Source organism: Nyctereutes procyonoides, unplaced genomic scaffold (assembly GCF_905146905.1).
Source record: "Nyctereutes procyonoides isolate TBG_1078 unplaced genomic scaffold, NYPRO_anot_genome, whole genome shotgun sequence".
Lineage (NCBI taxonomy): Eukaryota > Metazoa > Chordata > Mammalia > Carnivora > Canidae > Nyctereutes > Nyctereutes procyonoides.
Window position 1 is genome coordinate 24,540,777 of NW_026575135.1, and position 63,199 is coordinate 24,603,975.

The following is a 63,199-nucleotide window of genomic DNA, read 5'->3' on the forward strand; positions in this document are numbered from 1 at the left end:
ATTCTATGTTTAGCATTTACCAAAGTGCCAAATGTTTTACAGAATGACTGTATCATTTTACATTCCCCATCAGCAAAATACAAGAGTTACAGTTTCTCTACATTCTAACACTTGCTATTGTCTGTCTTTTTATCGTTTGCTTTGTAAATATTATAAAGACTGTGTGGTACCCCATGACACCTTCCTAGATCCTTAGGTGAAAGTTGCTATCCTGAATCACATTTCAAGGAATAGATTAATTATCCTTTGAAGCTTAGAATATATATATATACCTTTCAGCTGTTGTATTAAAACTCTAAGGGTGCCCAGGTAGCTCAGTCACTTAAGTGTCTGACTCTTGATTATGGCTCAGGTTATGATCTCAGGGTCTTGAGATTAAGCTCTGCATCAGGCTCCACATTTAGTGGGGAGTCTATTTGAGATTTTCTCTTTCCCTTTCCCTCTGCCTATATATATATACTTATATATAAATATATAAATTTAACCTTTTTATTTTAAAATATATAAGTTAGGGGCAGCCCTGGTGGGTCAGCGGTTTAGCACCACCTTCAGCCCAGGGCAGATCCTGGAGACCTGGGATCGAGTACCACATCAGGCTCCCTGCATGGAGCCTGCTTCTCCCTCTGCCTGTGTCTCTGCCTCTCTCTCTCTCCCTCTCTGTGTGTCTGTCATGAATGAATAAATAAAATCTTTAAAATATATATATATATATATAAGTTAAAAATATATAAGTTAAATATAAATAAATCTTTATACACATTTATATGTATATGTGTGTATATATACATGTGTATATATATGTGTATATATACATATAAAACAAATCTTTAAAAAAAATAAAATCCAGAACAGCTAGTACTTTTGTGAAAATATCACACTACTTAAAGCTTTGTGTGTGTATGGTCAAAGACTGTTAATTATATCCCAATATCTAGTCTTTTCTTATATAGAAATAGAATTAACTGAAAAGTACATTTCTTAGCCTCCCTTGCAGATACATGTGCTATAAGAGTAAGTTCAGGTGAATGGGCTATGAACAAAAATGTTGTATACTCTTTTTTTTTTAATTTATTTACGATAGTCATACAGAGAGAGAGAGAGAGGCAGAGACACAGGCAGAGGGAGAAGCAGGCTCCATGCACCAGGAGCCTGACGTGGGATTCGATCCCGGGTCTCCAGGATCGCACCCTGGGCCAAAGGCAGGCGCCAAACCGCTGCGCCACCCAGGGATCCCTGTTGTATACTCTTAAACAGAAGAATGAACCCACCTTTTTTTACTCCTCTCCATATCTTTATGGAAAGTGGAAATGATGATAAAGGCTGGAGTAGCCCTCTTGGACCAAAGATGGTCACCATGTGCTGATGTGGAAAGGGCATCAAAATAAAGGAAGCCTGGGTCTCTGATGATAGTGGGGCCACCCTACCAGCTCTGGATTGCTTACCTGAACTTTAACATGAGAGATAATATCTTGTTTAACCCAGGTTTATTTGACGGCTGTTATAACAGCCAAAATGTGAAGTAACCAATATGTAGAAAGCCGCTATAGGCATATGGCTACAGTGCGAGGGTCTCCATTGATGAATATGATCATACAAGGAAAGGCAGAGTAATGCAGTGAAAAGAGCACCTGACTCAAATTAAGGTTATTGGAGGTTTAGTGTTGATTTTATCTGTAGTCAGCTTTGTGATCTCAGGCAATTCTCTACACTTCTCTATGTCCTCATCCATAAAATAAGGTGGTTTTATACAGTGAAAAATAAATTTTTAAAATTTGAAAATAAGGGCAGCCAAGGTGGCTCAGCGGTTTAGCGCCGCGTTCGGCCTGGGGCGTGATCCTGGAGACCCAGGATCAAGTCCCCCATCGGGCTCCCTGTGTGGAGCCTGCTTCTCCCTCTGCCTGTGTCTCTGCACCCCGCCCCCCCCTCTCTCTGTCTCAAATAAAAAAATTGAAAATAAAAAGTATCTGGTTTCAGAAGTACTTCACTGTATTCATTTTCATTGGTAAAACAATTCAATAAAAAAGTAAATGTATAAACTCTAAGGTACAAGCTTTCTCTAATAAGATAGTAAGATGATAATCATTTACAGCAGCTGCACCATTTGCACATGGCTGAGAATTCCCATATCTTAACTTTTTAAAAATCCTTCCAATTAGTACCATTATTATCCTCATTTTACAGGTAAAGAACCTGAGGTTCAATAAGGGTAAGTACATTGCCCTGTCATGCAGTTAGTTGGTGGTGGGGCCAGGATTTAGATGCCTGAGTCCAGAGCACAGGTGCTTAACAAATGCTACTTTGCCCCCATAACTATACCTAACTAGTTATTGTGAAAGTATATCAAGAAATCATTAGTTAGGGCCATTGGCCTCTGTGGCCTCTTCAGCCATTCTGACTAGGAGGCATTATTAATACGTTAAAGTGAATGCACAACTCTCGCAAATTTGCTCAGTAGGTGAAGGTGACATGTGGAGCAGTCATTGTGAATCATCTAAGGGGCACCGGGAGAATTAAATTAATGGTAAAGCACACCTGCCAAATGCTGAAAAGAAGATAAGCAGCCCTCAGGAATCTGTGACCTGCAATGCTGGGCAGTGTGATCACTGAACTCCGAGAACCAAGCCTCCTGAGCTTGGCTGGCAGCTGTGATTCAAGCTGGTGTCAGGCGCCAAGATGTGCTGTTTCCTGCCTCTTGTATTTTGAAGAGGCACATCAGAGAAGCTAAGCCTGATGGACTCTGAACACTGGTTGTTTTTTTTTTCCCCCTTGGCAACAAAATTAAAACTGCAGCTAGGGATTTATCCACCTTTTTGCTGATCTCGATGTGAACTGTGCAGTGAAATCCCTGTACACAGCACTGACTCTATCTCCCAGGATGTTGCTTAAAATGTGGCTGAGCACAAATGGAAAACATTAAGTCTTGTTGAAGTCAGCACACAGAATTAATCTCTAAAAGTAATGAAAGAATTTGTCTCACTCTGTAAGATAAATAAATGCGAAATATAGTAAAGTCATAGATGTTCAGCTCAGATGCTTTTAGAAGGAGACATCTTGGGTAAAGGATATTGTGTTTTGGGGACATATTTTAATGCCCCTCTGATACACTCACATGATTATAAGGATGCTTTGGATTTCTTTTTTACAATATATTTAATATATGAGGTTTTGAACCTGCAACTATTTACCTTCAGTGCATTCTAACATTGGGAAAGGTAAAAACTTAAGTATTTACTCCCTTTTTAGCTCTTGGATCCATAAATATATTATTTAAGTAAATATAAAATTAGGAATCTTCTCAGCATTTAAAGCCAATATGAAGTAAACCTCTCTGCTTTCCACCTCATCCTTAATATTATTTTTGTCTTGTCTCTGAACTTCATGCTTTGTTTTTTTTTCTAAGTGTAGTCCATGAACCACCTGCTTGGAATCATGAGCAGTGCTTGCTAAAAAGTTGTTCTGAAAGTCAGGGGCAATGGAAATCAGATCAGATAAAATTGTTCCCCCAGTACCTAATGAAATGAACAAAAATATTGCTTTTCAAATGGCCAAAACTTCATCAGCAGTAATCAAAATTGAAAAGTGACCCTCTACCTTATTTACCACACTTGCTTCCCAGAAAGGAACTAAGGAATGCTCCAATATAGTGAATTCACCTTGATTTGAAGAGAAGTGGCTGAAGGATGAGTAAGTGGGAAACTATGCACTTGGGAGCTGCTTTCTACACCACTGCAGACCCTAGCTGAGGCAAGAGGGCTGGCAGGGCTAGCCATTCTTCAAGGTCACTGCTGAGTTGGAGGAACTAACCAGAGCCCTTGAATTAGAAAATTCCTGGCCCTTGCTCAGAAGACTGGCCCCAATAAAGGACATTTGCAAGGACTCAGAAGAGAGGAGGCAGTCCAGGATCCCAGCAAAGCCTGCCGGCGGTTCCAGAAGGGCTCTTCTCCTTCCCACTCTCAAGTCTCAGGATACAGAAAAGTAAATAGAAAATGACATCCAGCCTCCAAGTTGTTGTCCACAGGGGTGATAACTAGTTTCCAGAGAAGCTAAGAAGGTCAAGAGGAACTATTGCAGATCAGGGAAAATGAAGAATTATACAGAACTGCCCAACTGTAGCTTAAGCAAAATAAAAATAGATGGCATGTAAATGCCATTTACCTTTGTAAATGCGCCACAGAGGAGGAGGTGAGGGCTAGAAGAGGGAGAAAGAAAGAAAGAGAGAAAGCACAGACATAAAAGAGATAGTCTGGAGGAAACAAAATCCAAAAAAACCTGGAAGAAAACTCCCCCAAGATTGTCTCAGTGCTAAACAAAAAAACAAAAAACAAAGAACAAAAAAAGCTTAATAAAAACAGGCTATTAGTAAAATAAGAACTCAAAGACAAAAATGCTGAAGCAACAGAAATTATGAAAGAGAAATTGCAGGGCTAAGGAAAATTCGTGGAATTGGAGACTTGAAATAATCAGTATGAACACAGCAGAAAATTATAAAGAAATTAAAATAATGAGACCATCAAAGTGCTCATATCTAGATGATACAAAATACAGACAATTTTTGTCCTGAAACAGTGTACTCAACAATAGAAGATAAAAAATTATTCTCAAATACAGTGAAGGAAAATTTCCCTGTAGGTAAAAGAATGAATCTGCTATTGAAAGGGCATGCCATATGCTCAGAAAGTATTTAATATAAAACAGTTGATATTGATTAAGATATTTACCTTTAGAGATAAAAGAAAGATTTCCTGAGGCATCCAAGTAGAAACAGCTAGCCACCGACAAGGGGGAAAGGTCAGGCTGGTCTCCTACTTTTCTGCAGAAGACAGGGGAATAGTATCTAAAAGTTTCTGCAGGAAAGAATGTGGGACTCAACGTTATTATGCTAAGTCAAGTGGTCATTCAAGTTGCAAGGCAAAAGACAGACATTTTTAAACACACAGCAAAAAAAGAAAAGAAGAAAGAAAAAAGGAAGGTAGGAAGGAAAGAAGGAAGGAATATAATACTCATTTTAAACACACACACACACATCATACACCTTTTTTTTTGCCATAAAAGCCATTCAAAAGGTGAAGTTAAATCATCTAATTTTTCTATCAACTTTTATTCTGCTGAGATTGTCAAGAATTCGATTTTCAAATTTCTTTTTTTAAATATTTTTTTCTCTTTATTTATTTATGATAGTCACAGAGAGAGAGAGAGAGGCAGAGACACAGGCAGAGACACAGGCAGAGGGAGAAGCAGGCTCCATGCACCGGGAGCCCGACGTGGGATTCGATCCCGGGTCTCCAGGATCGCGGCCTGGGCCAAAGGCAGGAGCCAAACCGCTGTGCCACCCAGGGATCCCGATTTTCAAATTTCAAAGGAAACTTCACCTACTGAGAGCATCAGGAAGGAGGAGGATTGAAGTGTCGGGGATAAAGGAGTGAGAAATGCGAACCAAAGCATAAAAGTCACTTTATGAAGTTGACAACTTTGCATCAGATTATCCCTCCCTGTCCCCATGGCGTCATTGATAACACGAAGATAATAATACTTGCTTCACAGGGCTGTTGTGAGAAATAAAAGAGAATAAAGAATATACTGAGACTGGACATTAGGAATCTCAGTCTCTTTCATTCCTATCCCTTGCCCTATACACTGTTGTCTGGTTTGGTTTTGTTCACTCAGGCTCATTTTATTTTCTTATGCCACTGTATTTTTTAGGTTGAGTAATTTATGGCTTAAAGCTAAATGTTTGCTAGCAAACTATTAAATTAGCATGGAAAAAAAAATCATGGGCTTTGGCATTAGAACTAAGCTTCAATCTTGGGTTGCCTCTCTCATACGCGTAATGGGAATATCCGAGGAAGAAAGAGAGAAAGGAACATAAGTAATATTTGAATTAATAATGACAGAGAATTTCCCCAAATTAATATTAGACAGAAAGCCACAGATCCAGGAAACTCAGAAAACGCCAAATAGGATAAATGCCCCTCCCTACCCCCCACCAAATTACACCTAAATGTATACTATTCAAATTGCAGCAAATCAAAGAAAAAGAAGAAAATCTTGAAAGAATCCAGCAAAGGTAAAAATTACATCCACGTTCTCCTCAGAAAGCAGTCAAGCAAGAAGACAGAAGAGTGAAGTATTTAAAGTGTTGAGAGGGAAAAAAACACACCAAACAATAAACTAGAAATCTGTATCTTGCAAAAATATCCTTCAGAAATGAAGGGGACATACTTTCTTGGATGAATGAAAATTGAGGGAATTTTCAGTAAACCTCACTTGCAAGAAATATTAAAAGAAGTTCTTTAGAGAGAAGCAAAATAATAGAGACTAGAAAATCAGATCTGTGTAAAGAAGAATGTTAGAAAAGGAATGACTGAAGGTAAAATTAAAAAAAATTTTTTTCTTCTTAATTTTTCTAATAGATGACAGATTTAGGTAAAAATAACAATATATTTGATGATTACAGCTTATGTATAAGTGGAATAAATGACAGCAATGATACATGGGATGAGAGGGAAGAATGAGGAATATTTTATTATTACAAGGTATTTGGGTTACTTGTGAGGTGGTACAGTGTTATTTGAAAATGGACATGGATTAAATTGTAAATGCATGCTTGCATTTTGTAAATGCAAACTCTAGGGCAACAACTAAAAAAAGTAAAATTGACATTAATTATAATTGATTAGAAAGGAGAGAAAATGGAATCATATAAAATGCAGAAAAAAGAGTGGAAGACAAAAGTAGGAACAAAGAACACCACCAACAAATAGAAGATGGTAACAAATATGGTAGATATTCATCCAGCTGGATCAATAATCTCTAAATGTCAGTGGTCTAAATACTATTAGTTAAAAGACCAAGATTATTAGGGTGGATTCAAAAAACAAGACAACTATATATTGTCAACAAGAAACATACTTTATTTAAAAAAAATTTTTAAAGATTTTATTTATTTGAGAGAGAGAGCATGAATGGTGGGTAGACCAGAAGAGGAGAGAGAAGCAGACTCCCCACTGAGCAGGGAGCATGACAGCAGGACTCAATCTTAGGACCCCAGGTTCATGACCTGAGCGGGAGGCAGATGTTTAACTGACTGAGCCACCCAGAAGCCCCAAGAAACCTACTTTAAATATAAAGACATATGTACTTTTATGTAACTCTGCTCTGCCATCCTGCTCCTATGCCCCATTAACATTCAGAAATTGCCAGATCTGTTGTGCTCATTGGTTCAAGGTCTCCAGCCAAAAGCATTAGAGTTTACTCTTTGTGTCCTCTTGCCTGCCAGTATTCTGGTTCAGTTCTCCCAAGAAAGGGACTCTTCTCTTCTCCTAAACATCCATGTGTTTAAATTACAGTCTCCCAGGAGCATTTCCCCCTCTGCTTACTCTTGGAATCTTAATTGCTCCCCATATGTCCCTTAGCACTATTATTCTTGTACAGTCACCACGAGCTCTTTGAGCTGCTAGGAACTGTGTTATATTTTGTAGGTGTGTACAGTGCTCGGTGGTATTCCTTGTTTTAGTTACTGGGTCCATCAGTTACCTGGTCATACAGGCTACAATCCAACACTGCTGCTTTCACCATCTGTGACTTAGCATCCAAGAACTTCAGAGGAAAAACATGTTCCAGGACCATAGACTGTGACTACTTATAGCCCAACTTCATGGAATGACCTCATTAATTAGAGGTGATGGTTCTGCAATGATTCTGCTGGCAGGCTACGCCCAAATGATGCTAACTAATTGTTGGATGTGTGCATCTCTTTTAACCTGATTCTTTAGAGGCCTCAATTCCCCCTCTTAAAGCCTCTCTCTCCTTCACACTCAGTTGATTAGCACGTCTTGCTGATGCTACTTCTGAAATATCTCATACATATGTCACACATATGTCCCTGCCACTACCTTAGGGGAGCTCTTAACTCCTTGTAGTCTCCTGACTGGTTCTTTTTGCCTCCATGCTCCTCCTTTTCTTGGCTGACCTCCTTTTTGGGGGGGACAAATTTTCTTTTTACAAACAAACCTTGTTACTCTGATTATAAAATTTGATGGACTATTTACAGGAAAGCCTAAATTTCTTGATATGCACAATCATTCAGGGCCTACTGCGTCAGCCACAGCCTCTCTTGTGTACCCTCCAGCCTGAGTGTCCCCTTTCCCAGGACGCCTCTCTCATACTGTTGATACTTTGTCAAAATACTCTTTTCTTCCTTTTCTACACAAACAATTATTCATAGTTTCAAAGCCCATCAAGAAGTTTGCTGCTCTGACTTGCCTAGGAAATCTAATTCAGGAGTTTCTCAGGGCCAGTCCTAGGCCTTGCTCTTCTCCATATCCTCTTTGCCTCGGTAATGTCATACATAACATGGCTTCAATTATTGACATGTATACAACTCACACATTTATATCTCCCACACAGACTTTTCCTCTGAGTTCCAGACTCATATATATAATCACCGACTTGACATTGCCTTTTTAAAAAATATTCAAGAGGGCAGCCCTCGTGGTGTAGCGGTTTAGCGCCGCCTGCAGCCCAGGGTGTGATCCTGGGGACCGGGGACCGGGGACCGGGGATCGAGTCCCACATCGGGCTCCTTGCATGGAGCCTGCTTCTCCCTCTGCCTGTGTCTCTGCCTCTCTCTGTGTGTGTCTTTCACGAATAAATAAATAAAGTCTTTAAAAAAAATATTCAAGAGCCTTGTTAATCTTCATAAAATTATGATATAAGCACTACTGTTGTTCTAATTTTGAAAATTAGAAAACTGAGGCTCAAAAAAGTGAAGTGCGTTGTGTAAGTTTGCACAACTAATAATGTTTGATGGAATTTGAACTGAAGACTCTGTGCCCTTCAAATTTGCGCTTTTATCCAATGTATCATTACTGCTTCTTGAATATTTACATCAGGGAAACTGATATAGCTTGTTTGAAATAATCATAATCATAATCATAATAAATGTATTATTGTTAAGAAAGAAATGGAACCAATTTATTTGACTAGAAATAAATCTACATTCTAGAAAATTCAAAAACGTATACAACATAATAGAATCTTAGGATTAAATGAGGTTTTGAGATCAGTCAGCCCATCCACCTTTCTTTCCTACTTGATTCTAGGACATGTTTGAGTTCATAGTTGGTTTGTTTTTTTTCTTTTAAGAAGTATTTTTACTTTTCGTTTGAATGGATTAATATTGCTTTTTCTGAGCAATGAGGAGAGAAAATGGTCCACATTAATATTATTTCAGCTCTTGATTCCAGCTGTGTCTGATGACCTATCTCCATGATCTTTTGTAATTTGCACATCACTAACCACCCCATCATCTTTAAAAAAAAAAAAACTCATTTGAGTTGGAGGTCTTTCTCTTACCTGACATTGCCTTTTGGATGTCTCAAGTCATTTCAAATTCAACAGGTTGAATACTAAAACTCATGATCTTCTCTGCCAAACTATCCCTATCTTACTGATTGGTACCACCATTCAACTGGTACAGTTGTGCCAGTCAGAAACCTAGGTGTCATCCTAGATCCACATCTCTCTCACCTCCCACATCTTCTGTCATCATAGCCTGTTCTGAATACCTTCTAAAGAGTCCTTGACTGTCCTCCTCTCTCCACTTCCACTGCCACCAGTTGCATCCACCTCTGGCCTGGATCATCTAAGTAGCCAAGTAATTCATCTCTCTGCTCTCATTTCTTATTTCTTCCAGTTTGTTCCCTAGAATACAAAGTAATCTTTTTGACACACAAATTCAAGATTCACTTCTAGCTTAACATCCCACAGTGGCTTCCCATTGCTCCTGGAAAATTTGAAGTCCTCTAATGTAGCCCTTGTGATCCTGTATGGTCCATCCTACTCTCAGGGCCTGATGTGCATCAAGCTTTCTCCTACCATGAGGTCTCAGAACATGCAGTTTCCTTTACCTGCAATACTCTTTTCTCCCCTTTTCACCCACTTGACTAAGACTGAGGCTCCTACTACAAAAACTCAAAGGGAAAGAAGGTCATTTCTCTCCCTGCAACCAGGAAGGCATATGATCTTAGCCTGGACAAGAAAGAAATCTTGAGGAAATACTGCAAAAACACAGAGGGCTAATGGATTATTATTCTTGGCTGGCAGAATCAGCTGGGCAGTGTCATGGTGGCAAGTAACCAGGGGTGGCGGTCATGAGTCAGGTATTAGCTCCTTTACAGAGTCTTGACTATGTTTGGCCTCCCTTGGTTCCTAACTTAGTCTAGCTCTCTAATATTTCTATCAATTCTATGAGCTATCTTATACTCTTGAAGAAGATTATTTTTCTGCTTAACTTGACCAGAGTCAGTTTCATTTGTATAACCAACAATCCTGATGAATAGTACAGTGTGATTCATTTATTAATGGCTATTTCATCTCTAGGAGAGGAAGTTCTATGGCTATCTTGCATATCATTGTATTTGAAGATGCTATTCAGGTGCCTGGAATATAAGTAGTACTTAATAAATAATTTTTAGATGAGTAGATAGATTCTTCTTGACATTTCAATAGCACTTTGCACTGCTTTTTGTGTTGTAATCTTGGTTTTGCCTTTAAGAGCATATACCTTGTCTTAGTCATCTTTGGCTTTTGCCTAGTGACTGACAACTCCGGCTTACTCATAGTAGGTGCTCCAGGTCCTTATGCAGATTTAGCCACACATTAATTTGCTTTGTAGAGCTGGCTGCAGGTGCTTATATTAGCATCATGTACCAGATTGACATCTCCCCAACACACCTCCATCCCAAGATCTGAGGCTGGTCACATGTCAGAGTACCTCCATTATTCAGTCCTTTCTACACTATACCTGACAACAGCATAGCTACTTATGCCTGTGAGATTAAAGTTTCCAATTACCTAGGGAATTTAGCACTGAAATTCTAGAGAATATATGTATAATTTGTTATCATCCTTATGTAGTGGGCCTTGCAGATTTTTGACCTTTCTATGTATTAAAAACCAGAAACAAACCAACCAACAAATCCTTACTTTATTGAGGTATGACTTACACAGGATAAAAGCCAGCAATTTAAAGTGTACAATTTATTGAGTACTAAGAAATACACACAGTCACATAATCACTACCACAACCGTGGCACAGAATATTTTAGCACTCCATGTACTTCCCCGTGTCTCCATGCAAACATTCCTTATCTTCTTCCTCTAACCCCTGGCTATGGATGATTTGCTTTCTAGCCCTATGGTTTTGCTTTTTATGGAGTTTTGTAGAAATGGAGTTATATGGTATGTAATCTATGTCGGGCTTATTTCAGTCCCAGCATAATACCGCTGAGATTCCTCCATGATGCTCCTTGTATATCAGTAGGTTTTCCTTCATTGCCGAGCAGCACCCCATTACTTCGACATAGCACCCTTTGTTTATCCATTTACCAGCTGGTTCATAAGGGTTGTTTCCAGCATTTGACTGTTATGAATAAAGCTGCTATAAATATTGAGTACAAGTTTTTATGCAGACACATGTTTTAATTTCTTTTGGGTAAATCTAGGAGTGGGATTGCTATGGTAAATGTATGTTTAACTTTTTTTATTTTCAACTTTAAAAAAAGATGTTATTTATTTGAGAAAGAGGGAGGGAGCAGGGGAAAGGGCAGAGGGAGAGGGAGAAGCAGGCTCCCCTCTGAGTAGGGAGCCCGAAGCAGGGCTTGATCCCGAGACCCCAGGATCTCGACCTGAGCCAAAGACTTAACTGACTGAGCCACCCAGGTGCATCTATGTTTAACTTTTTAAGAAACTGCCAAGTTGTTTCTGAAAGTGGCCACACCATTCTGCACTCTCACCAGCAGTGTATGATTGATGTGATTACTTTTAACACTTGGCATTATTGTTCTTTTAAAAATTGCATTATGGTTTTTTGCATTTCCCTAATGCCTAATTATGTTGCACATTTGTAGTGCTTCTTTGATGGAGTGTCTATTCAAAACTTTTACCCATTTTTTAAATCAAAATTTTTGTGTTACTATTGAGTTGCAGAAGTTGACATGTCTATTAAAAACCTGCTGCATTTTGGCTGGGATTGTGCTGACTCTATAAATCAATTTGCAGAGAATTGCCATTTAATAATATTTAGTTTTGTGTTCCATAAACATGCTATATCTTTACATTTATATAGGTCCTTAATTTTTCTCAGCAAAGTCTTGTGGTTTCTCAGTGTATAGCTGAGATTTAATATTTTCAATATTATTGGAAAGCATGCTTTTTTTTTTTTTTTTTTTTGGAAAGCATGCTTTTTATTTCAATATCTAATTGTTCAGGGATCCCTGGGTGGCGCAGCGGTTTGGCGCTTGCCTTTGGCCCAGGGCGTGATCCTGGAGACCCTGGATCGAATCCCACGTTGGGCTGCCTGCATGGAGCCTGCTTCTCCCTCTGCCTATATCTCTGCCTCGTTCTCTCTCTCTCTTTCTGTGTGTGTGACTATCATAAATAAATAAAAATTTTAAAAAAATCTAATTGTTCATTCCAATATATACAAGTGATTTTAATTTTTTAAAATTTATTTCTATTTTTTAAAGATTTTATTTGCTCATGAGAGACACAGAGAGAGAGACAGAGACATTGGCAGAGAGAGAGGCAGTCTTCCTGCCAGGAGCCCCATGTAAGATCATGCCCTGAGGGGAAGGCAGATGCTCAACCACCAAGTCACCCAAGGGTCCCGCAATTTTTATATATGGACCTTATTTCCTGGTAACCTTGCTAAATTGATTTATTACTTCTAGTAACTTTTATTGGTCTGCAAATATGGACGGTTTTAGTTCTTCCTTTCAGATGTGTATACCTTTTATTTCTTTTTTTAGCCTTATGGCATTGGGTACGGCTTTCAGTACAATATTGAATAGAAGTGTTGTGAGCAGTCATCTTTGCTATGTTCCCAAACTTAAGGGGAAGCATTAAGTCTTTCTCCATTAAGTATGACATTGTTGTAGGTTTTCCATTTTTTATCAGGTTTAGAAAGTTCTCTTCTGAGTTTGCTGGAGTTCTTTTTTTGTTTTGTTTTGTTTTTAAATTATGAATGAGTGTTAAATCTTATTGAATGCTTCTTCTCCATCTGGTAAAGTGATCATATGGGTTTTGTCCTTTAGTCTGTTAATATGGTGAATTCCATTGATCAATTTTTGAGGAATAAACCAAAATTGAATTTTGGGATAACTCTTATGTAGTCATGATGTTATCATTTATATAACACATATTGTGATTTGCTAAATATTTTTTTCAGATTTTTTCTAATACAAGGGACAGTGGTGGTCTGTAATTGTGTTTTACAATGTCTTTGGTTTTGGTATCAGGGTAATCCTTCCCTCATAGAATGATTTAGGAAGTATTCATTTATTATTTTTTTTCTTTACAAAAAACCAATTGTTAATTTCATTGATTTCTTTTTCTGTATTATCTTTCTGTTTCCTCTTTCATTGGTTTCTGCTCTTTATTCTTTTTTCCTTTAGTTTTCATTAGCTTTTTCTTTTTCTAGTTTCTTAAAGTAGAAGCTTCAATCATTGATTTAAGGCCTTCCTTCTTTTTAAATATTATGATTTAACACTATAACTTTCCTTTTGAGCACTCCTTTAACTGAATATCACAAATTTTATGTGTTTTGTTTTCTACTTTCAGTTGAAAATATTTTCTAATTTTCTTGTGATTTCTTTTTTGACCCATGAGATATTAATATTCAACTTAATATCCAACTTGAGTATTTTCCAGTATTTTTTCTTTTATTGATATCAATTTAACTCTATCATGCTTAGATAATATATTTTGTATGATTTTAGTTCTATTAAAGTTGAGATTTATGGTCTATTTTAGTGAATGTCCCACATACAGTTGGAAAGAATGTGTCTTTTGCTGTCCTTGTGTGACATGTTCTATAAATATCAATTAGATCAAGTTGATTGACAGTGTTACTTGATCTCCTTTGTATTACTGATTTCCTTGCTGCTTGTTTCTATCAACTGCTGACAAAGGAGTGCTGAAGTCCCTGGCCATAATTATATATATATCTATTTTTCCTTTCATTTCTATGAATTTTTCTTCAAGGATTTGAAGCTCTATTAGGTACACACACATTTATCATTATCAAAAGTCTCTCTTTGTCCCAGGTAATACCCCTGTTCTGAAATTTACTTTGTCTAAAAATATTTTTTCCCTTGTATACCTTGCACTTCGGGTAATTTTTAAAATAATTTAATTCTGGACATTGTGTTATTAACTTTTTTTAGATGGTGCATTTGTTGTATACCTTACATAGTGTTGGACTTTTATTCTGATGTGTAGCTAAGTTATTTTGAATTAGTTGTGTTATTTCAAGGTTTGCTTTCAAGCTTTGTTAGAATGGATCCAGAGTAGCTCTACTACCAAGAGGGCAAGGGTCAGTATCTGATGTCATTTGTACTTTGAGTTCTTTTCTCTCTGGCCAGTAGGAAAATGAATTCTTTCCAGCCTTGCAAAAGCTGCAGGCACTATTTGGTGTACAGATTTCCTGGGCTTTTTTCTGTGGCCTCAAGTAGTTTTCCTTCACACAGGCACAGATCATTACCCAGGTGAAAATTTCAGAGCTCTCTCCATTAGCTCTTTCCTTTCAGAAGGAAAGTCTAGTTCTCTTGGCCTTTTTAAACTTCAGTCTCTATCTCTATCAGTGAGACTGCTATGCTCTGTTTGGGTTATCACTTCCTGTACTAGGAATTTCTTGCAGGCAGAAAACCGGAGCAATTATAGGGCTCACCTCATGTATTTCCCTTCTCTCAGGGATCACGGTCCTATGTTAGCTGTTATCCAATGTCTGAAAACCATTGCTTCATACATTTTTTTCCTGATTTTCTTTTTTAAGATTTTATTTATTTATTCATAAGAGACACACACACACACAGACAGAGGCAGAGAGATAGGCAGAGGGAGCAGCAGGCTCCCTACAGGGAGCCTGACATGGGACTCAGTCCCAGGACTCGGGGATCACGCCCTGAGCCAAAGGCAGACACTCAACCGCTGACCACCCAGGCATCCCTTTTTTCTGATTTTCTAATTGTTTAAAGCAGAAAGGTAAATTCAGTCTCTGTTACTTCATCATGGTCAGAGGTGGCATAACATACACATTAGCTTAGCCATACTTAATCCCTTAACTCTCTGGACACACAAATGTGCAATTTTTGTGGACTGGAATGTAATGGACAAGGAAATATATGACTGCCATAGTTTGGAAGAACCAGGATGGCAGATGCTTTCAATTTAATATTGAAGATAACTCATATGACCACCACTGTGAGGGGAAATTATTTTAGCCTGAATCTAGTAGTCCGATTTCTTATCTACAATTGTGGATGTGTATTAGAATGGTTTAGTAATGTTGAGTGTAGTGTGAGGACTCTATCTCAATGTAAGGAGAATCCTGAAGGATGGTAGGAATGGAGAAAGAAGGCTCTGGTGTTGACTTCCTTTGTTTCCAGGAATGGACTAATGTTGCTACTATCAGATTTGCTTAAATAGACGATGAGAGCAGAAGTGGTAGGATATCTCACCCTTGGTCCCCTTTCAGCAGGATTGAGGGTTGAGGAAGGGCAGCAGGGAATGAACAACTACTCACTATCTATTTCCTTGACTTTCTTTATTTTTAATTAGATGAACTTCCTTCTTATATTAACACCTAGCACTTGATACAAAGGAAGCCAGGATTAATGGATTCATGGATAAGAAAAAGAGACATTAGTGTCTTCTTTCTCGTCAGCAATCTCCAAATGCCTCATAAGGGCAACTACCAGGCTCTAGTTGCTAAATACTGGGTTTGCAGCTTTTTATTATAATCATCTAATTTTAGTTTCAGAGCATATTTTAATTGGATGGTTTTGACTTATTTGGAGTTGTCAGAATCCATATAACATAGTAGAACAACTTCAGGGATTTTGAAATGTGTGTCTCAAAATAGAGCTGGGAAAAAAGGAGGAATAGAATCTGTGTTGGTTTTAAAATCCACTTGAAGCAAGGGAAATTTACAGCTTGTGCTGCTTTGTGGACTCTCCCGACATCACTGCTGATTCTGCACTTTGGGAGACAGGTTGTCATTTCACTACCGCCAGGTTGTTCATTTGTTCTGTTCAGAACAAAATATTCTCTATTAAGACAATTTTGGGCCAAATTATTTTACCAAAACAGTTTCTATGTCATACTAAAAGATGAAATTTGCCACATCAATAGTGTTTTAGGGAAAGCAGCTGCAATTGATAATGAAGTGCCCTAAATAGGTGAAAAGTTATGAGAGTTGCAATTCATCAGAAAGCTGTTCATCTCCAGCTTTGTAATATTTTGAAATAGGGCCCTCTAGTGGAAATGTGGGCCATCCCTTAACTGAAACCATGAGTGCATCCTCTTATTTACATTCAAGTTTTAAAAATATCTATTTTAATGCTTCTATTTTTTTAAAAGGTTTTATTTATTTATTCATGAGAGACACAGAGAGAGAGGCAGAGACATAGGCAGAGGGAGAACCAGGCTCCATACAAGGATCCCGATGTGGGACTCGGTCCAGGGACTCCAGGATCACACCCTGAGCTGAAGACAGATGCTCAACCACTCAGCCACCCAGGCGTCCCCATTTTAATGCTTCTAAATCCAAATTACCTGTCCTTGATATAGTCTGCTCAGAAATACATTTTCCCTCAAGTTGTTGTGCTGATTAATACCATAATCTGTCAATATACATTCAGTAAGACTTCTAAAAGTTCTAGGTTCTTTATTTTTATCCCTTTCTTATGAAAACCGGCTCTTTCTAGTCTGCTTCCTCTCACACTACTACTCCCTCCACCATGAAATCTTATTGAAGAATTAACATGTATAGGTGAGACAATCTAAGAATTATACAGGACAGTATATGACATAAGATTAAGATGTTTGTTACAAACGTTAACTGGATCCATCAAACACATTGTTGAAATTGTGTGAGATGTCAAAGTCTCTTTCTTCGGACTAGTTGGAGACAAAAGGCCTCTAAAGAAAGATACATAAAATTTCCAAATGGGTTGGAGAGTTTGTTCATCAACCTCATTTTGTTTTCTTCCTGGAAGTATAACTAAATTACATCCCTCACTACATGCTCCACCTACCTGTTGGGTGGGATCCTGTGATTGAGTTATGGCAAATGGAATGTGGATGGAAAAGATATGTACCCTTTCCAGCTCTGGCTCCTAAAATGTCCTGCATCATGTTCCATGTTTCTTTTGTCTTCCCTTCTCACCCTCCATCCAGTGGATGTCATTGCCAGGGCAGACCATGGGAGCCTTTATCAGCCTGGGTCCTTTGATGCCTGTGTGGGGCCTACCCCTGCTTCCTAATCCTAGGAAGCAGGGGTAGGCCCCACACAGGCATCAAAGTCTGCCACAGACTGCCACAGACTGTGACGTGGACATGAAATATGTTTTCAACACTGTAAGCCATTGAGATTTGGGGATTGTTTGTTCATTACCCTAATTAGCACAGGAGAGAAGAAACAACCAGAAGAAAGGAGAGAAGATGATGTGAGAGAAAGGTAGTAAGTTCCAAATTTCCTTCAGAAACATTTGTGAGCATTCTTCTCAAGGTTTCAGAGTAAGCACATGTTTGGTAAATTCTGAAAACATCTAGCAGAAAAGTGGAAAGTAGAACCATAGAATGCTTCCTGACAGGATTTGAGCTTATGGGGTCAGGAATGTGGCTGTGGATGAAGATGATGAAGTTTGAATGGAGATGCTTCCCACTGTTTGAGACATGGTGAACTTGGAAAGAAGTGATTATAGTATGGGAAATATGGAAACCGGGCTTATCTGCTTTAGCCAGCAGACATTTACCAATGTTATATACATCATTTTATGCTTATTAAACTTTTCACAGTTCTATTCCAAGATGTCCTACGAGATATAATATGTGCCATTTTTAAATAATAGGTATTTGAGGTATACTCAGGCTAGCAGGGGTGGGATTTTAGCAAAATTGTTCATCTAGGCCATTTGTGGAAGCAATACATAACACAGATTTAACACAGGAGTCCTTTAAGTGGACAAAAGAAATAGAAATCATTGGGTCAGGTCACAGTTTTGCAGCAGATGTAGGATTTGAGCTAAATTGTTGACTGGCAGAGAGGAAAGAGGCAAGTGTGACTCATTGCAGAAGGTGAAGAGAGACTAGTGAATAAGGAGATATTGTTAGGGGGTAGAAAGGTGATTGGTCCTATAATGTAGGACTGAGGTAGAGGAAGATGAAATCAGCATAGACAAGGTGTTGGCAAGTTACTAGAGCCTTGAAAACCATCACAGTCATTTGAATTTGAAGCTATAAGTCCAGCGCTTCCAGGCCAATCAAATATGATTAATTAGATAAGCTAGACTTACCCTAACATTCACTCTGGTACCTGTCATCACTCACCTTCCCCCATGGCACACTCACAGGCATTTCGGGCCAAGAGAGGATCTGACTGAACAAACAGCTCCTAAATCTAAACATTCAGAGATAATGAGAAGTATTAGTCTATCTTCTTCCTTGAGTACCCCCTCTCCTTGTTGCCTGATGACACTGCCCCATCGCTCTGATCCAGTTCTATGGAATTCTGTACTTTGAAGCCTCCCCTGAAGCCTCACACAGATTGCTAACCACTCCTTCCTTTGTGCAGCCATGGTACCAGACATATGCCTCTACTACCTCCTGCTTATTCTAAGTATTGATTACTTACCTGGCTCCCGGGCTAAACCGTGGATTCCTTGAAGACAGGGGCTGTATCTCACTGAACTCTGTATCCCTGGCACTGAGGACAAGGCCTACCATCTCAAGATTAATATGAATGAATGAATGAATGAAAAGTAGACAGATTTATTTTCCCAAGGCCGGAGACTTCATTCACACATTTGCCATAGCCATTATGTACATTTATTTGTCTACATATCTGTCTGCTTTTATCAGATTGTAAGTCTCCTTGAATCTTGCTCATGAATTTACTCTCAGCACAGTTTAGTGTTTAGCATATATATAAAACGCTAAGCAAAATGTCTACTGAAAGAATGATGCATGGATGATTCCTGCTGTAAATAGTTGCAAATTACCAAGATTTGGTGATATGATATTTTGGGAGGAATTCAATACATGAAAAAAATACATTATTATAGATAGTTGCTAGAAGAGTGCTTACATATTCACACATGGTGAAACACAATCTTGAAGAAGTTAAGACACAATTTTGAAAGTGGAGCATTTTTAGAATATTATTATGACATATTACTTGAAGTAACCAAATTACAGAAAACTGCACCGGCCACATGAGTATTTTGGGTTTTGATATTGAAGCCTTTTCTCCCTGCATAAGATAAATCAAGTTGGTCCCACTGTAATTAGTCTCTTGCTTCTCTGAGTAGTTCTTGTGAATAAATAGGCCAATAAAAGTAAGCCATTGTTTCTGATGTAGTAGGTTTTAGGGATATGGGCCAGTGAGGAACTGACTTCCACCTGATAGGTGTGCTGACCCCAGTCATGCTAGGCACTATTGAAGGAAGGTACGTCCCATTAATTCAGATGATATATAATAATAATACCCTTCTAAATTATGACCACTACATCACCAAGCTAATGAAATGCAGAAAAGAGAACAAGAGCCATTCAAATGTTCCCATCACTCATGTCATTACAGATACACATGAATACACCAAAGCAGGTGTGTAGAGATCAAAGATAATTTATGAACAGCAAAAAAAAAAAAAAGAAAAGAAAATATTATTTCAAAAATACAAACAGTGGCTCAGTTGGTTAAGTGTCCAACTCTTGGTTTTGGCTCAGGGTCATGAGATCAAGCCTGATGCTGGGCTCCATGGTGGGTGTAGAGTCTGCTTAAGACTCTCTCTCCTCGGGCAGCCCAGGTGGCTCAGCGGTTTAGTGCCGCCTTCAGCCCAGTGTGTGATTCTGGAGTCCTGGGATCAAGTCCCACCTCGGGATCCCTGCATGGAGCCTGCTTCTCCCTCTGCCTGTGTCTCTGCCTCTCTCTCTGTGTCTCTCATGAATAAATAAATAAAATCTTAAAAAAAAAAAGATTCTCTCTGCTCCCCTCTCGCCTATGTGCTCTCTCTCTCTAAACAAAGAAACAAACATAAGACAGCTGTATTTTCATAATAATAAAGGGTGGTTTTAAAGTTAATTCAATTTTTTAAAAATAATACTTTTTCCTTTCACTACTAAGGCTTTAAGACTATCATGTCAAAAAAAAAAAAAAAAAGACTACCATGTCAGATCTATTAAGTGAAAACTAAAGGTAAAGTTTATCAATTATATAAATTTGCATTAATCAGCTGAGATGATTCAGATTCCACCTCTCTCCAAAAGCCATGTCTTTTATCCAAGAATACCTACTAAAAATAGTTGAGGTAAAAAAAGACAAAATCAGTTGCTTCTTGGGGGATAAAGGAAAAGAAAACAAGAGACTTCAGAAAACTTTAGGCTTTAATTTAACACTTTGACCCAATGTTTTGTGAGATGTATAATTTATGAAATATAATTTACTAGGCTGAAATTATGGAATGAACTCTTACATTTAGGAATATTAGAATTTATATAAAGGTAATTGTCAATCTAGTCCCCAAAAGGCAAAAGCAGATGAAGACATGCTCACTGTTCTCTTTAGCATATCCCCCTGTTGGTCATTAATAACTTTATAAAAAAGAAATAAACCTGTATTTTCTGTACAAATTTAAGTAATGTAATTATCCCTTATAAAGGAGGGGAAACAAATTCTTGCACATTCCTAGAATAAAGTAATTCTCATTATAATTACTTAAATATTTACAAACACAAATTACATATATAAATTAATTGTCTATATTCTGTTTCATCTAGAGAACTGAACTTAATTTACAAATTATGTGCAAACAAAAATATAACAATAAAAATTCAAATAATGGATATGTTTTAACAAAACAAAGACAATGATGTGATAAACAGTGGAAAGATGCATTTTGGGGCTTTCTGCTTCATTGTGTATTGCCTTGATTTTGAACATGCTAGAATGTTGACTCGTTGAACATTGTTTTTATCTTTCCTTTAAATAATGACATTAGGGATCCCTGGGTGGCGCAGCGGTTTGGCGCCTGCCTTTGGCCCAGGACGCGATCCTGGAGACCCGGGATCGAATCCCACGTCGGGCTCCCGGTGCATGGAGCCTGCTTCTCCCTCTGCCTGTGTCTCTGCCTCTCTCTCTCTCTGTGACTATCATAAATAAATAAAAATTAAAAATAAATAAATAAATAAATAAATAATGACATTAATTTCAACCCAATTAATTGTGTTATTGGGATGATCTTTTAATAGCAGCCTACAAAATGCAATAGAAACAAAATATTTGGGGCATTTGTGTGGCTAATCAGTTAAGTATCTGCTTTTGGCTCAGGTCATGATCTCAGGGTCCTGGGATCAAACCCCATGTCGGGCTGTCTGCTCAGCAAGGAGTGTGCTTCTCCCTCTCCCTCTGTGTGCTCACTGGCACTCTCTGTCTCTCAAACAACTTATTTTGCTCTAGTAATTGTAAGTTATTAAGACACTTGTAGTCATGCCAACTGTGCCCCATAGATGAAAACTATAATGTTCAAAGCTCCATGTCTGGCACAGAGTGTGTGACCTTCTGCTTCTGTAAGTAATGAACTTTGCCATGAAGTTGCTGATTATATTAGCTTCTGTGTACCTCTAAGGCATTAATTTTTTAAAAAAATTATTTAAATTCAATTTGCCAACATATAGTATAACAGTGCTCATCTCATCATGTGCCCTCCTTAGTGCCTGTCATCCAGGCACCCTACCCCTCCTACCCCCCAACAAAACCCTTTGCTTGTTTCCCAGAGTTAGGAGTATTTATTTCATGGTTTGTATGCCCCTCTAATTTTTCGCCACCCAGTTTCCTCTCTTCCCCTATGGTAACTTTCACTATTTCTTATATTCCACATATGATTGAAACCATACAATAATTGTCTTTCCCCCAACCAACTTATTTCACTCAGTATAATACCCTCCAGTTCCATCCACATCAAAGCAAATGGTGGGTATTCATCCTTTCTGATGACTGAGTAATATTTCATCTCTCTCTCTATATATATATATGTGTGTGTGTGTGTGTGTGTGTGTGTGTACATATATATATTCATCCTTTCTGATGACAGTATTCTATATATATGTATATGTGTATATATATATTCTATATCTATCTATATGAAGACATGCTCACTGTTCTCTTTAGCATATCCCCCTGTTGGTATGTGTGTATATACCAACATGCAATCCCTATCAAAATACTATGGACTTTCTTCACAGATTTGGAGCAAACAACACACACACACATATATATACAAACCACATTGTCTTTATCCATTCATCTATCAAAGGATATCATGGCTCCTTTACAGCTTGGCTATTGACATTGCTACTATGAACACTAGGGTGCAGATGTCCTATTGTTTCACTACATCTGTATCTTTGGGGTAAATATCCAGTAGTGCAACTGGTAAGAGATGTAAGATATCTCTATTTTTAACTTCTTGAGGAACCTCCACACTGTTTTCCAGAGTGGCTGCACTAGTTTGCATTCCCACTAACAGTGCAAGAGAGTTCCCCTTTCCCCACATCCTCGCCAATATTTGTTGTTTCCTGTCTTGTTAATTTTAGCCATTCTCACCAGTGTAAAGTGGTATCTCATTGTGGTTTTGATTTGTATTTCCCTGATGGGAAGTGATGTGGAGCATTTTTTCATATGCTTGTTGAACATTTTTTCATATGCTTGTTGGCCACGTGTAGGTCTTTGAAGAAATGTCTGTTCATGTCTTTTGCCCATTTCTTGACTGGATTGTTTGTTTCCAGGGTGTTGAGTTTGATAAGTTCTTTAAAGACATTAGATACTAGCTCTTTATCTGATATGTCATTTGCACACATCTTTTAGTTTTGTTGACTGTTTCTTTTGCTGTGCAGAAGCTTTTTATCTTGATGAAGCCCCAATTGTTTATTATTGCTTTTGTCTCCAATGCTTTTACAGATGTGTCTTGCAAGAAGTTGATGTGGCCAAGTTCAAAAAGGTTGTTGCCTGTATTCTTCTTTAATATTTGATGGATTATTGTCTCACATTTAGCTCTTTCAACCATTTTGAGTTTATCCTTGTGTATGGTGTAAGAGAATGGTCCAGTTTCATTCTTCTGCATGTCCAATTTTCCCAACACTATTTATCATTTTTCCATTGGATATTCTTTCTTGCTTTGTCGAAGATGAGTTGACCATAGAGTTGAGGGTCCATTTCTGGATTCTCTATTCTGTTCCATTGATCTATGTGTCTGTTTTTGTGCCAGTACCACACTATCTTGATGATCACAGCTTTGTAATACAGCTTGAAGTCAGGCATTGTGATGTCCCCAGCTTTGGTTTTCTTTTTCAATATTTCTCTGCCTATTTGGGGTCTTCTCTGGTTCCACACAAATCTTGGGATTGTTTGCTCCAACTCTGTGAATAAAGTCCATAGTATTTTGATAGGGATTGCACTGAATGTGAAAATTGCTCTGGGTAGCATAGACATTTTCACAATATATATTCTTCCAATCCATGAGCATGGAATGTTTTCCCATCTCTTTGTAAGACATTGATTTTTTAAAAATTTCAAAGTATATTTGTAGAATGTTCTGTCTTATGGATCTTCTAGTCAACATAAGCAAGTATCCTTTTCCCCTTCACCCCCTTGGAAATAATGATGCCTTTTATGGTAAGGTGATATAATTTTTTTTTATGTTTAAATTTTTTTTTAAATTTTATAAATTAATTTTATTGGTGTTCAATTTACCTACAGAATAACACCCAGTGCCATCCCGTCAAGTGTACCCCTCAGTGCCCGTCACCCATTCACCCCCACCCCCCGCCCTCCTCCCCCTCCACCACCCCTAGTTCATTTCCCAGAGTTAGAAGTCTTTATGTTCTGTCTCCCTTTCTGATATTTCTCACACATTTCTTCTCCCTTCCCTTATATTCCCTTTCACTATTATTCATATTCCCCAAATGAATGAGAACATACACTGTTTGTCCTTCTCCGGTTACTGTGGCCAAGTTCGAAAAGGGTGTTGCCTGAGTTCTCCTCTGGGATTTTGATGGAATCTTGTCTCACATTTAGATCTTTCATCTATTTTGAGTTTATCTTTGTGTATGGTGCAAGAGAGTGGTCCAGTTTCATTCTTCTGCATGTGGATGTCCAATTTTCCCAGCACCATTTATTGAAGAGACTGTCTTTCTTCCAGTGGATCATCTTTCCTCCTTTATTGTATATTAGTTGACCATAAAGTTCAGGGTCCACTTCTGGGTTCTCTGTTCTGTTCCATTGATCTATATGTCTGTTTTTGTTCCAGTACCACACTGTCTTGATGAACACAGCTTTGTAGTACAACCTGAAATCTGGCATTGTGATGCCCCCAGATATGGTTTTCTTTTTTAAAATTCCCCTGGCTGTTTGGGGTCTTTTCTGATTCCACACAAATCTTAAAATAATTTGTTCTAAGTCTCTGAAGAAAGTCCATGGTATTTTGATAGGGATTGCATTATACGTGTAAATTGCCCTGGGTAACATTGACATTTTCACAATATTAATTCTGCCAATCCATGAGCATGGAATATTTTTCCATCTCTTTGTGTCTTCCTCAATTTCTTTCAGAAGTGTTCTGTAGTTTTTAGGGTATATTTTGAGAACCATTTGAATGGTAAATGGTTCTCCAACCTTTTATTTTCAGGTTGTAGGTGTCCTTCTGTCTAAAATGAGTCTCTTGTAGACAGCAAATAGATGGGTCCTGCTTTTTTATCCAGTCTGAAACCCTGCGCCTTTTGATGGGGTCATTAAGCCCATTCACGTTCAGAGTTACTATTGACAGATATGAGTTTAGTGTCATCATGATATCTATTTAGTCCTTGTTTTTGTGGATTGTTCCACTGAACTTCTTCTTAAAGGGGAGTTTTAAGAGTCCCCCTTAAAATCTCTTGCAGAGCTGGTTTGGAGGTCACATATTTTTTCAGTTCCTGCCTGTCTTGGAAGCTCTTTATCTCTCCTTCCATTTTGAATGAGAGCCTTGCTGGATAAAGTATTCTTGGTTGCATGTTCTTCTCATTTAGGACCCTGAATATATCCTGCCAGCCCTTTCTGGCCTGCCAGGTCTCTGTGGAGAGGTCTGCTGTTACCCTAATATTCCTCCCCATGAAAGTCAGGGACTTCTTGTCTCTTGCTGCTTTAAGGATCTTCTCTTTATCTTTGGAATTTGCAAGCTTCACTATTAAATGTCGAGGTGTTGAACGGTTTTTATTGATTTTAGGGGGGATCTCTCTATTTCCTGGATCTGAATGCCTGTTTCCCTTCCCAGATTGGGAAAGTTTTCAGCTAGGATTTGTTCAAATACATATTCTGGCCCTCTGTCCCTTTCGGCGCCCTCGGGAACCCCAATTAAGTGTAGGTTTTTCTTCCTTAGGTTGTCATTTATTTCCCTTAATCTGTCTTCATGGTCCCTTAATTGATTGTCTCTTTTTTCCTCAGTTTCCCTCTTTGCCATTAACTTGTCTTCTATGTCACTCACTCGTTCTTCCACCTCGTTAACCCTCGTCGTTAGGACTTCTAGTTTGGATTGCATCTCATTCAATTGATTTTTAATTTCTGCCTGATTGGATCTAAATTCTGCAGTCATGAAGTCTCGTGAGTCCTTAATGCTTTTTTCTAGAGCCACCAGTAGCTGTAGAATAGTGCTTCTGAATTGGCTTTCTGACATTGAAGTGTAATCCAGATTTTGTAACCCTGTGGGAGAGAGGGCTGTTTCTGATTCTTTCTTTTGAGGTGAGGTTTTCCTTCTAGTCATTTTGCTCAGTGCAGAGTGGCCAAAAACAAGTTGTATTGGAACACGGGGGAGTATCACTGGTCTGTCCAGCTGGTCTTCTGGGGGAGGGGCCTGCTGTGCTGATTTTCAGGTGTCAGCACTTGGGGGAGCTGCTCTGCCCCTGCCTGCTGCCGGGCTCAGCGGGGGTTGTTTACCCCGTGAGGCCCCAGGAGGAACAGCTGCAGTTGCTATGGCAACTCTGGAAGCCTGGATTCAGCCTCCGCAGGAACTACGGGGCTCGGGGCTCTCGGCTCTCCGTCCGCAGGGCCTGGAGGCTCCGGGGCGGGGCCGCTGATCTGCTCAGCTCGGGGCAGGGGCGTCCTTGCTGTCCTGGGCCCTCCCGGCCTCTGCCTGTCCCGGGGGAGGCCGGATCCTGGGCTGGGTCCCGGCGCCCTGTGCTCCGGGGCCTGCGCTGTGGGATTCGCGCTCCCGCCCCGCAGCCCCCTCCGCGGAGCCGCTCCCGCCCCGCAGCCCCCTCCGCGGAGCCGCCGCCCGAGCCCCTCCGAGCTGCTCCGGTCGGTCCCGCCGTGCGCGCTGCAGCCCTTAGGGAGCTCGGCGCACTCTCCTGCGCTCGCAGGTGTCTGTTAGTGTCCCCGGGAGCCCGAGGGCATCCCCGCCCTCCTGGGTCCTGCTCTAACTCCCTGCGAGCCCCTTTCCCCCGGGAAGGTTGGTGCAGCTCCTGCTCCTCCGGGACGGGGCTCTCCTGTCCTGGGGACACTGGCCCCGGCCTCAGCCCGGCTCCTCGCGGGGCCCCTCCCCCTCCTTAGGCCCCCCTAAGGAGGCCTTTTGTTTCTTTATTTCTCTTTCCCCGTCTTCCTACCTGGATAGAAGCGCGAACTCTTCTCACTGTAGCATTCCAGCTGGTCTCTCTTTACATCTCAGGCCGAATTCGTAAATTTTCAGGATGGTTTGAAGGTTATCTAGGTAATTTGGTGGGGACAGGTGATTTGGGGACCCTGCTCTTCCGCCATCTTGCCCCTCCCCCCCATATAATTTTTTTAAAGCAAAAGAATAAGATGAAAAAAACTTACTAAAAGATAAAGGAATTTATAAAGAAATTAAATATGCTTGAATAAGTGTTTAAAATGAAGACAGCACAAAGGCTTTTCAATTTCTGAGTGGAAGTTTGAAAAGGAGTTTGAAGGAAACTGCATATCAATTCCTGGTTGCAGATTCCGTCTGGTGATGGGGCCCTGCACTCAGTTCAGCTATCTGTCCCTCATCACCTGAAATTCATGGTCTTAATTTCATGTCTGCCCCAAATGGTATACCCTATCAGGAGTCACACCAAGCTGGCTTTTAAAAACATACCTGGAAGAGTACCTGGACTCTACTAGATCCTAAGTTGAAGAAGAGAGATTATTGACAGAAGACAACCTGTCACCTTATCTCCCGGCTCCTTTTCCTTGCCCACTGTGCTGTAGCTCCTTCCCGGTTTTGTGGACTGGTTAACGAGATCTTATGAAAAGCTCAACTTAATTGTATAGTATTTATAATTTTCCCACAAGCTAGAGTGCCCTCTTGTGGGGATATCCAGTAGTTATCCAGGTATTACTGACCTTTTGAATTTACATACATTTCCCAGGTATGGTAAGTGAGCATGCTTCCTCACTGTATTTTGTTTTTATTCAACTCATCTTCTTCATGAGTTTCATAGCCATAGGTAAATGGGAAGGGGTAGAAATATGGGAGGCAGTAGCCAGTGGTATTAAGAATATATTTTAGAGGGATGCCTGGGTGGCTCAGCAGTTGAGTGTCGGCCTCTGGCTCAGGGCTTGATCCCACAGTTCTGAGATCCGGTCCTACATCCGGCTCCCTACAGAGAGCCTGCTTCTCCCTCTGCCTGTTTCTCTGCCTCTCTGTGTCTCTCATGAATGAATGGATAAAATCTTAAAAACATATATACATATATATTGATTTTTTTCTTTCTTTTTCTTCTTAAAGGTAATGGTGGTAGGAGAAAAGAGTAAGTTAGAATGAAGGTCTCAAGTTCAAGAAATTAGTAGATATCTTTAACTCTACTCACTAAAGAAGCATTTATGTGGGTTACCAAATGCCTTATTGAGGATCTATATCCTTCCTGGGATGAGTGAGAACTCAGAGACTTAACTCTCACTTGACTATCAGTTTTTGTGTCTCATCAGAACAAAGTTGGGAGCTCTAGCCTAAGAAGGATGTAGAATTTTAGTCTAAAATGTAGTTCTGGGCAGCCCAGGTGGCTCAGCGGTTTAGTGCCGCCTTCAGCCCAGGACCTGATCCTGGAGACCCGGGATCGAGTCCCATGTCAGGCTCCCTGCACGGAGCCTGCTTCTTCTGCCTCTCTCTCTCTCGATCTCTCTCTGTATGTGTGTGTGTGTGTCTCATGAATAAATGAATAAAATCTTAAAAAATTAAATAAAAAATAAAATGTAGTTCTTCTAAGATAGAATGAGGGTTGATAATAGCTTAAATGCATAGTATATTTATTACTTCAAGACATACAATCTTTGAAAACTTTTTATTTGGAAGAACTTCAAAAATATACAAAATCGTTTATGAAAAGAGTATAATCCTCTCCCACATTTTCCTCTTAGCATCAACAATTACCAACTTATTACTAATCTTATTTCCTTGAAACCTCTATTCTCCCTCTCCAATTATTTAGAAGTAAATTCCAGGCATAGTACCCTCTCACCCATAAGTATTTCAGAAAGTATCTCTAAGAGATAAGAATTCCTCTTAAAAATATGACAATATCATCATTTTAAAAATTAACAATTATTCCTTAATATCCTAATAGATCAAGGTAGTGTTCACATTTCTCTCATTGTTTCTCATTTTAAAAAGACCGGATTTAGTTTTAGGTTTATAATAGTATTGGGAAAAAAGTACAGAGAATTTCCAAATACCCCCTGCTCTCTCGCACATGCAGAGCCTCCTCCATTATCAACATCCCTCATCAGAATAGTGCTCTTTTTTTAATACCAAGGATGAACCTACCTTGACACACTATAATCACCCAAACTCCATAGTTTACCTTAGGATTCACTCTTGGTGGCATACATTCAATGGGTTTGAGCAAATGTATAACAACATATATCCATTATTACAATATCACACAGAATATTTTCACTGCCCTAAAAACCCTATGTTCTTCCTATTCATACACCAACTCCTGCCTCCTGGCCTGGCAACCACTGATCGTTTTACTGCCTCCATAGTTTTGCTTTTCCAGAATGTCATACAGTGGGAGTCAGATAGTATGCAGCCTTCTTATATCGGCTTCTTTCTTAGTAATATGCATGTAAGGTTCTTTCATGCCTTTTTATCAGTTGGTAGCTCATTTCTTTTTGTTATATAATATTCTATTGTCTGGATGTACCACAGTTTATCCATTTACCTACAGAAGGACATCTTGGTTGCTTCCAAATTTTGGCAGTTATGAATAAAGCTGCTATAAACATCCATATGAGGGTTTTGTGTGGACGTAAGTTTTCAATTCCTTTCCTTAAATACAAAGGAGTGTGATTGCTGGATCATATAGTAAGAGTATATTTAATTTTGTAAGAAACTGCCAAATGGTCTTCCAAAGTGACTGTAATACTTTGCATTCCCACCAATAATTTATGAGAGTTTCTATTTCTTCTCATTCTCACCAGCATTTGTTGTTGTCAGGGTCCCAGATTTTGGCCCTTCTAATAGCTGTATAATGGTATCTCACTGTTCTAATTTGCATTTCCCTGATGATATATGATGTGGAACATGTTTTCATGTGCTTTCTTGCCATCTGTAGATCTTCTTTAGTGAGGTATCTATTGTGGTCTTTAGCCCATTTTTTACACTGCTTGTTTATTTTCTTATTTGTGAGTTATTATCTTTTAATCCGTGGCTTCTCTTTTTCTTCCCCTCTCTCATTTTATCTTTCCCTTCAATATATTTTTGTTCAAGAAATGAAGTCTATTGTCTACAGTTTTGACTATACGGAATTTTTGAATGTACTATTTTGGTGCTGTTTAGGAGTTAGAGGAGTCTGTACCTGTATTTCCTTTAAAGGAGTAGTTAGATGAAAAACATCAGATTGAAGTTCAGCTTTTTGTTTGGCAAGACTAACTTCACAGGCAGTGAAGCAGTTTTCCACCAGGAGGCGCAGGTGCTCTCTTTTCGGGATGTCAGCAGCATTATTTTTTTAAGTATTAGTTGCCATACCCAATATGGAACTTGAATTCATGATCCTGAGATTGAGAGTCACATGCTCTACCCACTGAAATGTCAGCAGCTTTTCATCATCCCTTCTTTTAAGACCTTTTTTTAAATTTTATTTTTAAAAAATATTTTATTTATTTATTCATCAGAGACACACACAGAGAGAGGCAGAGACACAGGCAGAGCGAGAGGCAGGCTCCATGTAGGGAGCTTGGTGTGGGACTCCATCCCAGGACTCCAGGACCACACCCTGGGCTGAAGGCAGGCGCTAAACCTCTGAGCCACACAGGGATCCTCCTCCTCCTTCTTTTATTAGGTTTTTATGCTTCTTTAATTAAATTTTCCTTCATCAACTATTTTGTTACTCCAAGATGCAATTTATATAGAGATGCCAGAAAAGTGCTTGATTTTTCCCCTTCACTTAACAGTTTTCAAAATAATGAATTGGTTCCCTAATACCATCCAAAAATGATCAATGGGTTGTTTTTCTTTTTTTTTTTTAACTTATTATGAACTCATGTGCGTGAACCTATTTGATATTTTCATTCCACTGAAATCATTATACTTACTGATGCTCAAATTATTTTCTTTGACCAGAGGAAGTCTATTTAAGTTGGTTCCAGGGATCCCCGGGTGGCGCAGCGGTTGGGCGCCTGCCTTTGGCCCAGGGCGCGATCCTGGAGTCCTGGGATGGAGTCCCACACCAAGCTCCCTACATGGAGCCTGCCTCTCGCTCTGCCTGTGTCTCTCTCTGTGTGTGACTATCATAAATAAATAAAAAAAAATAAGTTGGTTCCTGAATCCTTTTGACATGAACCTGTCTTTAAAAATTTCCCTGCTTTCTGCTAACACAATATGTTCCTGGCTTCTTTTACATTTCTATAACTCAGACATGGAATTAGCTATTTCTCTAAAGCAGTGGTTCTCAAAGTGTGATCTGGAGACCCCTGGGAGTCCCTGTGATCCTTTCATGGGGTCTGTGAGACCAGAATTATTTTCCTACTAATACTAAGATGCTTGGCCCTTTTAAATTTTCGGTCTCTCATAAATGTATATATAGTTTCCCAAGGGCTACCTGGTGTATGATATTATGACTGAATGTACAAGTGGTTTTAAAAATTCTGCTGTCATTTATTGGCCCAGACAAAAATGTAAAATGATGGCACTCTTCTCACAAAATATTTTTTGTTAATGGATATTTTGTTATTTTAAAATCTGTTTTAATTTCCAATGCAGTAAACATCAGTAGGTATAACCCATGCACACAAAAGCTCTTTGGGATCCTCAATAGTTTTTAAGAGTTTAAAGAAATTTGAGAAGCAAAATGTTTGAGAACTGCAAACATTTGCAGTTCTCAGGAGTCCTGGCTCCTTCTAATGGGAAATGGTATTTAGAAATCACAATCTAGGAGCTAGATATGTTCATCGTCACTAGATTGGCCGTTGTTTTGGGGCCATTTCAATGGGCAGAGCTAGGATAAATAATAAATATGTTTAAAGATAAAATACATCATGAGTTGTTACTGAGTCTTTCGATTCAAATTCAGGACTTCAAAGTTTTTACTTAAACTCGTGCAACTTACATTTGTGTCTCGTTTCTCCTATTACAAAAATTCCAGCATAAATGTTTATTTTCAGTGTCAGATTAATAATACCACCACTACCAACAATCTAATTACCTAAAACAGTTTAAGATTTTTTTTGGCAGTTCCTTTTTCTTTGAGGTGTCTCTCTCTCTCTAGATGCATAGTAATTTGATGGGTTAAACTAATTGAAGTGGTGTGTGTTCTGGAGGTTATGCCATGTAGCAGATCAGTTAGATTCATGTATTTTCACTTTTGATTTCTAGAGGAGATTTTGTAAATTTAATTGTTTTATAATAAAATGTTTACATTGCTTTAGACTAAATCGGTTACATAGGATATATTCAGAGATGCCTACCTTCTATCCCTGTCTCCTCTCTCCTATTCCCTTTCCTCCCCTCTTGGTAGCATTTTAAAACAAAACAAGTTTCCTTCCTTTTATTTTTAAAATATAAGCAAACATATATGTATATTCAGTATTACTACGACTCTTCTCTCTCGGGATAAAAGGGAGCATACTACATACACTTCCCTCCACTTCGTTTTCTTTCACTTAATATATTCTAGGGATCGTTCCACGGTTGCATGTAGAGCACTTCATTCCAGTGTTGCACCATAATCCATTCAACCAGTCCACTATTGAGGAATTTGGGGATAATCTTCAGTATTTTATTGTAAATAGCGCTGCAGTGTTTACGCCTGCATACTCTTTTCATATTTTCACCACCACATCTTTGGGATAGAGTCCTCGACGTGGGATTGCTGGGTCAAAGCAAGAACGTGCCGAATTCTGTTAGACATTTAGCTACTCTTTCTGCCTCCGCCGTCCAGATGAAGGAACAGACGGAGACTGCCCAAGGTCGCTTTACCGGTTACTTACACGGCTGGGGGTTTAAACTTGGAAGTACCGTCCTCCACATTCTCCAGGTCGGGGGAAGAGGAGCACCAAGGCGGGCGAGGGGGGTGAAGAATCTGCGCTTGGACCTCACATTCATTGGATCACAGACCCTCGTCCTCCCAGGGCCGAGCACGCCACTCCGTCCTCGGACCTCCCCTGCTTCCTTCTTCCGGCCACTCGGCCTCCCCCTCTCCCACAGCTAAAACGCGCCGCCACCCCCCTCGCGGGTAATCGCCGCGGAGACACTGCGCAAGCCCAGCCGCCGCGCGCAGACTGCAGCCGGGGCAGGGGCAGGGGCAGGAGCGTGGTGACGTCATAATGGCGCGCCGCTCCCGGCGTCCTCGCAAGGTCGCCTCGGAGCGGGGCTGGCTGCGCGCCTAAGGGACCGGACGCTGGTCGGGGACGCGCCGCGTCCTGCCTTGGTGCCGGCGGCGACATGGCGGGGTACACGCCAGACGAGAAGCTTCGTCTGCAGCAGCTCCAACAGCTGAGAAGGCGATGGCTAAAGGACCAGGAGCTCAGCGCCCGGGAGCCGGTGCTGCCCCCGCAGCGGGTGTGGCCTATGGAGAAATTTTGGAATAAGTTTTTGCGGGACCAGACCCCCTGGAAGAACGTGGTGAGTGAGGGGCCTCCCCGGCGCTGATGCTCGCGCCCTGCTGCGCCCCCCAGCGTGGCTGCTGGGCGCCTCCTGCCCGTTGTGGCCACACCAGGGACTGACATCACTCCGGGCCGGCAAGGCCAGGCGGTTCCTTGAAGGAGAACCAGGTTCAACCGGGACTTAGGCTTAGCAGGTTCGCTAACTTGTCCCGAGAGTCCTGGGCTGGAAGTTCTGGAGTTCAGGAGCACATGGAGCTTTGGGAGAGTCCTGCCCTGTCGCTGTCAAGTGTGACGAGAAGGAGGCGAATCTTTTTTTTTTTTTCCCCATTTGTTTTTATGGAAGTTCAATTTGCCAACATAGAGTATAAATAACACCCAGTGCTCATCCCGTCAAGTGCCCCCCTCAGTGCCCGTCACCCAGCCACCCCCACCCCGCCACCTCACGCACCCTAGGTTCGTTTCCCAGAGTTAGGAGTCTCTCATGGTTTGTCTCCCTCTAATTTTTCCCACACAGTTCTCCTCCTTTCCCTTATAATCCCTTTCACTATTTCTCATATTCTCCATATGAGTGACACCGTATAATGTTTGTCCTTCTCCGATTGACTTACTTCACTCAGCATAACACCCTCCACTTCCATCCACGTTGAAGCAAATGGTGGGTATTTGTCGTTTCTAATGGCTGAGTAATATTCCATTGTATACATAGACCACATCTTCTTTATCCATTCATCTTTCGATGGGCACCGAGGCTCCTTCCACAGTTTGACTATTGTGGACATGGCTGCTAGAAACATCGGGGTGCAGGTGTCCTGGCGTTTCATTGCATCTGTATCTTTGGGGTAAATCCCTAACAGTGCAATTGCTGGGTCGTAGGGCAGGTCTATTTTTAACTCTTTGAGGAACCTCCACACAGTTTTCCAGAGTGGCTGCACCAGTTCACATTCCCACCAACAGTGTAAGAGGGTTCCCTTTTCTCCGCATCCTCTCCAACATTTGTTGTTTCCTGCCTTGTTAATTTTCCCCATTCTCACTGGTGTGAGGTGGTATCTCATTGTGGTTTTGATTTGTATTTCCCTGATGGCCAGTGATGCGGAGCATTTTCTCATGTGCTTGTTGGCCATGTCTATGTCTTCCTCTGTGAAATTTATGTTCATGTCTTTTGCCTATTTCATGATTGGATTGTTTGTTTCTTGGGTGTTGAATTTAATAAGTTCTTTATAGATTTTGGATACTAGCCCTTTATCTGATATATCATTTGCAAATATCTTCTCCCATTCTGTAGGTTGTCTTTTAGTTTTGTTGGCTGTTTCTTTTGCTGTGCAGAAGCTTTTTATTCTGATTAAGTCCCAATAATTCATTTTTGCTTTTGTTTCCCTTGCCTTCATAGATGTATCTTGCAAGAAGTTGCTGTGGCCAAGTTCAAAAAGGGTGTTGCCTGAGTTCTTCTCTAGGACTTTGATGGATTCTTGTCTCACATTTAGATCTTTCATTCATTTTGAGTTTATCTTTGTGTATGGTGTAGGAGAATGGTCTGGTTTCATTCTTCTGCACGTGGCTGTCCAATTTTCTCAGCACCATTTATTGAAGAGACTGTCCTTTTTCCAGTGGATATTCTTAAAGAGGCAAATCTTTGCTTAGGTTTTGCAGAATGATAGAAGGATTCACTTGAGTGAAAATTCTGTAACTTTAGTTATTTAAGAACACCTATCTGCTTTGTAAGGTTGAGGTTATAGAGGATAACACTACACTTAACTACTAGAAGACACAAGGAGCCTCTAACTGGTCATCTAACTCCATGTGATCACCATAAAAGATAGGATCCTGTTGGTATGCTTAATGAGTAATATTCAAGAACCACCTTTCTGAACTACCACTATGTACTTTTAACACACTGTTTAATTTAAAAGTGACATTTCTGGGCTTTACACTGCAGAAAGTCACTCATTTAAGAGCTGTCTTTATTTTCAGGGTCTCTGGACATTTTCTTAGGTCATTAAATTACATCAATTTAAGTGATGAACACTCTTATCTCAAAATTGCTTTCAACAAGCCACAACATTGACTAATGATAATGGTAGTGACACTATTAAGTAACGCTTGAGTACTTACTTTCTGCCCTGCATTTTGCTGAAGGTGTGACATGTGTTACTTTATTTAATTCTTTACTTCTGTAAGGTAGAAACGACTCCAAATCCTTAATTTAAATGTGTAGTAGAAAATGAGACCTACAAAAATCGAGTGATTTATTCGTGGTCACAGAGTTAGGAGTTGAAGGAGTTCACATTGAGATCCAAGTGTATCTACTTTCTTACTGTGCTACCAAGTCTTGTGCAAATTTTTCTGAGAAAGTGGTATTAGATACTTATTTATGGTGGTAAAATTAAACTTTAATTCAACTTTGCTGTCACCTTTTGTATCCCTGACATTATCCCTGACATTGTTGATTTTGGCAGCTACTGGTTGAAAGCTAACATCCCACCCAACAGCCAGTGATATAAGGAAGTAAATAATTATTTTAGTCTGTTTTTCCATACTTTGAATTAATTTTCCTTCTATAATCATATGTACTATAGCACCTAGGGTCTAGTTATCCCTGGTAATAAAGGTATGTTTCAGTCAAATTGGCTGCCTCATGAAGGTTCCATTTTTAGTTCTATTTTACCTTTCTTTTTAAAAATAGTGTACTTGAAAGCATCTCAAAGTGAGCTTGGAACACCTCTATCTATTCCAGTATGTAAAACTTTCTTTTTCAAGCTTTGGTGTGCTCAGGGTTGTGCCTTATACCTAGAATGGTGCAAGTGATGTTGATTGTGGTATCTGAAATTGGTAAATTAGGGGGTTGACTTTATCTGAAAAATTCTGTAGGTTTGATTATTCTAATTAAATTGGTTAAAGTTATTTTTTCATTATTTATGCCATGTTTATCTTTAGTAAACTTATAATAAGGACATTTTTAAAAGTCTTTAAAATACATATATATATACATGTCTATGACATACATATCTATATCTATATGTATATATATATATATATCTATGAATACCTTACTGTAGCTTTGCAAAATGGTAATTGTCTTGAGCCTTGTTTGCTCTGAACTCTGTAGTTATGCCCTAGCAGGTCCTTTGTTTAATAAAAATACTTAAATGAGTGAGGTTACTTACAGACTGTAAGGAAATATATAGCAAGTAGACATTTAAAAATAATCATGAAATTATTATATCATTGATGCATTTTTTCTGCCACAAACATAAAAAAATGAGATACCTGATCATGTATGTTTCTTTTCTCCCCAGATTTACAAGGTATACCGACACGGTATCTTTGCTTTTACTCATGTACTTATACCTGCCTGGATTGTTCATTATTATATCAAATATCATGTGAATGTAAGTATGTTTTAAGTATGTATTTTTCAGAATTATTTTTAATATTGTACAAAATTATTTCCTATGTGGGCATGCCTTACCCTGCTTTACTTAGTGGAAATAATCTGCCACTTAAAACTGATTTTGAAAAATAAAAACAAACTGATTTTGAACTACTTTCAATAAAATAGTTAAGTAAAAGTTTTATTGAAACTTAAGGAAAGTGTGGTTTTTTATTTATTTATTTTTTTTAAGTTTTATTTATTTATTCATGAGAGACAGAGAGAGAGAGAGAGAGAGGCAGAGACAGGCAGAGGGAGAAGCAGGTTCCATGCAGGGAGCCCGATGTGGGACTTGATCCTGGGACTACAGGATCATGCCCTGGGTTAAAGGCAGGCGCTAAACTGCTGAGCCACCCAGGGATCCCTGATTTTTTTTTTAATTAATCTTTATATTAGTTTATTACAACTTGAAGTGCTTTCTCTCTCTCTCTCTCTCTCTTTTTTTTTTTTTTTTTTTTTATTTATGATAGTCACACAGAGAGAGAGAGAGAGGCAGAGACATAGGCAGAGGGAGAAGCAGGCTCCATGCACCGGGAGCCCGACGTGGGATTCGATCCCGGGTCTCCAGGATCGCGCCCTGGGCCAAAGGCAGGCGCCAAACCTCTGCGCCACCCAGGGATCCCTGAAGTGCATTTTCTCATAAAAACAATGTTTAAATGATCAGAATGAAATCAACCTCATAATACTAGTGTAAACTTGGGGTTCTAAGTAGGAAGGGAGCAAAGAATTTCTGCTCCTTTTCTGAGCATAGATATGATACAGAATAAAGTCAAAATAGACAAAGGTTATCTTTGTTATCGTCCTATTTCCCTTCCCTTCATTCTGATTTTCACCATTTTCGTTCTTTAGAATCCAGGATGTCCAAAAGCTTGAACTTTGTCATGGGAAGATCTTGCATGTGGTGATTAAACTGAGGCAGTTGCCATATTTTAAAGTCAAGGGATAGTCTGGTATAGGTGTTGGATCCAAGGCAGGGTGAAGAAGGAGTACATTTAAGGGAGCGCAGTGGTGGCTGCCCAGCATGGAGTGTTGTAATCCAAACCCATTCTTATATCCAGTGAGGTTATTAGGTCCCAGGGAGAGGGGGATGTTGGGGGTGGTGGTGGTGAGTATACCTGTTTGGAGAGTAGCAGTGGTAGTAACCTGGGGTAGGATATTGGAACCTGAGCAAGGGGAAGAGGACATCTGTAAGAAGGATGGTTTGGGGCAATGATGGAGTGGCAGTCTATAGTAAGATGTCAGGACCTGAATGAGGAAGCTTTGCATTTTTCAATAAGAGAGTGAGTTGATAAAGTGCTATATTTAGGAAAACATAAAAAACATTGATATGATGGGGGTAATTGAAGGGAGGAAAGTACTGATGTGAGGTAAATCAACTAGAGACTGTTGCAGTTTAATAGATTTTAGTTGATGAGAATCTGGTTAGGGTGAAGATAGCAGAAATGAAAAAGAAGAGTGAAGCCCGAAGACTTTTTTTTTTTTTGTATGACAAGCATCTTATTTTTAAAATTAATTTTATTTCATTAAATTGCCAGAACACATTGTTTAAGGAAGACGACTCAAGTTAAGTTGGGAATGAAACCAAAGTTCAGAGGCAGTTAATGACTATAAAATTTCTAGCCTTGGAAGTTATATACATAGGGTTTTGTAAAGGAGTAAATTTGTATAGGAGCATGTGCTGTCAGCATCAGTATTAGGGATGTCCAAGTGGACATGGCCTGTCTTCTATGTTAGAAGCATGAAATTAGTGGAGGCTGGTAGGAATTAGAGTTGGAGTTTAGTGTTTTCACTTTATAAACCAACAGAAAATCTTCCTGCAACCATTAAAGAGGGCTAACAATTTATATGTCTGAGGGTCAGAGGATAGTTTATGTTTCTCTTGCTAATGGGCTTATGCAAAATTTTATATTTATTTTCACCTGCAAGTCCACAGGCTATTTCATAATCATTATATGTCTGTTATTTTTTTACTGTCTTAACATGCAAGACTCTAGAGAAGAAAAATCTATTACTACTGTCAGTGCAGTTTTTTTTTTTTTAAGATTTTATTTATTTATTCATGAGAGACAGAGAGAGGCAGAGGGAGAAGCAGGCTCCTTGTGGGGAGCCCAATGTGGGACTCGATCCCGGGACTCCGGAATCACGCCCTGAGCTGAAGGTAGACACTCATCCACTGAGTCACCCAGGCAATCCAGTACAAGTTTTTTTTTTTTTTTAATATCCAAGAGTGGTTTTTATGTTCAGAAAGAACTGTCCACAGTTACCTGGAATATAAATTAAAATTCAGTTTATCAGTTTCAGATTTAAAAAATCTCCTTTTTTCCTATTCTTTATATTCAGTTTAAAAATTCTGTTAAATTACTTATACATCTAGTAAAATATGAGCAGTCTCCTTTGTTTGTTCTTATAATCTTTGGAGTAATTCAAGTTGAACTCTCCTAAATTCCACTTACAAATATAATCATATCTCTTACATGTTTTAAGCTGTGTTTAGACATTTTATATTTATATGCTGAATTTTGTTTTTAAGCATTTATAGGGCAAGTTAATGACACTAGGAAGCAAAATCTTTTTAAACTTATGGTCACAAGCCTAAATCAATTATGCAATTTAACTAGAATCCTAAAACTAATCTTTTAGAACCTCTAATAGCCAGATTGATTACCTTAAACAATACAAATGTTCTAAATAGCAGAATATATGGATTGTCCTGGTGTTTTAAGAATTTATTAAATTTGACATCTGTTTATTCTCTAGGTTTAATCTTTATTATATCTATATTTAACTAAATTTTTCTAGGATTGAAAAGACATCTTCTAAGAGAAGTAGATTTAATAAGGTGCTGTTACTGGTTTGACAATTAGAGACTTTAATGTAGTTGCTTATCTGAGGGAGTCATACTTCCAGGAGATTTTTCCTGAGCCACAGATGGACATAATTAGCTAAAGGTTTTAATGTCAATAGAGGTCCCAAAATTTCTCCCTTACCTTATTCCTTCTCTGGATTTGGGTAGATCTGCATCCTCATTTATGTTGTAGCCAGTTTGCTTCAGTTAACACCTTTACTGACTAATTGAATTTTACATTCTAGGGACATTTCAGTGTCTTCTTGCCTCTGGCCCCAGTACTTCAAAGACATTTTAATGTATTTACATTGTATTCTGAATTTATTTCCTGCTTGTGGCTCCAGTTTGAGTCTTAAATTATGCCAATCATCTTTTAATAAAATTTTGTTCGTGTGTTATCTTATGCAGATGTGTATGCTTAATAAATACATTTATTTAACAAACATTTTTGGTATCTCTTGTGTGCAAGGCACTGTTCTAAACATGGGGATATAGCAGTGAACAAAGCAGATTGAGTCTCTGCCCTCATGAAATGTTTATTCTAGTCTTGAAGACTGGCAATAAATAAGGAGGCATATAATGTTATAGGGGGTGATAATCTATAGAAGAAAAACTAAGCAGGGTAAAAGACTAGATATTGCTGGGAAAGTGCTGTTTTAAAAGAAACATAGGGCAGCCCAGGTGGCTCAGCGGTTTAGCGCCACCTTCGGCCCAGGGCGTGACCCTGGAGACCCGGGATCGAGTCCCATGTGGGGCTCCCTGCATGGAGCCTGCTCTTCCCTCTGCCTGTGTCTCTGCCTCTCTCTCTCTGTGTGTCTCTCATGAATAAATAAATAAAATATTTAAAAAAGAAAAGAAACATAAATGAAATAAGGATATGGACCAAGCAGATATCTAAAAGAACATTTCAGGTAGAGGAATCATTTCATATAGGGGCCCTGAGGCACAAGCAGACCCAACTGATTGCACTAATAGCAAAGGAACTGCTGGGCACCTGGGTGGCTCAGTCGGTTGAGTGTGTGCCTTCAGCTCAGGTCATAATCCTGGAGTCCCGGGATCGAGGCCTACCTCAGGCTCAGCATGGTGGGGGGGGGGTCTGCTTCTCCCTCTCCACTGCCCCCCTCGTGCTCTCTCACTCTGTCTCTCTCAAATAAATTATCTTAAAGGAAAAAAAATAGCAAAGGAACTACTGTGGCTACAATACAGAGAGAGAGAGAGAGAGAGAGAGAGAGAAGATCAGATAGCCAAGGGCCAGATTGTATTGGGTCTTAGATATCACAGCAAGGACTTTGGTTTTTGCTCTAAGAATTCTGAAACTTTGAGCAGAGGAGTGGTCCATCTTAAAAGAATCACTCTACTCTGCCATGTGGAGAGTAGACTAAGGGGGCATGTGTAGACACCAGGACACTAGTGGATAAAAGAAATGATAGAAGCTTGAATAACGGTAGTAGTACTAGGTAGTGAGAAATAGTTGGATTCATGATATAATCTCAAGATAGAACCAACAGCATCTGCTGAGGAGTCAAGGTTTTTGGCCTTTCAGACTAGAATGAAAGTGCCATTTGCTGCAATAAGGAAACATTTGGGGCTGGGGGAGGTTACAAGCTGGACCTGGTTAAATTTGAGATGACTACTGGTGATAGCCAAATAAAGATCTTGAGTGAACAGCTGAATGTAGGAGTCTGGAGTTCAGTGAAAGTTTGGGGCTTAAGTTAAAAATTTGGGATATGATCTATTTTATTTTAGAAAACAATCTAAAACTAATTAACAGAGCATTACTTTTATTGCAGGCAAAACCATATGCCATTGTTGAAAGGAAGCCCAGAATATTCCCAGTAAGTCTTAATATGTCTGATTTTTCTTTTATTACTTTTCTCTCTCCTTTTTCTCCCTGTGATCATTAAAGTGCTCCTTTCTTTTGTCATTTTAAGTTTGTTTTGTACATTCTTGTAAAAAAAAAAAAAGAGATACTGTAAGGCAGCAGTTACAGTTGAAAATGGGAGGTGGGCATATTTCTTTGGAAGCTGGATGTAAAATTTAAATGACCTTTATAGTCCTAAAGTGAACTGAAGATACCAACAGTTTTTTACTGGTACCCTGTTTCATGTAGGGTTGAGGATTTAGGGCACTAGCCCGAGCAGACACTTGAGCATGTAACAGCAATTGAATTCCTCTGTTATTAATTCCAAACTGTCATTTCTTAGGGCAGTTTGACATTAACTTCTCCATTTGTGGATTTTAAATCTGTTAATGTGTACTTTAAGTTTTGTGTTTGAATATGTAAGCTATTATCCTAATTTAAAGTTGAATCTTTTCAGCATTAAAAGATTACATAGTCATCAGTTGGTATTTTTACTGGTTGTTTGTGAGGTTATTGTTTAAGCATAGCAAAATACAGATTAGGTTCTTGTCCTATTTCTAGTCATAGGTAGATAATGAACTACCATCAATGTCTAAGTCCTGTGACTTTAAAAAGCAAAACTCAGTGTTGGTTCTTGCTTCAATCAAATGACATGGTCTCATTAATCCATTATCATCTGCAACAGAAGGGAACTTTAGGGCAAAGCACCAAAATCGACTAACCCTTCCGGTGGACCTCTGCTTTAGGAATTAGGGGATTTCTTCTATATCTTGTAGCATATAATTGACATGTGTCAGGGCCTTGGTAGTCTCAAAATAGCAAATTATCTTACTGGTTTCACCAGTTGAGTAATTTATTTAATCTTCCATTGAAATAATTATCACTTACTTATTTTGCCATTGTGTTCAAAGGAAAAGAAAGTGAGGCTCTCTTTAGAAGACCACAGTGATCCCATAGCATTTTGCCTAGTCCTGTATTTTTTCCGCCACTCTTCTTGTTTCTGTGCCATTGACCCTTTGAAAAACTTCCCCTGTGAGGACCTAAAGAATGCTCATTTGTACATATATTAGAATAGGATAGGCAGTAACAAACCCTCAGATCTCAGTGGCTTAACAAAACAAAGGTCTATTTCTTATTGACATCTTAGACTGATACACATCAGGTGATCTCCACCATCTTATAGTTAATGCCATCTGGCCTATGAGGCTTCCAAAGATCATGTTAAGGCAGAGTGGGTTGAACATCTCAGGAGGATTTTAAGGTCTAAACTTGGAACTAGCTTAGTGCATCACTTCTCTTCAGATCCTGTTGGCCAGAACTCATTGTCATTGTCACATAGATCTATGTGCTTTTTTTTTTCTTTAAGATTTTATTTATTTATTCACGAGAGACACAGAGTCAGAGACATAGGTAGAAGGAGAACGCAAGCTCCATGCAGGGTGCCCAATGTGGGGCTTGATTCCGGGACTCCGGGATCATGCCCTGAGCTGAAGGCAGACGCTCAACCACTGAGCCACCCAAGTGCCCCTCTATGTGCTTTTTTTAAAAATATATTTCCCAGCCTTCCATGCCTGGAGTCTGTGCCCCAGTCCATCCTTCTAATTACCAAATAGTTCTTCGCTTCCTTCTCCCCACACATATAATATAGTTCTTTCTCTACAGGGAAATCCGAGTCCTGTACCTTCGCTGCAACCAGCCCCAAATGCAGGATCTCCAGACATTGTACAGTAGTGTCTGCCAGGGTTAGATGTGACTTCTTTTGGAGATCTGAGGGTCAGTGAACTAAGAAGGCCAGTTTAATTGTATGCCCTGTCTTCCCCTCACTGTCCCCAAACACACCCATTGCTCAGTGGTGGAATTCGGCAAGCAGTCACTAGTTCTTGGCATTCCTAAATCCCAGTGGTCAAACATCAAGGCTCCTAACAGAGTGCAGTAAGGTAGCTGAATGGGCACTGATTGTTTTCTGGAATACCTTTGTTCATTGTTCTTCCTGGTTCTGTCCATCCAGGGTTTTGGGTTTTTTCTTTTTCTTTTTCTTGTCCATTTTCAACCCAAACTGGACAAGCCAAAATACTTCCTTCACTTATACCTCATCTTCACGTAAAAATACTGTCCATTTTCAACCTAGACCACGTCTAAAATGGGTACTGGGAAGCATGCCCTTCTTAGGGTTGGATAGCCTTTAAAATCTGCCTCCTGCACACAAGGTTGAGTGCCAGAGGTTGTTTTAAGCTCAAACATTCAAAGACTTTTGTTGCCTATATGTTTATTTGATCATCTAGTTCCCACAACAGTTGGTAATTATGTAAAGAAAAATACTTGATGGGAGTCTGTTTGCTTCTAGTCAGTCTCACATGCATCTGTACTTTGTGTAATTGCCAAGTTCTCTCATTTCTTTGTACTCATACAGCTGCCTCTTTAACTCCATGGAGTTATATGGAAGATATTTGAAGAACTGGTTCAAGATCAGTCTGAACTTTGCCATAGGACAGAGCCCTTTTGTTTGGGTTTTATTGGGCTTCTGTTTCTCAATATGTCTTCATTGTTAGCTCTTAGTTTTTAGAGATTCAGAAAGTCTTATTTTCCAGTACTGCAAGGTCCTGAATTTTTTCTTCTTTCCACTTTTGTATCTCCTCTTAAATCTGCCTCTTCTTGCCTGAGCTTATATTTCTTAAAGTATATTCCCAAGGTAGCTAGTAGTAGTCAAACATAGTATAACTTTTTTTTAGCTACTTCTCCCAGAACCTCAATTCATTAGACACTTTGCTTCCAAGTTACTACTGCCCCATCTTTTAGCCTTCAATTCCAGCGTCCTTGCCTCCAATGTTAAGCCAGTGCCATTGGTTTGATTTTTATTACAGCAGCATTAGTGCCACTTTAAGGTAATGCTAACTGTGTAACAAATTACTCCCCAAATGTATAATGGCTTACACACAATAAAAGTCAAGGAATGGCAAGGGTGGGGTTGGGGTTATTTCTAGTCTACCCAGTAATTCGTAAGACTGTTAGGCTCACAAAATCTGTCTAAAACACAAAGCTGAAACTAAAGCTAAGTAATTTGCCTAAAATGATACAGCTTCCTAGAGAAGGTTCCAGAATTCTCACCACTTGATTCTGGCTCCAAAGCCCATGCCCTTTCTACCATACACATTGTATCTAGGTTTGAGAAGATAACAGTGAACCAGCTACCCAGGCAAAGTTTGCATTCTGTCTCTCATATCTGAGTCAAATAGTAAACAGGTGGAAATACATTACCTCCTTCTATTGGATTGAAGCTGTTTCCTCATAACTTTTTAGGGTTTTTCCTATTTCTTGAGGCTATACAAAATAAACATTATCTCTTTATCACCTATGAAGACCACTTTCTTGCTCTTTCTGGAAATTTTGAGTGAAACTTCCCCTTATACTTCCTTCACTTATACCTCACCTTCACATATACTTTAATATTCTGAATATTGCTCATCTTTGGACAGCTTCTACTTTAAGTCTCTTTCAAAATGTGAATGCCACCACTGAACCACATTTTCCTTGTGAGATCTGACCAAGTGAAACTATCATCTCTGCAGGCAAGATTTTTCTGCTAATGCATCTTTGGTTTTTTTTTTTTTTTTTTTTTAGGGTGATATAATTCTGGAGACTGGAGAAGTAATTCCACCAATGAAAGAATTTCCTGATCAACATCATTGAAGATTACTTTAAGATTTCAAAGGCATATGAGGCCACATTTATTGATGCATTATTGTATTTACTGAATATATTTTCTGGAAAAGTAATAAAGTTTACTCTGAGATATGTGTGGTCTATTTCTTCACAAATATTGTACAATTTGCAACTCTTTGAGTTATTTAACAATAAGTAAAAACTGGACAAGCCAAAAAAATATGAGTGATTACCTTTTTCTGGCCATTCTTGACTTGAAAAACAGGATGTAGAAAGTAGTCACATGCCAGATTTTTTTTCTTACATGGTACTTAATCTTATGTGAAGGTATGCAACAGAATGAAATGTTGCAATAAACAAGTATAAGAACAGCAATTCCACAGACTGTTTTAAAGAAGACTGAGGCATTTTAAGAGGTACTTTAGAAACTCTAGGTTGAAAAGCTTGTCATTCCATCTATGGTTCAGTACCCACATGCTGTCAGATCTAGGTTGGTTTGTTTTATATAAGAATGTAAAAGAAAACCTCTGTGAAAATTAGATTGGTGGTGATTATAAAGGACTACGCAAAAATAAATTTATAAGCATCGCATAATGGATTTTACTTTAAATCTAGACACCTGCCAGGGAAGCATCAGGTAAAGAACTATGTGCAAAGCATTAAATCCAGAGGAATTCCAAATATTCATCCCCAAGATTTGTCTGGGTACTCCTTGCTTAGCTGTCGTCGTGCAGCTACTGTCGATGCATAGATGACATATCCCCAGGAAAGCAATACGATCGCGAGGAGCAACTAAAAAAATGCAAGAGGGGGAATAAAGGCCAAAAAAATTACGTAAGTGATAATTCAGTTCCCTCCCTCCCCCCGCACCGACAGGTCGCCGAGGTGGTACGTTGCTAAGGTGAGAATTACAGTGAAAACCTCGAATAAATGGGGTCCCGGAGGCAAGTACACCCCGCGCCCTTACGTAAGAGGCGGAAGAGCGTGTCTTCCAGGAAGAGGCGGAGTCGAGGTGAGAGAGTGAAAGCCTTAATACAGGAATGGGTTTTGGAGTTTCTGGGCGCTGAAGAAATAGGGGGCCTTCCGCCTGCGGGCCTAGGGAGTCGACACCGTGGAGCCCCCCCAGACCAGGGACTTACCACTGAATAAATCCAGTCCAGGGTGCGGCGACTCACTGGCTTCATGGTAAGGAGGCGGCGGCGGCCTGCGGGAACGAGGGAAGCCGTAGGCCCTAGAGTCACCTCCGGGGCGGCGGCTGCCGAGCGGCGGCAGCCATCTTTCAGCCGGGCACGAGCGCCCGCCCCTCGCCTCCGGCAGCGTTTCCCATCAGCCAGGCCGGCCTCTTCCGCCCGGAGCTGGAGGCGGGCTCACGTGATCGGGGGGCCTAGCTCGCCGTGGGGGGACCGGGTAAAATAAAGGAGGAACGTGTTAAAAATGGCCTTTTCCGCCACTTAGATGGACGTGCCGTGTCAACTGGTCTTTCCGTTGCAGCGCAATATTCGTGCAAGATAATATGCCGTCTGTGCATTTAAAAATTTATTTGAAAAAAATAATCTTCATTTTAAGTATGACACTGGCCTCTAACGCCGGAGAGATGAACATTTCCTCCCGCATTTCTTTCCACGTAATACAGAGAGACGTTCGCATATTTATCATTGACTTAAGAGTACCACCCACTTTTATATGACAGCGACGAGTCGTGGTGGGGAGTCCCTGTTCATTGAGCCCTTCTTCCAGAAACAAGAGTCTTGGAGAACGCAATGGCTTGTGGATGTAAATGGTACTTCTAAGAAATGACGTAACTGCCAATCAACAAGTGTTTTGGGGGCGCTTTTTGTGTGCTTAGGACGGTAGCACGTATCAAATTTTCAGCCAGAGACGGCGTTTTGTACGCGGGCCGTTGTAGCAAGTCTAGCTCTGCAATGTTTTGGGACGCTCTGGTGTGGGGCCTGTGGGTAGAACGGGGCAGTGGGCCGCCTTAGGCCCAGACGTTCTGTGCCTGTGCCTGTCAGATATCACCTAAAGAGGGCTTTAACCCGGATTCCTTTGAGAGGAAAAACCTTGTCTTGGGAAGATTTTAAGGCCCCGTTCTCTTAGGTAATTCCTGTTTACCCCTAGGCTGGAGTAGATTTCTTTACGAAGACCGCGTAGGACCCTGCTTGGGCCCTGGCTCTGGATTCCGTTCGAATCCCAGAGTTCTGTCCCAGCTGTGCAACTGGAGGCGGCCCCTTCCCCTCCAAGTAACTCCGTTCCTTTTTACACTGGAGGTAATTTCAGTGACTTCTCGCAGAGTTTGGTCAGTTTTAAACGAGACCAAGCTAAGTTAGGAGCGAACGTCAAGTATCGCGCCTGTAGGCCCCGGAAACTCCTGGTAACGGGAATGATGGTGGCGGTGAGGGATTTGTGCCTGGGAGATTCTCGGAGCTTTTACTCCGGGAGTAGGGGCGGGGGTGGGGGGGGAAGGGCCGGGGCTCGGGCGGGCATTCTAGGCCCCGCCCTCCATGCCGGCGCCCTTCTACCGCGCATGCGTTACGCACGCGGGTGCTGTGTTTTGACGCGCGGGGAGCTGCGGAGTGGGTCTCGTTTCTGCTGCCTCCCCCCAAGCTGCCATTGGTGATGAGCGCTTTACGTCACAGGGGTCGCAGCAGCCGCCGGGGTCTCCGCTGTCTCGCGAGGAGGGTGAAGCGCCCCCGCCTGCTCCCGCGCCTGAGGGCCGGCGGCGAAGTCGCCGGGTACGCCTTCGCGGATCCTGCCGTCATCGACCTAGCTTTCTGGGCCGCCGGGAGCTTGGCTCGAGCGCGCCAGCCGGGCCTGCGCCGGTATCCTCCGAGGTGAGTGAGATTCGGAACAATGGGGCGCGGGGGTCGGGAGGGGTGGGCCGGCCGGGCTCCGGGCCTGCAAAGAGGCCCAGGCACCGGGGAGCTGCGATCTGGGCCCGAGGGGCCGGCCGGGCCTCGGCGGGGCGGGGCGGGGCGGGGCTGGCGGCGGGCGGGCGGGCGGCTCCGGTGTCGCACCTGTGGATTTGTGCCGGTGGGCGGGGGAGGGCCGCGTTTCCTAGAAGCCCTCCCGAGGGGCGCGAGCCTGGCGGTGTACTGGAAAGAGCTTGGCCTCGAGGGGGTGGCGGTGGGGGTGGGGAACCCGCACGGAGCACAGCGTTCGCGTCTCCTCAGAGGTGTGCCGGAGGTTAGGTTGAGCGTCCTCCTCTCGCCGCCTGCCTGTAAAATGGGAGTAGCAGCCTTGTAGTTCGTTGTGATTATGTAATGCACGTGGGGCTTATCTGCGGGCCTGGCGGTGGCCGTTCTCAGCCGGAGGAGGCCACTATCACGGTGCTGTTACACGTAGGGGGCCGGCCGGGCTCGCCTGCCTGGTTTCTCCGTCCTTCCAGTCAGGGCGGCTTTCCTCGTGGGCTGCCGAGTCGTAGCCTGGAAGGGGGCAGTACTGAGGTGAAGCAAACAATGTCTGAAGGGCAAAAGGGAACAGAATTTTTGGTAGGTAAACTTCAAGATTATTTAAGTTAAATTAAGAGTTACCCGAGATTTAAGTTAATGGCGAAGTTTGGGTTCTTTGTTTGTTTGTTTTTTTAACTGTTTTTATTGCTTGTAGTCCATGAAATTCAAAGCTGTAGTCAGCCAAAACCATCATGATTAGCTGGAATGAGTGGCTTTAGCGGGGAATGGTTCCCTAAAAGTTCTTTTTATGTCTGATATTGGAATTAAAATTTATAAGATCTGGTTAATAGATCCTTTAAGATCCGAATGATCCTTGGGAACTGGTGATTAAATTGCAGTTGAAGGAGGTACAGTGATTTCGCTAAGGTAATAAAAAGAACCCAGATTATTTTTTTAATACTTGGGGTTTATTCCAGTGCATCTTATTTTGTACCCTTTTTAGCCACCTTGCGTGGATATACGAAAAGCAGTAATTATATTTAGAAAAAAAAGATTATTTGTGGGCAGCCCCGGTGGCACAGCAGTTTGGCGCCGCCTGCAGCCCGGGGTGTGATCCTGGGGACCCGGGATCGAGTCCCACGCCGGCCTCCCTGCATGGAGCCTGCTTCTCCCTCTGCCTGCGTCTCTGCCTCTCTCTGTGTGTGTGTCTAAATGAATGAATGAATGAATGAATGAATGAATGAATGAAAAAAGATTATTTGTTATAGTTTTCCTGAGTTTTTATAATCAGCTATAGGTGATGGAAAGGACTAAAATTAACTTTATTTTCACATGGGGGAACAGTATTAAATTCTTACCCCATACTAATCATGCTAAGAGTTTACATAGAGTATATATGCCTTCACACAACCATCTTTTCAGGCAGGCGCTAGTACTTAATCTATTTTAGAATTGAGAAATTCTAAGGTTTTGAGAAATTAAATAATTTTCTCCAGATCACACCATTAATAAGTGGTTTTGATTTTCACCCTGGCTCTGCATTAGAATTGATATCATTCCCCTATATGTAATCACCATTTTTAAATATCCAGTCTATAATTTAGCCTTCAGCCCTTGATTCTTCTCTCTCCCCCCCCCCATCTATTTTCCCTAGGTAAGTATGCTTGTTAATATCTGAAATTCCCCCAAAATGTGACAGGAAGCATTCTTACCTTGTTAAAGCCAATAGGTTTAAAATTTGGGGAAGGTTTGGCTTAATCAGTGTATCCTAAAGATGATAAACTTTATTTAGAATTTGGGAGGCTTGGTTAAGGAAATAGGATCAGAAGAACTGATTTTTCTCTTTATGTTTATGGAAAATTAACTTGAAGTCCCAATTCCTGGAGTGCCAGGATACAGAAACCTTATTGCAGGCTTCTAGAACCTGAAGCACTAAATGTGCCATCTGTTCCACTTTTGCTACTTAAACCTAGAATTTATAAAGAAACTAGTAATCTTAATCTGTCCCCTAGTTTGTATTATGCCTTAATTTGTATTTTTAAAGCCACTTTATGGAGATATAGTTTATATTCCATCCATAAAGTTTACCTGTTTAACGTGTGTAACCCAGTGGTTTTTAGTATACTTAGAGAGTTGTGCAACTATAATTGAACATTTTCATCATTCCACAAATAAACTGTGTAATCTCTCTCCCTCCCCAGCAACCAGCAGTCTATTTCCATCTGTAGATTTGCCTATTCTGGACATTTCATATAAATGGCATCATACAATATGTGACTTTTTTTTTCTCCATTTTGCCTAATGAAAAGTTTCCGTTCTTATTGTAGCATGTATCTGTTTCATCTTTTTTATTGCTCGATAATATTCCACTGTACGGATATACCACATTCTATTTTTCTTTTCATAAGTTGGTAGGGTTGTTTCCACTTCTGAGCTTTTATGATAAATGTTGCTATGAATATTCACATGTAAGTTTTGGTATGGACAGTATGTTTTCTTGGATGGGTATTGAATTCCAGGGTCATATGGTAATTCTATTTCATTTGTATCTCAGCAAATATTGTAGCAAATTTTTTTTTAAAGTAATTTCTACACCCAGTGAGGGGCTTTAACTCATGACCCTGAGATCAAGAGTTACATGCTCTACTGGCTGAGCCAGCCAGATGCCCCATTAGTAAATGTGTTAATTTTAGCATTAGTGATGCTTTTGAAGGAAAATCTCTTATTTGATGATGTATATGCATTGCCACTGTTTGATGTTTCTGATGAATACTGTTCTTTATATCTAAAGATATTACTATGAGAAATACAACTCTATTTTTTTATATCTTATGGATATTCCTGATCATTCTTTTGCCCTGTTCTATACTGTCGAAGTGGTTAACAGGCTTGTTATAAAACTAGGGAAGGGAAGAAAAGTTGTGTTTTTGTTTTTAAGGTTTTATTTATTGGAGAGCAAGTGCATGCACAAGCAGGGCCAGAAGGAGAGGGAGAAGCAAACTCCCCCCTGAGCAGGCAGCCCCATGGGGGGCTGGGGCTCAGTCCCAAGATTCTGGGATCATGACCTGGGCCAAAGGCAGATGCTTAACTGGCTGAGCCACCTAAGATCCCTTAAGATTCCATTAAAAAAAAAAAAAATTCTACTTAGTTGAGATTTTGTTTTATTTGAATTTTAAGTTTACTACCTACAAATTTCTTTTAAGAAAATGCATTCAGGGTTGTAATTTTTATGTGAACTGCAAATGTTCAATAAACACTACAGTTCTGTATTTCCATGACATAAATCAAGGTACAATGTATTAACTTTAAATTCACCAGTTTTTTAAAAAAGTCTAATAATCACTTTATTATATAGAAGGCCAAACTAAAAAATCTAGATTTTATTGAATGTTTCCAGTTTATAGTTTTAGGGGAAACGTGGTCAGTCCAGATTCCCTGATTACCTATCCAATTTCTCTCCACTCTTCATTCCTTCCCCTAATGTACAGACTCTGTCTGTGATCCTGAAAATTTTTATTTTTAGGCTTTTTATTTCCTGGGAGGAAGAATAAAAATGTTAGAAGTAGGAAAAAATGCCGAGAAATTTAAATATTATTAAGGTTTAGATATATTAATGACAGTTATTATTGTATATAGTTAAATACATTAATGAAAGCAGTTTATTATAATTACATGCTGTTTAAGAGCAGTGGTGATTTCTGTATTTCTAGTCTAGAAAATAACAGACTAGAAATATTTGGATCCCTGAAGAAACATTTGTTCAGTATTAATTGATTTCCTATTAAGTTATGTCTCTGAGAAAGATGCCCTTAGATGAGCAAGTTTAATTTGAAATTTCTGATGAAATAGTTACATTTCACAATCATGAATTTTTGTTGTGGGTTTGTTTTTGTTAGAATTTGGTAGAATTTGGCCAGTTTTTTGGTTTTTTTTTTTTTTTTTTTTTTTTTTAGATTTTATTTATTTATTCATGAGAGACAGAGACAGAGAGAGAGAGAGAGAGGCAGAGACACGGGCTGAGGGAGAAGCAGGCTCCATGCAGGGAGCCTGATGTGGGACTGGATCCCGGGACTCCAGGGTCACACCCTGGCCTGAAGGCAGGCGCTAAACCGCTGAGCCACCCAGGGATCCATTCCCTGGCCAGTGTTTAGAAAGTTATAATTCCCTTAGACTAAATTGATAGCAGTTGACCGCTGATGGAACTTTCTATGATAGAGGAGGTAGAGAAAGATGAATAATAGGCCCAGGAAACCTAAAGAAACTTTTTTTTTTTTTTTAAGATTTGATTTATTTTTTATTCATGAGAGACACAGAGAGAGGCAGAGAGACCAGGTAGAGTGAGAAGCAAGCTCCATGAAGGGAGCCGGATGTGGGACTCTATCCTGGGATGCCAGGATGTTGCCCTGGGCCAAAGGCAGACTCTCAACCTCTGAGCCACCCAGTCGTCCCGAAAGAAACATTTTTAATATATACTCAATGATTAATATAGAGTGCAGCTAAAGAGTGATTTATAAAATAACCAGGCCAAAAATGTGATGCATACCAAATTTCAGCTCTGGCAAATTTGCAAGTTAATGGGTTGGGGCACCTAGGTAGCTCAGTTGGTTAAACATCCATCTGCTTTTGGCTCAGGTCATGATCCCAGCATTCTGGGATCAAGCCCCCTGTCAGGCTCTCTGCTTGGTAGGGGATCGGGGAGCCTGCTTCTCCTCTCCATCTGCTGTTCCCCCTGCCTGTGTTTCCGTGTGCGCTGTTTCAGATAAATAAATCTTAAAAAAGGTGGGGGGGGGTGTCAACATAAACTGATACATTTAAAGAAAACAAAACTAATTAAGATTCTAGTGATCCTTGTGGGGAAAAAATAATAAGGGAAGGGCACTGGAAGCATGATTTCAAGAAACTTTGTGGCTGCCTTTGGATTAAATAAAAAAGCTCAAAGACTTAGTAATGTAAGGAATCAGTGAGGAATTGAATATAGTAGTGTAACCATAGTATAATAATACTAACGGCAACTAATATTTATACAGCAGTTGCTAGGAGCCAGGAACTATTCTTTGGACACCTTTACATATATTATTTCATTTAGTCCTCACTAAAAGATACTCTCTCTGTGTGAAAAAATCTTCCACTAAAAACTACAGAATTGGTTTAAACAGGTAAACTTTTGGTATGCAAATTATCTCACTGTAGTTATGTTTAAAGGTATACATTCAATATTTTACATAAATAAAGCAAGTCAGTAGTCTATATTGCTCAGGGGATATGTATGCAAGAACTGAAACAGTAGATAGAAATAACACTAGCTGAGGACTGGTGTTTTTGGTTTTTATTTTCTAGAGGGGGATAGGAGGAGAAGATAAGGGATATTTAAAAAATACTGAAATAGCCATGAAAAAAATCTTGCTAAATCTGAGTGGTGGATACATGGGTACTTGGCAGATTGTGTGTGTGTGTGTATAAGTATATAAATATATATACCTTTATATATTTATATGTGTATAAAATTCTTTTTGGTTAAATTCTTTTTTAAAAGAACAGAATGCTACATAATATTTGAGAGCTTCCTGGGTACCAGGCACCTTTTCTAAGGTCTTCATAAACCCTGTGATGCAGGTTCTATTATTGCTGATACATAGTCACACTGCTGGTGTGAAACCAGGATTCAAACCCAGGAAATATGTGACTTTTAGAGCTTGTGTTTTAAGTACTATATGACTATGTTACACTGTCCCTTCATATTACAAGGTTAATGAGCTACTCAGCTATTTTCACCAAAGTATGTTTCACAATCATTTATTTGAATTTTTTTTTTCAGATTTTAGTGTGTTCTTTTTTTCTGGTTACTGATGTATTTTTTTTCCCTTTTACAGATAATGGCATCAGCTGCTAAGGAATTTAAAATGGACAACTTTTCACCTAAAGCTGGTACTAGCAAATTGCAACAGACAGTACCAGCTGATGCATCTCCTGATTCTAAGTGTCCTATATGTTTGGATAGATTTGATAATGTGTCTTACTTAGATCGCTGTTTACATAAGTTCTGTTTTCGCTGTGTACAGGAGTGGTCAAAAAACAAAGCTGAATGTCCACTATGTAAACAGCCCTTTGATTCTATTTTCCATTCTGTGAGGGCAGAAGATGACTTCAAGGAGTATGTCCTAAGGCCTTCATATAATGGTTCTTTTGCAACCCCTGATGTTCCACGATTTCGCTATCGTACAACTATGACAAGAGATCGAAGTGCTTCTGTTTATTCACCTAATAGTACTATGAGTAGAAGAACAACAACTCCACCAGATAGTGGAGTACTATTTGAGGGGTTAGGCATTTCAACAAGACCTAGAAATGGTGAAATTCCTCAACTTATGAGACAGATTGCAGTAAGGAGGCCAACTACTGCAGATGAAAGATCTTTGCGGAAAATTCAAGAACAGGATATTATTAATTTTAGACGAACTCTTTATCGTGCTGGCGCCCGTGTTAGAAATATTGAAGATGGTGGTCGCTGCAGGGATATTTCAGCTGAATTTTTCCGTAGAAATCCAGCTTGCCTTCACAGATTAGTCCCCTGGCTAAAACGTGAACTTACAGTTCTTTTTGGAGCTCATGGATCTTTAGTGAATATTGTCCAGCACATCATCATGAGTAATGTTACTCGCTATGACTTGGAAAGTCGGGAATTTGTGTCTGACTTAAGACCATTTCTGCTTAATCGGACTGAGCATTTTATACATGAATTTATCAGTTTTGCTCGATCTCCTTTTAACATGGCAGCTTTTGACCAGCATGCTAATTATGATTGCCCTGCTCCTTCATATGAAGAAGGTAGCCATTCTGATTCTTCAGTCATAACAATATCTCCTGATGAAGCTGAGACTCAAGAGTTAGATATCAATGTAACCACTGTTAGTCAGGCACCGTGGGATGATGAAACTCCAGGGCCATCTTACTCAAGCTCAGAACAGGTACACGCTGCCATGTCTTCCCTTTTAAATACTTCTGATAGTTCAGATGAAGAACTTGTAACAGGAAGAGCCACATCTCAGATACAAGGAGTACAAACTAATGAAGACCTCAATAATGACAGTGATTCTTCTTCAGATAATTGTGTCATTGTTGGGTTTGTTAAACCACTAGCTGAGAGGACCCCAGAACTTGTTGAACTGTCCTCTGATTCTGAGGAGTTAGGCTCTTATGAGAAAATGGAGACTGTGAAGACACAAGAACAGTCTTATAGTTCTGGTGATAGTGATGTTAGTAGATGCTCATCTCCACACTCTGTCCTTGGAAAGGATGAGCAAATAAATAAAGGTCAATGTGGTTCTGGTAAAAGAATCAAGTCAAAGAAAGAAGAGAAGCACTCTACATCATTGTCATCTCCCAGAGACCTGAGCTCGTCTATCAGAGGAGACAGGGTATATTCCCCATATAACCGTAGACACAGGAGGAGGGGAAGATCAAGAAGTTCAGATTCTCGTTCCCAGAGTAGAAGTGGGCATGATCAGAAGAGTCGTAGAAAGCATCATGGGAAGAAAAGGATGAAAAGCAAAAGGTCCAGGAGCAGGGAGAGTAGCAGACCTAGAGGTAGAAGGGACAAGAAGAGATCAAGAACTAGAGACAGCAGTTGGTCAAGAAGAAGTCAGACTCTCTCTCTCAGTAGCGAAAGCACAAGCAGATCAAGATCTCGTAGCAGTGATCATGGTAAAAGAAGATCACGGAGCAGAAATAGAGATCGTTATTATTTAAGAAATAATTATGGAAGCAGGTATAAGTGGGAGTATACTTACTATAGTAGAAACAAGGACAGGGATGGCTATGAATCATCTTATAGGAGGAGGACTCTGTCCAGAGCTCATTATTCCAGACAATCTTCAAGTCCAGAATTTAGAATTCAGTCCTTTTCTGAAAGAACAAATGCTAGGAAAAAAAATAATCACAGTGAAAGGAAGTATTACTACTATGAAAGGCACAGATCAAGAAGCTTGTCCAGTAATAGATCAAAAACTGCATCTACAGGGCCTGACTGGGTAAGAAATGAAAAGCCCGGAGGGAAACGAAAATACAAAACACGGCATTTGGAGGGTACTAATGAAGTGGCTCAACCTTCTCGTGAGTTTGCTTCTAAAGTAAAGGAAAGTCATTACCAAAAGTCCTCATCAAAATTGGATGGCAACCATAAAAATGAGAGTGACAGCTTTTCAGACAGCCGATCATCAGACAGAGAGACAAAACACAAAAGGAGAAAAAGGAGGACCCGGAGCCTAAGTGTAGAGATAGTTTATGAGGGCAAAGCTACTGATACAACTAGGCATCATAAAAAGAAAAAGAAGAAGCACAAGAAGAAGCATAAGAAACATCATGGGGACAATGGTTCACGTTCGCCAGTTGTAATTACCATTGACAGTGATAGTGATAAGGATTCTGAAGTAAAGGAAGATACAGAATGTGACAATAGTGGTCCTCAGGACCCTCTACAAAATGAGTTTTTGCCTCCTCCCTTGGAACCATTTGAAGCTAAAGATGTAGTTACAATAGAAGATGAATTTGGCATCCTAGACAAGGAGTGTACTATTTCCACACTTAATGACAACTTGAATAATGCCAACAAAACTGTGGATGATATTCCACCCCAGGCAGCTTCAGTTGAACAGACTCTTGATGTAAGAGAAGAGAGTACTTTTGCCTCTGATTTGGAGAACCAGCCCAGTAATGTTGCTATTCACACTGAGCCATCAAGGCAGTTGCCGTCTCCACGGACATCGTTAATGTCAGTATCTCTTGGTAGAGACCACGATATGTCTTAAAACTGCCAAAGCATCTCATTGAGAATTCTGATGGTATAAGAAAAAAAAAAAAAAAAGAACAGTGTCATCTACTGCAGTCTATTTAAAGATGACTTTTGGTGAAAACTCTTAGCCCCTTAAAAATATTTTAAGTAATTTTTTTTGTGTTAAAAATTTGTAAAAATCATTATTTGTTCAAAAAGTATGTATGTCCCACCCTCAGAGATATGCACTTTTAAGTGAGGAAAATGATATTGCTAGCAGTTTATTTAAAACTTGGGATCCTTTTTAAATAAAAAAATATAAATTTTAGAAGTTATTTCATAAAGCCATATGGTATTGACATATTTTTAAAGTAGTCAATGAGTATTTTTGAATTTTTTTTTTGAGAGTTATTCTGGAAATGTGTTATAAGCTAGGAGAATCCCTTTGGACAGTTTATTTTTCTTCTTAAAAATTTGTATGATTCAAAACCATTTCTTCAGGTTAAATTGAGGCATTTTAATCTGCACAGTTTGACACCTGCCAAAAGAAAAATTTAAATATTTCCTTTATATACTTGTTTATCTGGACTGCCAGTAAAACAAATGTGTATTCAACAAAATAAAAAATAAAACAGTAACACTTTAACAAGAATCTAGAAATTTTCCTACGCAGTGTTGCCTTAAAAAAAAAAAAATCGAATTACTTGAACTACTTAGAGGAGCTAAAATCTTCAAAATAGTTAAGGGTATACTTGTTAATACTAAATTTCAAGTGATCTGCATTTCAATTTAGTTCGTTAATCTGATTATGAGGAATATCTTCAGCAGAATGCAGCTATGTAGCATTTAGCTTACTAAAAACAAAAGGTCCTTGCCAAAGGTCTTTTACATTGGTACTTACACACAAAGTAATTATGTTTATGTTTTATTCTGTTTTAGAAATGACAAATTGCTCTCCATCTATCCTAAAATAAGATTGCCAGTAACAGAACTTGGATTAAGTCTAATTCAGCCTTCAGTTTGCCTTGCTACCATATTCATTTGTTGTTCAACAGAAATTGGGATGCCTGATGTGTGGCAGGTTCTGTACTATGTTTTTAGGGTTTTAGTGGTAGAACAAAGCAGATCCGCTCCTTGCCATTGTGGAACATTTATGTAAACATTACAAACCATAAGTTCTGTGGAGGGGAAAGTATGATTTCCTAGAAGAGCATACAGTGGGGGCCTAATCTCATGTGGAAATGATGGCTGAATTGAAATTCAGAAAACAGATGTTAGCTAGGAGTAGAGTTGTTCTTACCAAAGGGAAAGATTATCCAAAGATTCAAAAGCAGAAGGATAGCCTTGCATATTCCAAGAATTGAAAGAAGGCAAAGTTAGTCACAGGGCAGAGTGTGGCACTAAGCTTTGTTGGTCATGTTTGTATTTGTCCTAATGGCGATAGGAAATTCTTTAAAAATGACAATCAAAATTGATGTTTGCAATTTTTATAAGATTAGACATTGAGAAATTATGGGAAGTTGATCAAGGAATATAATTTGAAATTATGATTTTGTAGTTTAAGTATTAAAAACAATGCTATTTTATTTTCTGACTTTACATATTTTTAAACATTTAGTGAAAACCTATCTTAGTGTTGTCAGTTAAACACATGAAACTCATCTTAATACGTGGCAGCATCATATCATCCTCTTAGGGGTTCAGGCCAAAAATTTCCCGGTCTTTGATTCTCCTCCTTCAGCCCTCTCATTCAATCCCCAAATCCTGGTCACTAAATATTTCTAATGTGTCTACACGGTTATCCAATCTAGATAGCCATGATCTCTTACCTGTGCTTTTACAGTGGGTCGGCCTGCATCCATTGTTGCTCTAAACCTACCTGTTTGCCTCCAGCCTTTCTTGATGTAGCAGTCAAAATATTTTTTTTTAAAGTTTTTGTTTTGTTTCATTCCCCTATTTAAAAATCTTTCAGTAATTTTCTGTTATTCTTAAGATAGTTAATGAAAGCAAACAAAAATCCAGCATAATATGTTTTACATACCTCTGCCTAATCAGATTCTGGTTCATTGTCAGCTTTTCTCTCACCTCATTTGTGCTCTGGCCATCCTAATCTTCAGGTCTGTGGAAGTGCTGCTCCCTGTTAATGCAGAGCCTTCATGTGGATTTTTCTTCTGGAAACAATTCCATCCTAAAGGAAAGCTTCTGGTAAAGTGTGCCGTCCTCCATTATTTTCCCTCAATTATTTACACTCTCAATAACCTTGGAGTCCTGTAGTAATTCATTACTAAGTGTTCTCTCACCTGTCTGCAAGTTCTTTGGCAACCATACGTACATTTTCTGGTAAACCACTTCTGTTTTCTTTCATATAGGAAATATTTAAAGCATTTGATGGATGACTAGATAGAAGGGATTTTAAAAATTGGGACCTGCTGTCTGCTTTTAGAGGGTTCCACTGCCTTAACTTTTAGCCTACCAGTATATTCTTTTAAGCTGTTCACCTGATTCAGTGTGTATGAGATATTTTATCTTAACCTCAGATTTTCAGTGTCTTTTTGACTTTTCCTTTGTTTAAAGGAAATGCAATCAAGCATTTGCACTTTCTCGTTCATCAATCCTCAGATTGACAACAGGAAAACTTTTTATTACTTTTACTTCCCAATCCAAGGGCCTCCTCAACCCGTTTAATGTGTAATAAGATGGGCTGTGTGTACAAAGGGGCAACAATTTATTCAGGGTAAGCTGATGGCCCATTCTTGCAGGTTCTTACATCATGGGGAATAATTGCAGTCCTCTGCCAGTGAGATGGACACCCAGAGCCAGTCAGAAGTTTCAGAAGATTCTCCAAGATACAAAAAAATCAAGTATAACCTGGTTCAGTTTGTCACCAGCCCCAGTGTCCCCACTAATGTCCCCACCAGTGACAGTAGGGGAAGGGAAGTAGAGGGAGAAGGGTTACTCTTCACATACCAGATTTCATCAGAATTCTGAGCATGGGTCCATTTTTAACATCAAACTCATTGAGCTATGCACAATCAAAACGTTAACTGATTAAATTACTATAATGTAGCTATCATTGAGACCAGAACTTATGTAGTAGTACCCTCTTACCTGTAAAGGATAAGTTCCAAGATCCACCAGTGAATGCCTACAACTAGATAGTACCTGACTTTGTATGTACTGTTTTCTATTCATACAAAAAAGTGTATAAGTTAGGCACAGGAAGAGATTAATAACAATAAAGTTGGACAATTATAGCAGTACACTGTAATGAAAGTTATATGAATGTGGTCTCTCAAAATAACTTGTACTTGCCCTTCTTGTGATGTGAAATGGTAAAATGCCTAAGGAATGAAGTGAAGTGAATGACCTAGGCATTGTGATGTAAGCATCAGGCTACTGTTGACCTCCCCATACTTCAAAAGGCTTCATAGTTGACTGCGGATGAGGGAGCACTATTCTATAGACATGTCCATTGTTTGATGCCTTTAGGAAAACCTATGTAGGAAACTAAATCATGATTATTGTGTATGCAGCCTACTTTCAAGTGGTTCAGAAAAAATGCGTATATAGATGGAGATGGTGATAAAGTAAATTGTGGCAAAATGTTAAAAATTGAGGGTAAAAATGTAGGAAGTCTTTTTTTTTTAATTTTTTAAAAAATTTATTTATTTATGATAGTCAGAGAGAGAGAGAGAGAGGCAGAGACACAGGCAGAGGGAGAAGCAGGCTCCATGCACCGGGAGCCCGATATGGGACTCGATCCCGGGTCTCCAGGATCGCGCCCTGGGCCAAAGGCAGGCGCCAAACCACTGCGCCACCCAGGGATCCCTGTAGGAAGTCTTTATACTTAATTTTTGTAGTTTTTCTGTAAGATTGAAATAATTTCAGAACAGGCTAATAAGGGCAGCCCTGGTAGTGCAGCAGTTTAGCGCCGCCTGCAGCCTGGGGTGTGATCCTGGAGACCTGGGATCGAGTCCCACATCAGGCTTCCTGCATGGAGCCTGCTTCTCCCTCTGCCTGTGTCTCTGCCCCCCCCCCCAATAAATAAATAATACTAAAAAAAAAAAAAAAAAGAACAGGCTAATAAAATTGCCCTTACAGGACTGCAAGGTTACCTGTGTGCGTGTGTCAGAGTTTTCAGCCATGTATACTCAGCAAAAGGAAAATGTCAGACAAACATGCAGTAACTATTAAAGCCACTTTGTGAGAAAGAGCCAGAGTCACTAGGGAGGTGTTCTGGTCCCATTTATAAGGCCAATCCTGTTGAGATAAGGATCTTAGTCTGAGATACGCAGTTATAACTGCTCTTGTTTCCATGCTCAGAAGCAAGCTGTGAGGGGTATAAAATCAAAGGAGAGTTCTTAAAAATTTAAGATGGAGGGAAGACAAGCTTTCTAGGAAGGAGATCCTGGGCCAGGAAAAGTTTAAAACAAAGCAGAGTAGTAACAGATGCAGCAGAGTTCCTGAATGGCAGAGCACAGAACACAGGTGAGTGGATTCGTGATGGATAGAAGCAGAGGCGAGTCTTACTACTCTAAAGTGACTGAAGTAATGCACATTTGTGAGTAGATGTGTTGAGATGAGGTGGTTGATACTGTAAAACCTGTCATCCTGTCTTCTGAGAGAAGTGGGTCATAAAACTGGGCTTCAGGAGAGGAATGAGAAAAAGGCCACTGAGGGTCATGGAGAGGGTTAGCTAAGAATCACTGATGAGTGCTGAGACCAGAGGCCTCCCCTTAAGACACGGGATATTTTACGGGACACCAAGATTTGTGATTTTTTTTTTTCCTGGTAGCATTCACCACTGTGGGAGCAGAAGCAGAAACTAATGTTGGACAGATAGTATGTGCTCAGTATTTATACAGTGAATGAATAAATGGATGGTTTATGGTTGGAGTTCTGAATGTAACTAGTAAAAGAGGGAGGGACAAGGGAGTTGAGTAAGCTACTGGTGAATTGATGCATTCTGGCATCTTGGCTGTGTAGGGAAGGAAGTGAAGCTATGAAGTGAGCAGGGGGTTGAAGAATTTGTTTTCCAGTGAGGTTCAAATAGATACAATGGAAGTAGGTGTAAGAAGCCTGAAGAAATTGAGAGTGCCTAATTCTAGGTTATCATTGGAAGTAACTAGAATGGGTAGGGCTGGAGTTGAAGGTAATTGGAATTGTTAGTGATCAATGAGCTGGAAGTGTCCTCTGCATGAAAGATACTGTGGGTGATAGAAGATAAAGGATGGAGAAGAAAAGGGGGAGTTGTATCATGGGTATTATATCTTGTCCTTTAAACTATGCTTGTGTTCTGCTGTAGCAGCTGGCACGTGTACAAAGATAAAAACTTGGTAAATAATTGATTATTCTGAGTTTTTAGTCAATGCCTGGAACATTTACATATTAGAAAACAGTATGTGAGATAAGACCATTTAAAAAAGTACAGTAAGATTGGTTTTTACAAGGTCATGGAACTTAAGAAATTCTTACTCTACCTGCCAGGGGTATTGGGGGCTGGTAAATCCATTGGATCCATGCCTGAGAAAAGCAAGAGACCAGGAAAATGGAAGTTGTTAGGTCAAGGTCTGAGTTGATAAATTTATCCCCATAAAAGCTGCAGCTGTGATGTTTACCAGAACATTAGATGGTGTACTTATACAGACACGAGGGGGGCAGATTTTGGTATCTAATATTTGCTTAGAGTAGGCTGCTTTTCTGACCATCTGTACTTTAAGTAGGGAAGCAGTTCTCTCCTAGGCAAAAGGATATCTCTCTGCTTTTCGGTCTCTAAAATTCATTTATTCATCAAACATTGAGTACCTGTGGTTCAAGTCTGTGCTAGATGCTAGGAGTTTAACAATGAATAGGGTGAAACCAACAGGAATTTTATAGAAGGTGGAAATGGAACAATTAAATTTGTTCTTAAACAACCAGCAGTAATGTAGAAGTTTGTGGAGTGGGGAATCCTAGATGAGACACTGCTTGAGAAACTGCAGTAGCTCAAACCAGAAATCAGAAGGACCTGTAGAAGAATAGGGATCCAGGGGAGAGGCTGGACTCAGTAAATTTCTGCAGTAGACTAGACCCAATTTGAGTACTGAGTAGATGAGGATGGGCTATGAGAAAGAGGGAAAAGTCTGGTATGAGATTTACCACCCCCCCCCCCATGTGAGAGTTTGATGCCTGAGAGTTCAGTGATAACATTCAAGGTAGGAAATAAAATAATAGGGATAGTTTGGGGAGGACATTTCAGTTTGATATTGAGCTGCCTAGAGCTGCACTGCCAGTATAGTAGCTACTAGGCACATGTGAATATTATTTGAAATGTGGCTAGTAAAACAGGAACTGAATTTTAAATTTTGTTTATTGAGGCTCATGGCTACCATATTGGCCAATACAGGTAGAGAGCATTTCCATCATCACAGAAAATTCTTTTGGACAGCATGGAGGACTTAAAAATAAGTCATATGCCAGATCTGCAACAGTAGTTTTACCTAGCAAGACCTCTATCTGGATCAACCCAACTCTTCAGTTGTGTCTACATGCATCCTGTTGAGTGTTTTGAAGGAAATCAGTAACTGCAGATTGCTGTCACGGTGAAAACACAATCCCCAGCTTCAACTTCATATGTTAGTGGAC

At 39.7% G+C, this 63,199-nt stretch overlaps 3 protein-coding genes across 3 annotated transcripts; 2 read left to right on the top strand and 1 right to left on the bottom strand.

The window, feature by feature from the left end:
- The first annotated feature begins 32,844 nt into the window (after positions 1 to 32,844).
- Positions 32,845 to 45,050, top strand: NDUFB6 (NADH:ubiquinone oxidoreductase subunit B6). The gene is made up of 4 exons (XM_055301778.1): positions 32,845 to 33,146; positions 36,421 to 36,513; positions 41,190 to 41,234; positions 44,879 to 45,050. Exons 1-4 carry the CDS (start codon positions 32,967 to 32,969, stop codon positions 44,945 to 44,947), a joined length of 387 nt encoding a protein of 128 aa, XP_055157753.1. The 5' UTR covers positions 32,845 to 32,966; the 3' UTR covers positions 44,948 to 45,050.
- A 442-nt stretch (positions 45,051 to 45,492) lies between these two features.
- Positions 45,493 to 46,243, bottom strand: SMIM27 (small integral membrane protein 27). The gene is made up of 2 exons (XM_055301780.1): positions 46,060 to 46,243; positions 45,493 to 45,712 (listed from the first exon to the last, which is right to left on the bottom strand). The coding sequence occupies exons 1-2, from the start codon at positions 46,102 to 46,104 to the stop codon at positions 45,605 to 45,607; spliced, it is 153 nt and encodes a 50-aa protein (XP_055157755.1). The 5' UTR covers positions 46,105 to 46,243; the 3' UTR covers positions 45,493 to 45,604.
- Positions 45,849 to 60,199, top strand: TOPORS (TOP1 binding arginine/serine rich protein, E3 ubiquitin ligase). The gene is made up of 3 exons (XM_055301776.1): positions 45,849 to 46,105; positions 47,557 to 47,751; positions 53,679 to 60,199. The coding sequence occupies exons 1-3, from the start codon at positions 46,103 to 46,105 to the stop codon at positions 56,610 to 56,612; spliced, it is 3,132 nt and encodes a 1,043-aa protein (XP_055157751.1). The 5' UTR covers positions 45,849 to 46,102; the 3' UTR covers positions 56,613 to 60,199.
- The last annotated feature ends 3,000 nt before the right edge of the window (positions 60,200 to 63,199 follow it).

Coding starts and splice junctions, on each gene's coding strand:
- NDUFB6 (XM_055301778.1), top strand. CDS start 32,967: ATGGCGGGGTACACGCCAGACGAGAAGCTTCGTCTGCAGCAGCTCCAA. Junction 33,147..36,420: donor AGACCCCCTGGAAGAACGTG/GTGAGTGAGGGG, acceptor TTTTCTCCCCAG/ATTTACAAGGTATACCGACA. Junction 36,514..41,189: donor ATATCAAATATCATGTGAAT/GTAAGTATGTTT, acceptor CTTTTATTGCAG/GCAAAACCATATGCCATTGT.
- TOPORS (XM_055301776.1), top strand. Junction 47,752..53,678: donor CTGCGCCGGTATCCTCCGAG/GTGAGTGAGATT, acceptor TCCCTTTTACAG/ATAATGGCATCAGCTGCTAA.
- SMIM27 (XM_055301780.1), bottom strand. CDS start 46,104: ATGAAGCCAGTGAGTCGCCGCACCCTGGACTGGATTTATTCAGTG. Junction 45,713..46,059: donor TGGACTGGATTTATTCAGTG/GTAAGTCCCTGG, acceptor GCATTTTTTTAG/TTGCTCCTCGCGATCGTATT.